General features: G+C 36.8%; 1 protein-coding gene, 2 long non-coding RNA genes and 3 other non-coding genes across 8 annotated transcripts; 2 read left to right on the forward strand and 4 right to left on the reverse strand.

Annotated features, from left to right (window-relative positions):
• Window positions 1-2370: 2370 nt before the first annotated feature.
• Window positions 2371-3223, reverse strand: LOC147950456 (uncharacterized). Its single transcript, XR_015596320.1, has 2 exons — window positions 3031-3223; window positions 2371-2682 (listed from the first exon to the last, which is right to left on the reverse strand). It is a non-coding gene; the product is annotated as an uncharacterized LOC147950456 (long non-coding RNA).
• A 3711-nt stretch (window positions 3224-6934) lies between these two features.
• LOC147950457 (peptide methionine sulfoxide reductase A5-like) lies at window positions 6935-9131 on the reverse strand. 2 transcript variants are annotated; one of them, XR_015564550.1, is made up of 4 exons: window positions 8587-9021; window positions 7817-7929; window positions 7576-7694; window positions 6935-7466 (listed from the first exon to the last, which is right to left on the reverse strand). XR_015564550.1 is itself a non-coding variant. In XM_087463197.1 (4 exons), the coding sequence occupies exons 1-4, from the start codon at window positions 8914-8916 to the stop codon at window positions 7269-7271; spliced, it is 786 nt and encodes a 261-aa protein (XP_087319323.1). In that variant the 5' UTR covers window positions 8917-9131; the 3' UTR covers window positions 6935-7268. The 2 variants fall into 2 exon arrangements, 1 of the variants encoding a protein (XP_087319323.1); XM_087463197.1 differs by having other exon boundaries at window positions 7576-7720; window positions 8587-9131.
• A 5097-nt stretch (window positions 9132-14228) lies between these two features.
• LOC147950458 (small nucleolar RNA R71) lies at window positions 14229-14335 on the reverse strand. Its single transcript, XR_015565353.1, has one exon. It is a non-coding gene; the product is annotated as a small nucleolar RNA R71 (small nucleolar RNA).
• An 11291-nt stretch (window positions 14336-25626) lies between these two features.
• On the forward strand, window positions 25627-26660 carry LOC147950459 (uncharacterized). Of its 2 annotated transcripts, XR_015596322.1 has the most exons (3): window positions 25627-25985; window positions 26057-26151; window positions 26238-26660. It is a non-coding gene; the product is annotated as an uncharacterized LOC147950459 (long non-coding RNA). The 2 variants fall into 2 exon arrangements; XR_015596323.1 differs by lacking the exon at window positions 26057-26151.
• A 13068-nt stretch (window positions 26661-39728) lies between these two features.
• On the forward strand, window positions 39729-39835 carry LOC147950460 (small nucleolar RNA R71). Its single transcript, XR_015565402.1, has one exon. It is a non-coding gene; the product is annotated as a small nucleolar RNA R71 (small nucleolar RNA).
• A 15140-nt stretch (window positions 39836-54975) lies between these two features.
• Window positions 54976-55083, reverse strand: LOC147950461 (small nucleolar RNA R71). The gene has a single exon (XR_015565550.1). It is a non-coding gene; the product is annotated as a small nucleolar RNA R71 (small nucleolar RNA).
• Window positions 55084-64154: the final 9071 nt, after the last annotated feature.

The following is a 64154-nucleotide window of genomic DNA, read 5'->3' on the forward strand; positions in this document are numbered from 1 at the left end:
ACGGATCGATTTGAGCTGCTCGACGGCGGCTTCTCTAGTAATAGTTATAATAATCTTACCTTCTGGATCTTTCCACGACGCCTTCCTACGAGATCCTTGATGCTTAATCAGAATATGCGACGCCTTGACTTGATCCCTCGACGACATCTTGCTCTTCTTCCGATGCTTGCTGTGGTGGTGGTGATGATCGTCTTTCTTCTCCTTCTTCGATCGATCTGTGGAGGAGACCGAATCGTTCTTCCGTTTCCGATCTGAATCTATTTTCGTTAAGTTCGTGCGGCTCTCTTTTTCTTTCTCTCTCTCTTTCACTTCACTATTTTTGCTTTACCCTAATAAGTGACGTTTGCTGCGATGGTGGTGGGACGCGTTTTTATATCGCACACAATAATAAATACATATCCTAATTTCATATCGAGTAGAAAAATAATTACAGTAATATATAAATAAGTTTTATTATATCAAAGCAAAAGGTTGTGTTAATTAAGAAAAAAAAAAGGATTTTTAAAAGAAGTAATTTAAATTACCTCGATTAAGTGAATCAATTCAAGATCTAGGTACCAATTATCATTCCTCGAACCCTGATGAGACTCGATTGAGTCACTCCCCGTGTTGAACAACTTTGTTGGGTTAGACATATTGTCTATATAATTAATATTTAACTAGATTTTAAGACATGTGCTCTAGCACGGATAAAAATTTATTTTACATATATTGAAATTTTTATATAAAATATATTTTATGTGATTATTTTTTTTTTTTAAAATTTTGGATAAAATATTATGCAATAAAATTATATGTTAAACATGACTGCTTGAAAAAAATATATATTTTGTAAATTTTATATGGTTAATGATTCTAGATAAGTATCCGTGATACATCACTGGTTAAATTTTATTTTATACAAAATTTTGTATATTTTATATTTTAAAATAAAAATTTAATATGTTGTATTAGTTTATTGTGTATGTGAAGTTTATTCAACAATGTGTAATCTACATCCTGACTTGAATGTCATTATAAGACATAATTTTGTTTTAAAAAAACAAGTTAGTATATTATGAATAATTTAATAGAATATTGTTATACTTTTTATTTTAATATACTTGGTTTCTTTAAATTCTTTATAATTTACATATTAATAACATTGCTATAACAAATCAATTTAGAGTTGTCTAGTTTCTAACTTTTATATCAAGTTTTAATATTTTCAAAATAAATTATTTAAAGTTTATTATATTATAAAAAATTATAAAATTCAACAAAAAAATATGAAATTAAATTTAAATATTCAAATTTTGATCCGTTACTCAGTAAAAAAAGTTAATTTAATAGATATTATTTTTAAAGAATAATATTACTAAAGCTTGAATATTTTATAGATTGAACAATTTATATTTGTTTTTGAAAATTCAACTTATGGTATATCCGGAAATAAAACTATTTTTTAATTATAATAACTAATATGATAATTTATTTGTTTCACAAAATAGACTCATATATTAAAATGAGAGGTGAATTATAATGCTAATTAGCAAATTAAGTTAGATATAAAAAAAATTATTTGATGAATAATTTAATAAAGGAAACTAATATGGTAAGTTATATGAAATGATTTTTTAGAACATTATTTTTAAGAATTTTAGAAACAATGTGTTCTAGTAATATAATCTTCCGAAAATAAGTGAAAGTTACACTCACTATTTAACTTGTAACCAATTAATCTATCAATTTAATTATAACCTATTTATAATCAACTTATTAAAATTATATAGTCTACAAAATAATGTTGTGTATTTCCGTTTTATTATAAAGAGGATCTTTCGAACATATAAACGAACTATCCGGTTTAACATGATTTATAATCAGATAAGATTTGCTTGATTGTTTGGTTTTATAATCTCAACTCAGTGAGTTTTTGTTTTGGTTACAAAAATTTACGTTTGCTTGATTGTTTGGTGGACGGTGGTAGCTCGGCCTGCGAGTTCGGGTTTTTGGGTCGGGTCGGGTCAGTTATTTCGGGTAGTTGGGTATTCGAGTTTTTGAAACTAACCGAAATAAATTTCGGGTCGGGTCGAGTCGGGTTTCAGTTAATTCGGTTTTTGATTTTTTTTGTCGAGATGAACCGGAACTCTTTGGTTCTAATAAATGGCAGCCGAACAAACAAAAACGATTTGGGCCAGGCCCAGTAAAAGAATTAAGAAAAAAAAAAAGGTTGTGCTTTTAATAAAAACGGTGTGTTTTAAACTTTTAAGTCATCTTCAACCTACAGCTTTTAAGGCATGCAGATCTGGTCTACAGCTTTTTTGATGTTGTTTACCCTTGATCTGCACTTAAACAACTAAATATTTGATCTACTTATATTCTGCTTAATCTGCTTGAACTACTTGATCTGCTCTGCTTTATATGCTTTCTCCATTCAAGGCTAAAGTAAATACAAAAAGTTTGGTACTAACACATGATAAAATAAAATAAATTGAAAGAATACAGAATTTGGTGAATCAGTCAAAAGGTTATGTTAATTAAGAAAACAGGGGTGAAGTGATCTTAGTACAGTGGTCAATAGTAAGTCCTTAATGCACAAGGCACCATCACATCCAGGATCGAGTCTCGGTTCTTACGAATGTAGGGATTTGATTAATGGACCAACTAATTGTGTCTAGTTGATAAAAAAAAATTCGCTTCCTACAAATGTAGGAATTTGGATTAGCCACACGTACACAGAATTGATGGATCATCGTACCAATACCGTTCCTCGAACCAAGGTGAGACTAACACTCTCGTGTTATACCACTTTGGTGGGTTAGAATTAGTGTTTTATTGTCTATTTAATTAATATTTAATCTTTTGAACATATAACAAAATATCCGGTTTTAATATGGTTTATAATCAGATAAGATTTGATAATTAACCAATACGTTAATGAGAAACTCCATAGTCCATAACGATACAATGAATGTTAAAATGAATCTGCTTACACAAAATATCCGGTTTTAATATGGTTTATAATCAGATAAAATTTGATATCAATACCTTATTGAGAAACTCCAATACTCCATAGTCCATAACGATACAATGAATGTTAAATGAATCTGCTTACAAGAAAACAAAAAAAGCATACTTGATCCTTCGGGTAAAACTTTCTACAATATTTACCATGAAAACTTTAGGGTAAAGAGTCATATACTCAATCTTTTGCATATTATTTTTCTAATGAAAGTAGTTGAATTTGATTTTATTGATTTTTTAGTATTTAAATAGTATGATTATCAAATTTTATTTATATATATATAGATATCTTGGATATAATTATTAATGATTTTTATTTAACCATTAATTTAGCTTTAAAAATAAAAATTAACTAATTATAAGAATGAATACATTAGAGATATATAAAAATATTTAGATATTGAATTGAATATGTTTTTTAATCATGAAAAATCAAAAAATTTTGTATATAATATTTTTTATTTTTTTATTTTTTTATTTTTAATAGAAAAAAATTAAAATATATTTTTTTGGTCGACGCCGGAGTCAACGTCCGGCTTCACCGGAATCAGTCGACCGGTACACCGGATTATTTGTTTATGGTGTTGACCACATAACGTCATATAGTTTATGCATGTGGCCATGTAATACATATACTTCGTGTAGCTAATAATACAATAGTATACTTGGTATGTGTGACCTTATATTCTCCTATACTTCGTGTAGCTAGAGATCTTTTTCCTTACAATTAAACAAGATTGTAGGTCGGTTTGGGGTTATAAACGATGATTTAGGTTTACAATTAAACTAGATTAGGTATCGGTTTAGGTTTATAATTAAACGAGATTATGTGTCGGTTTGGGATTACAAAACAGAATTAGGGTTTAGATTTTTTAATATTAAACAAGTTTATATATAGGTTTCACTTTACAAATGATAATTAGGGTTTAGTTTTTATAATATTACACAATTTTATATGTTGGTTTGAGTTTATAAAGGATAATTAGGGTTTATTTTTTATAATATTACACAATTTTATATCTTGGTTTGGGTTTACAAAGGATAATTAGGGTTAAAATTTTACAAAACTAAATTATGTGTCGGTTTGGGTTAAATAAAATTTATATTTTTAATGATTTTTGTTTCAGTATATTTATTTATTTGATTTTTACATATTATTTCAATATTATATGACATCTCCTATATAATAAAACAGAAGTACACAACATTGTTTTATAGACTATATAATTTTAATAAGTTAGTTACAAATAGGTTATAGATTAAGTTTTATATTATTTTTATAGTCTGGATTTATTGTTTTCAAAAATCTTAAAGAGAATATTCTAAAAAATCATTTGATATCATCTAACTTACCATATTAATTTCCTTTATTAAATTATTCATCAAATAAAATCATTTGATATCTAACTTAACATATTAATTTGTAAATTATCATTATACTTCACCTCTCATTTATATATATGAGTCTATTTTATGAAATAAATAAATTATCATATTATTTATTATAATTAAAAAATAGTTTTATTTTGGATATACCATAAGTTGAATTTTTAAAAACAAATATCAATGATTCAATCTATAAAATATTCAAGGTTTATTATAATTATTCTCTAAAAATAATATCTATTGAATTAAAAAATTTACTGAGTAAGAGGTCAAAATTTGAATATTTAAATTGAGTTTCATACTTTTTTATTGAATTTTATAATTTTATATAATATAATAAACTTTAAATAATTTATTTTGAAATATTTCTAAAATATTGAAACTTGATATTAAAGTTAGAAACTATAAACACTCTAATTTGGTTTGTTATAGGAGTGTCAATAATATGTCACTATAATATGAAAAAATTTCAAAAAATTAAGTATAATAAAACAAAAAGTATAACAATATATTAAATTATTCATAATATAAAAAATCGCTTTTTAAAAACCAAATTCACAAAATTATGTCTTATAATGACATTCAAGTCATGATGTAGAATTTACATTGTTGAAATAACTTCACATTAAACAAACTAATTCAACATATTAAAATAAAAAATATACAAATTTTGTATAAAATAAAATTTAACCAGTGTTATAGCACTGATACTTATCTAAAATATTTTTGATTGAAATTTTATGTTAAACTAATCTTAAGGCTCTATTTAAAAAATGTATGAATAGTAAAACAAATATAAATTACTCTTAAAATTTTATTGTATGTTAATATTAATTATTAAATTTTTAATATGATATATCGAAAATAAAAATGACAAATTTTATTTTAAAATAAGATGTAAAGATTATTATATATACATTAAAAATAATATTAGTATTATCATTGAAATTTAATTTATTTAATATTCAATATATTTTAAAAACAATTTTATTGTTTGAGTACCATTTACTATTTTGTTCTTCTATACAGATTTTCTTTTTATTTTTCAAAAACTGGTTATTCCATTGCACATTGTTCTTTTTATTCATTTTCTTTTTGTTTTTCTAATAGTTACTAGTACGAAACTATATGTTTTTGGCTTCTAGGGGGAGAGCTCGGCTGCATAACATTTTAGTTTTGTGGCTAGAGTTGATCTTTCAAGCTCTTCTTATGTGGTGTTTCCTATTAGCTGATTAAAAAATTGATGTTACTTAAGCTCAAACTTCTGTTTTTTTTTTGTTTTGTAACCGGATATTTGATGTATTTTTTTCTTGATCCAGCCTATTAAGTAATGAACAAAATTTTTAGTTTTTGTAAAAAAAAAAAAAAAAAATTTGAGAATCAAACTTAGTCTTAATATTTAAAATATCGTGTTTCATGAATGTATGATGTTACATGTAATATTTTTAATTTTATGATATAATATAACTGATTTGCCGTGTTTCATGGGGACAAAAACAGAAAACCTATAAGGGAAAGACCATGTGAGTATGTGACATAAACGTAATACACTACATCAAATGGTAGCAAACTTAGAGTGTATTTGCTTTATATTTTTATATTATCAAAACTAAAAAAATAAATTATTATAGTGACGTACTAATTGAAACCTTATTTATTTTTTCAAAAATAACTAATGTTTACACACCACATGAATTCATATATATTTAAACAAAAGTCTATGTTAGAAATGAATTCAATCAGTTTAAGTGCGGACTAGTCCAATTTTAGTTCGGTCTGGAGCATATACTATGCAACCATTCAAAGCCATAGTATTTTATAGTATAATTTATAATTTATAATATTAGTATAAAGTTGCGTGAGACTTTTCCTAGTTCCATAATAATTTAGGAGAAAATAATTTATGTTTACCAAATCAAATTTGTTGATCCGCATATGGAAATCTTAAAAACAATTTTTTAAAAAGAAGTAATTTATATTACCTCAATTCGGGTGAGTTAAGCCGCAACGAAGGATCAAGGTTGTACGAATTCCTCGAACCCTCGTTAAACTCACACAAGTGTCATCCTGTGTTGAGCCATTGTGATGGGTAGGAATCCGTGATATTTTGTCTACATAAATAATATTTAATCTTTTGAACATAAAATAAAAATATCCGGTCTAATACGGTTACGATGAGATACTGATTGATTAACATATAAGTTGATCATCAAGATTTTCAATATTGTTGATGTCCAAATAGGTAACAATTAAGATATTTAGTTCGGTAAAAGAGGGTCGAAATTCTCTTATTAAATTTGGTGCTGGGGCACAAAAGGGATCGGACTACAAAGGATTAGTCGAGCTAAAAAGCAACGAGCTTTACAGGTAATGAATGAGGTCGTCTACGATTGCCGGGCTTAACTCACCCGAATTGAGGTAATATAAGTTACTTCTTTTTAAAAATTGTTTTTAAGATTCCATATGCTGAATAACAAATTTGAGATAGCGTGAATGAGGTCTAATACGGTTATGATGAGATACTGATTAATTAACACATAAGTTGATCATCAAGATTTCAATACTATAATGATACAATGAAAAACGAAACAAATCCATAAATGAATGGATGCTTACAAGAAAACGAAAAGCATACTCTGAGAGATGAGAGATGAGAGATGAGAGATCAGAAAGAAACAAGAAAAAAAACACTGAACAATCAATCACCACTCAAAGGACAAGGTCAAGGGGTAAGAGTTGGACTAGGACATACACATTGTTGTGATAACTGACAACTATACGACCAATTTCCTGGCCAAAAGAATGAACCAAATCTTACATCTGTGATTATCAATCGTATCCAAGAACACGAAGATCTCTCTGAAGGCTTATATATATTAGATGTCTCTCAACACGGGCCAACCTTTTCTAATGATCTCATTAACTCTAGAGTCTATCTGTTTTTGGATTCTAGGCGGGCAGAGCTCGGCTGCATAACCGTTTAGTTTTGTGGCTAGAGCTGATCTCTCAAGCTCTTCTTCAGCCATGTTTCCTATTAGCTGAATAAGAAATGGATGTTGCTTAAGCTCGAACTTCTGCAAAAAATACAAAATTCAAGTGAACATATGGATTTTCACAATCGTTTATCTTATAACAACTGGATTAACAGCTAACAACAAGATGTAGAGAGACTCAAAGTTGAACCTGGTGATCAGGCTCTGCGCGATAAAACGTTCCTAGCTGTTGAATTTGAGTAGTGACGATACTGCTTCTTGATTTCAGTTGCTCCCTTTCTTTGCTAGTAGAAGCCAGTCTCAACTCTTCTGTAGAATTAGTGAAAATACACGATCTGTTCAAAAAGATTCCAATGTCTTAGATTTAGGGCTAAACAAATTCAAGTTCACCAAACAGCTAGTGTGTGGAGCTTTTTTACTTCCTCTTTTACCTGTATTGATTACCCACATCAGGACCTTGTCCAAACACTTGTCTAGAATCATGACTAGACCAGAATACATCTAAAAGCTGACGATAACCAATGATCCTTGGATCGTATTCAACCTGAAGACAGTTACAGAGCAAGAGCAACACAAATCAGTAACTTAAAAATCAGCTCCTGAGACACAAGGATTATTTTTAAACAGAGCAGATGAACATAGACAATTTAAGTTAACCCTCAATCACACATTACTAAGGCTCAGCAAGAAAAAAAAAAGCTAAATCAGCTATAGGATTATGATAAAGAATATGAAACATGAAAGATATCAAACATGACTTTGTCGATCTAAGATAAATATATTCATCAAATCGAACAAAAGAAGAGGCAACAGATCATTTTAGCTTAACCTCAATCACATTGACAATAAGATTACACTTCACACATAACGAAAACTCAACAAAACAAGCTCAATCAGCTACAGAATCTACCAATCAGGCTATTAAGATATAGAACATTGCGGATCTTGAGCATCTTCCAATCGTCGTCTACACAAATTTGTCTATCCAATTGAATACTATTTAAGTAGAGCAAATCAAATCGAACAACATAGGCACTACATCCAGCTCTCAAACCACAGATTCAGTATAGCTAAAACCAAATCCGAATAATATGATGACTTAAAAAGGCAACAAGATCAATGATAAAGATAAAGCTCAATTCAAAGCCTGCGGCAATGGGAACATTGGATCAATCCTCAAAATCGAGAAAACGAAACCAACCTGTACGGACTCGGCGTGATCACCCAAGTTCCTATACTCAGGATTCGCTTTCGTTCCGCCGGCGTAACCGGAGGTTGTTCGTACGACGCCATTGATACAACCAAAAGCCGCCTCCGATCTCCAGAAGCTCCCGAGAGCGAACACCGCAGATTTCAAAGGACGATCGGGAGAATCAACGACAGTATCCGAGATCTGATTCGGAATCCTGATGCAAACAGCTTTATCGAGCAGAGAGATGCAAAACAAGAAGAAGAAGAAGAAGAAGAAGAAGAAGAAGAGATTCGTATAAGGAATGAAGCAGCAACGGTTCATCTTCGGTGATAAAGCCATTACAGTTTACTTCTAGCTGCTGCTCCGAACCAGGGAACCACGAATCTCCTCCTCCATATGAACAACCTTTAGTCGCTCAAAAGTCACCTCCAATCAATAAATGGCAAGTTAAACTCATTGAAATCTTCGAGTCCCTCTATCTCGTCTAGAAGCTTTGCGGAGTTAAAAAAAAAAGAAAAGAAAAAAAAGAGGTAATTATTATTAAACATGTGATTAATCCATCACTGAGATCATCACACTTGTTCATGTAATATTACACTAACTTACTATTTGTCTTTTGTAATTCACCACTTGTCATTATCAAATATATAAGTGTGTGACTTATGTAGAGTTCACTATAAATAAGGTTTTATAAAAAGAGTAACATAATAGAAATTGTCTTTGATCAAATCTCTCTCGTGGCTTTTCTCTCTCTCTTTATTATTTATTTGTTCTCTTTACAAACATATATAAGTCTTTTATAGTTATAGTTCATAACACGTTGTCAGCATGAACGACTCTCGATCCGTTACAAGTTTGAGAATAAGCGATTTGTGATCCATCATCAATTTGAGGTAAGATTTAAGTTTTGTTCAAGTTGTTTGAATTTAATTAATTAACATGCATATTACTATATGTATTATATATAGAGTAAAACCTCTATAAATTTATAATGTTGGGACCATGAAATTCTATTAATATACCATGAAATTCTATTAATTTATAGAGACTTTAATTTCTCAATAAATTAATAATTATTAATTTATAAAGAGACTTTCCTAATTTGGTAAAAAATGTTTAAAATAAAATTTAATCGTTATAATTAATATTTTTATAAAACCAATTGAAATGAAAATAGCAATTATTATGTTTTGAAGAAAATAATCAAAGATTTTTATACAGTAAAAAAATTAAAAATGAACTCTAATAAAAATTAATGTTTATATATATACATATATTTAGATAATTTTATATAATTATTAATTTATATTATTGATGGGACCATATATTTACAAAGGATTTTCAAAAAAATTATTATCTTATTATATTATCTAATTATGTCCAAAATTACACTAATCCCAACTTTGGACCGAATAAATTTATTAATTTATAGAGATGATTAATTTAACGAGTATTAATTTATAGAAGTTCTACAGTAGAGTAAAAGACTATATATACTTCTTAATCATAATGGTATGCTTTGCCTCCTTGATCATTTAGATCTACATTCTTGATCATTATGGTAGGCTCTGCCTCATTGATCACATGGAAGGCTATGCCTCCTAAAATGATTATTTTAATTTATGAATACATTATATAGCTTATAATTTTTTAATAGTTTATATTTATTGCTAAAACAAGATTTTACAAAAGTGTTTCATAAAATTTTATTTTTAATAAATTGTTTTATTATTTATATAGTAATCATGTCAAACTTGACAAAGCATGAATTCGCCCCCCTTGATGTCTCTGGGAAAAATTATATGACATGGGCATTACAAGCAAAATTCTATCTGAAAGGGAATGGACTTCTCAAAAACCTCGATCCGTCAGAAACGAGGTTAGAAGAGGAAAAAGCAAGAGCCATGATGTTTTTGCGTCATCATCTCCATGATGGTTTAAAAAATGAATACATCACTAGAGAAAATCCCGCAGATCTCTGGATCGCTCTCAAGGATAGGTTTGATCACCAAAAGTATATGATCTTACCAAAAGCCAAACATGAATGGCTAAACCTGAGGTTTCAGGATTACAAAAGTGTAAGTGAGTAAAATTCCGCTTTGTTCGGAATCACTTCAAGGATGGCTCTCTGCGGAGAAGAAGTTTCCGATTATGATATGTTCGAGAAAACATTCCAAACTTTCCATCCTTCAAATGTACTCCTGCAACAACAATATCGAGAAAGAGGGTATACTCGATATTCTTAATTGATGCAAGTTCTGCATGTTGCTGAACAAAATAATGAACTCGTGATGATAAATCATCAAACCCGTCCAACTGGATCAACTCCACTTTCAGAAGTGAATGTTGCTACATCCAGCTATAATAATTGGCAAGGACGAGGACGCGGACGCGGACGAGGTTGAGGCTGTGGTCACGGTCGTTAATATTGAGAACAAAGCTTCCAATTTCTGTATGGAGTCATGCTATATTGCATGCTGCAGCATTGGTCCAAATACGACCAAACACATATAATAAATATTCTCTTTTACAATTAGCATCTGACCAAGAGCCAAACATATCCTATCTCCGTATTTTTGGATGTGCGGTTTATGTTCCTATAGCCCCACCGCAAAGAACAAAAATGGAGCCACAAAAGAGATTGGGTATATATGTCGGTTATGCATCACCGAGTATAATTTGATATCTTGAACCGTAAATTGGTGATATGTTTACGGCACGTTTTGCCGATTGCCATTTTAATGAAGATGAATTTCCAGTATCAGGGGGAGGAAGTAAACAAGTACCAAAAGATATTGCAAGTAAACAAGTACCAAAAGATATTACATGGTATACACCATCCTTGATATATCTTGATCCCCCTGCAAATCATCGTGAACTGGAAGTTCATAAAATTGTACATTTACAAAGTTTGGTAAATCAATTACTAGATGCGTTCATAGATACAAAAAGGGTGACAAAGTCATATATCCCGCTGCAAATGCACCATCAAAAATTGAAATTCCTAGAGAGAAACTTGATGGAAGAAAAGCTAATGAACCAAAAATTGAAACGGGGGAGGCCAATGGGCTCTAAAGATAAAAATCCCCGAAAGAAAAATAAAATTGGAGATGAAAAGGTTCAAGAAGAACCACATAAAGAGAAAAGTCCTCAGGATGATACAGAAAAATATGAGATTTCTATTAACTATGCTCAAGATGGAATGTTATGGGCTAGAGATGAAATCAATGATGATAATGGTATATTCTCTTTTTCTGTATCTACAGAGATCGATCATGAAAAAGATGATCCAAATCCAAGGTCTGATCAGAATGCCAACATAGGCCTGATAGGGAGAAATGGAAAAAGGCTATGCAACTTGAGTTGCTCTCCCTCACCAAAATAAATGTCTTTTGACCTCTTGCCATTGCATCTAAAGATGTAAAACCTGTTGGTTGCAAGTGGGTATTTGTGCGAAAAAGAAATGAGAAAGATGAAATCACACGATATAAAAGCCCAACTTGTTGCACAAGGTTTTTCTCAAAGGCCTGGAGTTGATTATGAAGAAACATATTCTCCGGTCATGGATGCAATTACATTCAGGTACTTAATGAGTCTAATGGTTTCTAAGAATTTAGAAATGTACCTTATAGATGTAGTGACAACATATTTATATGGATCATTGGATAATGATATATACATGAAAATCCCAGAAGGGTTTAAGATTCCTGAGGCATTAGACTCTAAGTCTAATGATATTTGTGCGATCAAATTACAGCGATCACTTTACGAATTAACACAATCTGGGCGCATGTGGTATAATCGCTTAAGCGAATACCTATTGAAGAAAGGATATGTTAATAATGAAATATGTCCATGCGTCTTTATAAAGAAATCTCCATCGGGATTTGTAATCATTTCTGTATATGTTGATGATTTAAATATAATTGGAACTCAAAAGGAGATTGATGATGCAAGAACTCATATGAAGGAATAGTTTGAGAATTCATATGAAGGAATAGTTTGGGAAGACTAAATTCTGTCTCGGGCTTCAATTAGAGAATTTCCAAGATGGAATATTTGTGCATCAATCAAATTATACGAAAAGATTTTAAAATGATTTAATATGGGCAAAGCGACTCCTTTTGAGTACTCCAATGGTTAATAGATCTCTGAATGTCGATAATGATCCATTCATACCTTGTGGAAATAACGAGAAAATACTTTGTCCCGAAGTACCTTATATGAGTGCTATCAGTAGACTCATGTACCTTGCAAATTGCACTAGACTCATGTACCTTGCAAATTGCACTAGACCAGATATTGCATTTGCTACTAATCTACTTGCAAGATATAACTCAATTGGGACTAGGTTCGAGACATTTCCACACCCAAAAGGTGTTTGATGAAATGTCTGACCAACTAGTGCCAGAGACTTACGTTCCTAGCCTAAGAGATTAGTTGTCTAGGATGTTTGTTGACATGAACGAACTTGGTTGTCATGCCTGCTCAACCATGTTTCTCTAGCGAGAGCTGGGTATGGAAATGGTTGAGTCTGAGTAGCTTTTACCAAGAGATTGGATTAGCTAAGTTGAGATGTTTGTTGTCTAGGGATAGATTGCTTGTGGCATGTTAAACACTTTGTAGACTAGGAGACTTCACCAACATCAATTACTCCCATCCTTAGGACCTCTTTCTTCCTGATATTTATTACATTCCTGAGACTGTTTCGTGTCTTGCCTTTTAGTTCATGCTTAGACTCATTTTCTGTTTTCATTCATTTTCGCTTCCTGTCATACATTCTTGTTTCTAGTTCAGTGACTCAATTTCGTTTTGTATTGTCATCATTCTAGGATTGTTAGACAAACACTATTTTATATTGGCTTAACTTGTTATTCCTTAATTGCATCTTGAGTGATAGTAAAGTTTCCCAACTAGATTGACACCTTAAGTACTACAACTGCATAAAGTTAATTGAACCTGCTAGGATAGACACACAAAAATCTTAGTATCAATTTGGCGCCGTTGCCCTTTGGGATTCGTTTTGCTACATTTAAGATTTCAAGTTTTGCAAGATTAAGTTCTGTTACTCTTATCATTCAGAATACTGACTTGTTTTGGTTGTCTGCTTGTTTGTTTTGCATCTCAGGAACCTGTTGATTGCAACCTTGCATGCACACTAGATCAAAAAGACATCAAAATCTCCTTCCTGCTGTTGACGACATCAATCGGTTGCAAAGACCACGACAAGCTCATACTTTCACTGATCATCCCGCACCAGTGACTATGCAACAACCTAACAGACCCAATCCGAGACCGCGACACATTGGTGCTGGGGATGCACCGAACACTCATACTCAGCGTGCTGGAATCGTCCCTCATGCTGTTCAGAACAACAACTTCGAAATCAAAAGTGGTCTGATCTCCATGATCCAAGGAAACAAGTTTCACGGGTTGCCTATGGAGGATCCACTCGACCACTTAGACGAGTTCGACCGTCTGTGCAGTCTCACTAAGATCAACGGAGTGAGTGAGGATGGATACAAGTTCCATTCTCCCTGGGAGATAAAGCTCATCAAGGGGAGAAAAATGTTCCCAAAGGATCCATCACTACTTGGGACGACTGCAAGAAAGCCTTCTTGGCCAAGTTCTTCTCCATTTCTAGAACAACACGTCTCAGGAATGACATCTCTAGCTTCACTCAGAAGAACTCAGAATCATTCTGTGAAGCCTGGGAGCGTTTCAAGAGCTACCATAGCCAATACCCGCACCATGGATTCATCAACGAGTCACTGCTGAGCACTCTCTACCGTGGTGCACTTCCAAAGCTACGCATGCTGCTTGACACTGCTTCAAATGGCAACTTCCTGAACAAGGATGTAGATGAAGGTTGGGAACTTGTTGAAAATCTTGCCCAGTCTGATGGCAACTATAGCGAGGATTATGACCGCACAGTCAGGGGGGAGTCTGGTTTGGAGGAGAAGTACAAGAAGGATATCAAGACTGTCAACGACAAGCTTGATCGCCTCTTGCTAAGTCAGCAGAAGACCATCCACTTCGTATCTGAGGATGACCGTTTCCAAGTTCAAGATGGGGAGGGTGATCAATCTGCAAAGATCAGCTACATCTAGAATCAAAGTGGATACAACAAAGCTTACAACTCCTATAAGACGAACCCTAATTTGTCTTACTGGAGCACCAACGTTGCAAAATGTTAAAGAGGATTTCATTTATTGTTGAACCTTACTCCTATAAGCTTACTGGAGCAGTTCATTTATTGTTGAACCTGGGCAGAATGTTAAAGAGTATCTGGCTAGACAAGACATTCTAGAGGGGTCTCTGAAGCCTCTCTATGAACCTCCCAAAGCATAAGGAGTATGCAAAGTCAAGCTCAGAGACTTTAAACAAGCTCACTTGGGAGGAAGTCCCAAAGGTATCATTGTAAATATTTTTTAGGATCTTTGTGTTTTTGATTTTCGTTTTTAGTTTTCTGGTGTTCAAGAATCTGCAGAAGGGAGTATAGGCAACAAACAAAAAAATAAAAAAAGAGTGAAAGTATAAGTCAAAAGAAGGTGATGCGACGCAACCTAGAGAGTTCAACCACCACCGTGCGTTCTCAACCATCGTCGTCTCGAGCAAGGTTCAACCGACGGCATGGAATCAGACTCGACCCATCCTGAGAGGTTCATCACTCCGCACTCGTTCGAGCCACTCACGCCAACACCCGATAGAGCCTCTCTCTTGAGCCACACATAAAGTCTCCATCGAGCCAACTCGTCAGAGAACACTCTCTCCGGTTCCCTCCCCAGCACATCAATCTTCATATGTGTCACGGGAGCGTCAGCCTTCACCCGCTACTTCACGCCACTCGTCACACGAGTCTAGGGAGAGACAAGGACAAGGTTCGCGTGGTTCCAGAGCCTCCTCAAGTCGTCGATCAGCGCGTCGTTCTGCAGCTCAAGCTGAGCAAGAGGTTGAGCAGCGAGATGAAGCGCAGGGTGATTATCAGGACATGCAGGAGGTTGAGCAGCAAGTTGAGCAACAAGGTGATTATCAGCCTACATATGTGGTAGTGTTAGTCTCGGACCATGGTGAGTCTAGAGTCAACGACATGCAGTGCGGCGAGCAGCCGAACACTTATCAGAACACACAAGAGGTTGAGCAGCAAGTCGACCAACTAGCTGAGGCCACTCCCGCGGATCCCGAAAAAGGTGAAGGACATAGCCAGTATCACGCACCAACTCGTTGGGCAAGCACGAACTCCTTCTTCTACTACTGAGGTACTCCGACCTTCTCTCTAGACATACCATTTCATTCACGCATTGTTTTTGTTATGAGTCTCAAATCCTTCTGCAAAGTTTTCTTACACAGGAGACTGTGTAATTTAAGTTTGGGGGAGGGTTTGAGATGATGTATCTCATGTTGTGTCTTGTGATTCTTGTTTCAAATTTTTGCATCATATCATGTTTGAATCTGCATCTATATATTTGCATAGAAAAACCATAAAAATTTGAAAAAAAAATTTCGAAAATTTCCACCAAAAAATAGAGTGTTCATGTAGTTTACACTTACATATTAGGATTGAGTCTAGTGTTATTTAGGGTTGTTGCATTTAGCATAGAGGTTGATGATGATTATAACCATGGTAGCATGCTGGATTCAATAAGATAGGATCAAGGCCCTTGTTATTAGTTCTTTGATGCATGTTGATTGAATTTGAAAATGTAAGATTGAAGCATGTTTTGAATTGACGTCATTCCCTATCTATCTGAACCTAATCCTGACTTGCAATTATTTTGTTATGCATTGAAGTTGAACTCATGGATACCATACACATACTTGGATTGTCTTTCACATTTTTACCACCCTTGTTAATCCAAGTAGCTGATTCCCATCTTTGGAACAGTTTCCCGCACCTTTAACCAACCGTTCTTTCAAGCCAATTGTATTCTTGAGTGTCAGGCCTTTTCTGAGTTGAGCTTGTTAGAAAGTGTTAGGTTCTAACCGACAAGAGTAGGATCTTGTGTAGTTCTAGTTCGCGTTTTCCGGACTAGTAGGACTAGGTGAGAACTCGATTTTGGGGATTGGGTATGGATTTGTGCAGAAAAGTACAGGGTAGAAAGTCTTAAGGAGGGGGATGTGTTATCAAAGTTTACAAGTCTAGTAAAGGATTTGGGTTGAGTAAAGTAAAAAGATTTACTGGTTCTGGGCATAGAATGAAAAGATTAGACAAAGAAAAGAAAGTAAAATGTGAAAGATGTCTAGAGTCCTTAGAAGAAAAGAAAAAGAACCTTGCTGATAATAAAGATTTCCCAATCCGCTAGAATGATAAGAAGTGAACTCCTCCTATGACTAAGTGTAAAAAGTTTGAGATAATGTTTCTGATGAAGGGTGGAGATAGGACCAACTTCTGGGTTAGAATGTTAGGACTGAGTTTCCTTGGGGACCTTGGGTAGACAGGGCACTGCTCTTGTATGTATCAGGTGGTTTCAACCTTTAGCCTTCTTTTGAGCTCAACTCCTTTTCGTGAGAGAACCTTATTCTGTATTGACAAAACCACTTTAGAAGGAGACCATCTTCGTCTTTGACCCTCCACCCTAGCCAAATGAGTTCAATGACAATGCATAGCTTGATTCATGGTTTTCTGGTAATAAATGTTAAAGGGGGTGATTGATAGGATTGCATGTGTAGATTAAACATATGAAATTCCTTCACCATGCATCATAGAACTAAAAACAAGGACCTTGATTCTAACTAGTCTATTCAGCATGTTTTAGGTTCTGAGACCCCATCTTCACACCTCTTCTTCATACTTTGTTCTTGATTGATTGCTTGAGGGCAAGCAAAGAATAAGTTTGGGGGAGTTGATATTTTTTTCTTTTCGAGAAGGTTTTTTTGACGCTAGCCACCAAAAAAACGTTCTCAGACTTTGTATTCCGACACCTTTGAGTTTATTCAGTATTTTCATTTGATTTCTTTTACAAGTTGTTCTTTACTTTTTAATCTATCTAAGAATGCTTGTTTCAATATTTTCTGAGTTTGTATTGTTGATGATGATTTTCGGATCTGAGTAGTGTAGTAGTTGGCGGATCTTAGGATGAGATAGATTAGGTGGCGGATCTTAGGATGTAGAGTGTTTAAGCTTTGATTTTTATGATTCTCTTCTAGAACAGTGTTAGAAATGCTAGTTTCTATCTGATCAATTGGGACTAGGTTCGAGACATTTCCACACCCAAAAGGTGTTTGATGGAATGTCTGACCAACTAGTGCCAGAGACTTACGTTCCTAGCCTAAGAGATTAGTTGTCTAGGATGTTTGTTGACATGAACGAACTTGTTTGTCATGCCTGCTCAACCATGTTTCTCTAGCGAGAGCTGGGTATGGAAATGGTTGAGTCTGAGTAGCTTTTACCAAGAGATTGGATTAGCTAAGTTGAGATGTTTGTTGTCTAGGGATAGATTGTTTGTGGCATGTTAAACACTTTGTAGACTAGGAGACTTCACCGACATCAATTACTCTCATCCTTAGGACCTCTTTCTTCCTGATATTTATTACATTTCTGAGACTATTTCGTGTCTTGCCTTTTAGTTCATGCTTAGACTCGTTTTCTGTTTTCATTCATTTTCGCTTCCTGTCATAAATTCTCGTTTCTAGTTCAGTGACTCAATTTTGTTTTGTATTGTCATCATTCTAGGACTGTTAGACAAACACTATTTTATATTGGCTTAACTTGTTATTCCTTAATTGCATCTTGAGTGATAGTATAGTTTCCCAACTGGATTGACACCTTAAGTACTACAACTGCATAAGGTTAATTGAACCTGCTAGGATAGACACACAAAAATCTTAGTATCAAGGATCTTTATTAGATCCACATAAATCCTGATCCCAAACTGGATTTGTTTTCACAATTGGAGGAACTGCAATCTCATGGCGCTCACAGAAACAGACTTTGGTCGCCACTTCCTCAAATCATGCATAAATAATTGCTCTTCATGAAGCATCGAGGGAATGTGTATGGCTCAGATCAATGACTAACCACATACAAAAATCGAGTGGAATAGTCACCAGTAAAGAGCCGACAACATTATTTGAAGACAATGCTGCTTGTGTCGCCCAAATCAAAGAAGGTTACATCAAGAGCGACATAATAAAGCATATACCTCCAAGATTTTTCTCATACACTCAAGAACTCGAGCAAAAAAGGAAATTGATATCCAACATATCCGATCAAGTGACAATGCAACAGATCTATTTACAAAGGCGCTTCCGCCTACAACATTCAGAAAGCATATTCACAGTATTGGAATGCGTCACCTACAAAATTTATGAAGAAAGATTATACATATCTATTCGAGGGGGAGATTATGTTACTATACTCTTTTTCCCTTGTCATGGTTTTTATCCCAATGGGTTTTCCGTGACAAGGTTTTTAATGAGGTAGTACGTAACTCGTCAATGGTGATGGATAATCAAGGGGGAGTATTATAAAATATGTGATTAATCCATCAAAAAACACATGTCATGACACTTGTTCATGTAATATTACACTAACTTACTACTTGTCTTTTGTAGTTCACCACTTGTCATTACCAAGCGTATAAGTGTGTGACTCATGTCTTTTAGAGTTCACTATAAATAAGGTTTTGTAAGAAGAGGGACATAATAGAAGTTGTCTTTGATCAAAGAAATTGGTCCCTAATCTCTCTCTCATGGCTTCTCTCTCTCTCTCTCTCTATCTCTCTCTCTCTTTATTATTTCTTGTTCTCTTTACAAAGTATTACAAACACATATAAGTCTTTTGTAGTTATAGTTCGTAACAGTGATTTATATATTGTCAAAAAAGAGGTAATTTATATTAGGTTCTTATTCAGTTTTGGTTAATGGAGCTACTTATGGTTTTATTAAACCGGGAAAGAAGCCTCCGTCAAGACGATTCAGTGTCGCCATTTTTATTCATCTTGTGTGCAGAAACGCTAGTCCACGTTATAAACAAAGCAGAATCGAAGGGAAGACTGACTGGAATGAAACTCACTCCATCTAGTCTTCCAACATTTGCTTTTTGCCGATGATAGCATGTTCCTTTGTCAAGCTACTCATAAAGAATGTTCTGAATTTCTGAAGTGCCTTCAAACTATATGGGAAAGCTTCAGGGCAAGAAATAAATTTTCAGAAGTCTTTGATCACTTTTGATAAGAGGTTGGTAATGGTAAGTATATAAAAATGTTGGTATTAGGTATATTTACTGGTATCGAGAAAGTGGGTGGTACTAGTAAATTTGAAGCTGCGAGAATGCTTCAGTGGATCGAAAAGATACCTACTCAATTTTATTACAGCTAGATTAAAATCAAGATTGGGTGGGTGGTATGAGAAAACTCTCTCTTTGGGAGGGAAGGAAGATTTATAGAATCCAGTAGCTATAGCTCTACATTTCTATGCTATGTCTTGTTTAGGTTGACGAAACATCAATGTCGCCGAAACATCAATGGCTATAGACCTTCCAAGGTGCAATATTCTTTTTGGCCGGGAGCTGTTGGAAAAAGGTGTTATGAAGTTTGTAGGAGATGGCTTGAGCACCAATGTTTGGTTAGACAAATGGATTTTTGATGAGGTTCCAAGGTGTCCTTTCAACAGAGAAATGCAGATAGATTTAAACCTGAAGGTATCGACACTGATAACATCAGAAGGGGAGTGGAACACCACACTCCTGCAGAGGCTTTTCCCACCGGATGATGTGATCAAGCTACAATCATTTTCCCCTGAGCTATCTCTTCGTGATTGTTATGTGTGGGCGTTTACAAAGGATGGTAAGTACTCTGTGAAGAGTGTGACTAGGCTCCTTACTAACGAAGCATCAACTGGGGTTAATCTTTCAGAAGGTGCCAAAGCTGTGAATGAGATCAAGACAAGGATATGGGATACACCTACTGAACCAAAGATTCGAATGTTCCTATGGCGAGCTCTTTATGGTGCCTTAGCAGTTGCAGAGTGTATGCGTAGCCATGGTGTTAAAGTGAATCCTATATGCCAAGAATGTCGAACTGACAAGGAGGCAATTGTACACATGCTTTTTGAATGTACTCTAGCGACTGGAGTATGGGATGCTACATTACTTCCCTTGCCGGCTCATGGATTTTCTACTTGTGTTGCAGAAAACGTGAATTATCTATTACAGATAATGACTAGAGGAGATATACGGGAAGACCTCAAGAATGCAATCCCTTGGATACTGTGGGAAATTTGGAAAGCATGGAACAGACTTGTTTTTTCAGGTAGAGCTCAGTATCCCCATGTGTTGCTAGCTGCGACACTGATGACTTCTAAGGAATGGCTACGCCAGCGAGCCATGGTTCTGCAGGAAACTAACTTAGTGGAGCAATGGGGTTTAGCGAGGTGGACACGATGGAGTAAGCCTGCCCCGGGAGTTCTGAAATGCAATATACGCTGTGCTTGGGTTAATGAAATGTATTAATGTGGTGGAGCTTGGATTATGCAGAATGATGCAGGGAATGTTCAGTTTCATGCTAGGGATGCTTTTCTTCCAAGGATGAATAGGATTTCAGAGTTGGGTTGTATCCTACGGTGCCTGTAGAGTCTTTGTACCATTCAGGTTTATTCATGTGAGGTGTGGTCAGATTTTCAAGCGGCTTTAGCTGCTTTGGAGTCTCCGTTGGATTGTCCAAAATACTGATCTCAGGTGTGTTGGATTTTATGAGACAAAGCTCACAAGTGAGAGTAAACAATCACTTGGGGATTGAATCCCCCTTTACCCACACAAAAAAGAACTCATTTCTAAGGTGAACAAGCCATCAACTTGTGATGGAATCCACTAGATAAACTAGAGATTAACTTCTAACTAAAGAAGAGTTTGGAGTGTATTTAACATCACTCTCTAACTAATCTACATTATGATTATTAGTTAAGCATATGTAGTGAGAAGAGAGTAACAAATTAGATGGAGGAAATACTTGTATTCAATATGTGTGTATTACAAAGTAGTGACAAAGCCTTTATATATAGGCAAGGAAGGAGATTTGAACTGTAAACATAAGACAAAGAGTGAAAGTGACATGAGGAAAGAGAGAGGAAGCTTCATGAGGGCCCAAGGAGTGTAGGGGACCACTCCCAACGTCCCTTTACTCACATGTGAACACTATCAATGTCTCTTTGCTCCTAGTTGCATTCCTTTGACTTATTTAACATCTTTTCCTCTAATTCTTTCATGGGCTTTGATGGGCTTTCAAGATTCTTCTATCTTCTTCTCCCTTAACTTTACTAAGAGTAGAATCATCTTGGGCCTTCATTGGACACCAATTCGTCCCTTTATGATACTTGAAGCCTAGATGGAGCCTTGATATCATTCTCCTCCTTTGTTACTTCTTCCATCAAATCTAATACTCCCCCTCAAGCTTAAGTGTAGAGATATTGGAGGTTAAGCTTGGAGATTCACGAGCCTATTTGAGTGTTAAACTTCCTTAAACATTCTCCTTAAAGTATCTTAAAGCTCAGCCTTTTCTTCTTGACATACGCCTTAGGTTCTTGTTCTCTTCTTCCTCTCTAATAAGGTGGAAAATATTGTTGGAGTAATACAGGTGATGGGGGAGGTATACTTCAAACTATCTTCGCCGAAAGCCAACTCATTGGCCAGGGATATTGCTCATAGCATCACTAGAGATGGAAGGCTCACTTCGTATCTAGCTTTAGGTGGTCCTTCGTGGCTACATGATCGGATAGAAGAGGAACGAGCTGAATGAGGATGAAGCTGGAATATGATTTAGTTTACTATGATGGTTATATTGGTCTCATTTAACTTTCAATTTACAATTTCTGTTTACTTAATCATCATTACAGCGTTAAAAAAAAATTATAATACCTCGGTTTGGTAAATCGGTAATATTGTATGATTAGACCATACAATAAAAGAGGTACCATTGGAATTCCTCGAACCCGGGAAATTGTTGGAACAGAATTTTTCAGAAATAAGTTTCAGAAAAATTGCAGGTTTTGGACAGTGACTTTCCGGCCAAATTCTCGCCAAATGGCGGATAGAAATTGTCGGGTCAATAGTGTAATGGAAATCTGGTAATGAGTACTACAAGATGGTATACTCATACATCTAAAACGGAGTTGATTTGAATGAGAAATAAGAGTGTGAAGTGATCTACTTGGGATGGTTTGGGAAATATGACTAGTTTTTCATTCATATATATATATAGTTTCACTCTCTTCTAGTTTCAAAAGTGTGTAGAAGGAAGAGGGAAGGTTCCCACATGCAAGCCGAACCGAACCAAACCGGGCACACAACATGTTTTTGTTAACATGTATCCAACCATATCTGACCATGTGGATTAATGACACATCTTTACATGTGGCCGAGGGTAATGTATGGCTGAGGGTAATGTATGGCTGAGGGTAATGTATGACATATCTTTTCGTATTTACCATGCGGCCGAGGGTAATGTATGGCTGCGCAGCCATGTCTCCCAAAACCCTACATCAGCTTCACGTTTCTCATCCACAACCTGTCTCACGTTATTGTAACTCATAAAACATCCAACCTGTCGCCCAAAAAGGGAACTGAAACTACTATTATTTTCAGCCATCAGGTCTAAACTAACAGTTACGATCGGACAGTCCCAATAACAAACCGAAATAAAACTTAGTTTCGATTGTTTACCGCATAAGTTGGATGAAGAACTTAAGTCTCGGGGCAGTTTGGGGAAGAGAAATTGACACCTAGGCCAATAACTTGACAAAAGTATAGCAATAGTTAGAAGTAGGTCTAAATGCAATAAGATTGTGAGAAAGTAGGTCTAAGTGCCAATATTATCATAAATAATCTATGAGACTACAACTCTCGATGGGAAGAGTTTGGTACGTTTGCAATAAAGGGAGGTGAGACTTGATGGAAGGTTGAATAAATCACGGTTGTGCTTACTCCATACTTTAAAGTCGCCTTCCATTGAGCTTTGTTGAACTGTTACGCCACGTTTTGCCAGTATGCTTCTGTGATTAGGATGCTTTAGTCTATGTACTTTTGATGAAGAATTCAGGTCTTTAGACTTGCAGCTGAAGGATCTATAGTTGTTCTTAGTTCTGCACGTACGTCTCCATGATGCATTTCTTACCCTAATTCGAATTAAAAAGAGGTAATTTAGACTACCTTAATTCGGCTACCATCAAAGAGGCATGCTTCTCAGTGATAGACGACTACCCGGACGGATCAAAACTCCCGGGGTACCAATATCGTTACTCGATCCCTGGTGAGAGACCCTTACAACATGCCGAGTCACTACCACTTTGATGGGTAAAATTGGTGACCTAATCTCAATTTAATAATTACTTAAAGGGTACACATAACTCAATACCCGGTTTACAGCGGTTTGCTAAAGATTTCTAGAACAAAAACATACAACCATTAAAAGAAAACAAGGCGATTTCCGACGGAAATCTCTACTGACCAAATTTTGTCGGCTATTTCTGACGAACTCTCGACTGATATACGACGAAAATTGAACCGTTGTAATCCGTTGGTAATCCGTTGAGAATTACCAACGGGATTTGGTCCGTCGGGAATTCTAGACCATATCCCGACAGAATCCTGACAGGATTAAGTCCGTTAGACAATTTTGTCAGAACTTCGTCGGAAAACCATAGGGGGAAATACCATATTGTATTGAATATAAATAAAAGATCAAACACTATATATGGTAATGCAAGTTTTTATAATAAATTTAATTAGATCTACCAAAAAAAATTATATATAAAAAAATACGTATATAATTTAATTTTGACAATAATATATATAATAAATAAATACATATATAAATGATGAGATCTAACAAAAAAATTAAAAAGAATTTGACAATAATTTAGAAAAAAATTATAAAGATTCTAGACAACAAAATTCAATTTTTTAAAAATATATATTTTTTAATAATTTGAAATCTAACAAAACGTATCATAAATGTTTGTTTTCATTGATATTAGGTCTAACAAAACACTCCATAACAATTGAATTTGTCAAATAGAATTGAAATCTAAATATATAAAACCTGAAAAACTCATAATTCCGTTGGTAATCTGTCGGGAACTCCCGACGGATACCCGACAGCCAAAAGAGTTTTCTCGGGTTTAAGGATTTAAACGCATTTAACATGTGTTTTAAACTCCATCGGAAAACCATCAGGGAAAATACCAACAGATTACCGACAGATTTTCGATGGGTTTAGGATATAGGGTATAGAAATATGAAACTTTATAACTTAATACATTCACAGACACTATTTCTTATGTCTTAAAACACTTACAATCAGTTTTGGTCTATTATATGACTATAAGTTAAATTTTTAAAATTTAACATGATTTCATCATAATTGTTTCTAAATACACTTAGAATGTTACTTAAGAGTTTGAATGTTGTGAATGACTAAATTTTCAAATTATTTTTTTATTGGTTTTTTTTTTTAATGAAACAGATTTAGAAGCTATGAAGTATGGAGTGATATTTTTCAAATTATATATGTAGTTTTTTGAACTTTTTTCATAGATCCATCGGGGAAACTGTTGGTATGAAAGAAAAATTAAAAATTATTCCGTCACGATTCCGTGGGATAAACACACAAATTTAACCGGAGAAATTTTTTTTCCCAAATTTTTTGGAATTTACGAGAAGTATTGTTTTAATATATTTTGTTTACTTACTCTAAACCACAAAAAACGTTTCGGTGAATCTTCTCATTCTCAACCTAGATTCACTTCTTCTTCCTCACGAATATTTTTTCTTCACCCGATTCACTTCTTCTTTTTCCTGTTTCTCCCTCTTTCTCTCTCCTAATTCAAAGATTTTGTTTCTCAAATCCACCACAACCACTCAACTATGTAACGATTTGTAGTTTTTTCTATCTCAAATATGTATGATTTGGGATTTGCAATGTTTGGATTGAAATATGTTAAGAGTAATGTTGTTAGTTATGTCAGATTAAGAAGTTGTTAGGTTGAAATAACTTTAATTTTGCGTTTTCCATGTTTAAGAATTGCGTAAAAGGAAACTTTTCCTAAATAAAAAAATCGGATATGTTCAATTAATATATTTGTTACGATTGAGTTGATCTTTTATTGAGTGTTTAGATTTTTGTATAAGTTTACTATTAAGAGATTTGAGGCGATTTATATGGGTATGGTTGATCTTACACTTACTTTTTACACAGGGACTACGAAACATATCGACATCGCGGTAACCGATTTCCCCAAAACAGAGATGAACACAGTGGTTATGGGGCTAATGTTCATACCCCCTCCACACAAAACTCGGGATCGCCTACAACTGCCTGACCTTCTATCGTAATGACCATTGAGGATTTTGTTTCTCAACCTAGACGAGAACTTATCCCAAAACTCCATCCCAACTACATCGGAGATGCTACATGGTAAATCTCAAACTCTAAAACACTTATGATTTCTTTTTTTTTTTTTCTTTTTTCAGATCAAAATTTTGTAGATTTGAGGCATCTGGAAACGACATTAGCAATTCTATAAACCGGATGATGTATGGACTCCTCAAAGAACCATATGAAACATACTCGTCAATGCCAAGTGATGACCGTAACCTTTGGTTGAAACAGTTTGCGGTAATACTACATGATTTCAGGATTTTTTGTTCTAATTTTTCTAAATTTCAGGAAAATCCACAAACCAAGGGTCGAATCTTTGGATTAGGAAATGTGGCAAAAAGACTTCGTACTTCTTCATCACAATATATGATCGTGATCCTGAACTTGTTCGCGCCCTCCAAGAAAAAGATGACCGTATCGAAGCTCTTGAGAAGATGATGGAAAAAGAGAATGAGATGAACAAGCTGAGAGATGAGGAGCTTGCATCGTTCATGGTAGAGATGCGATTAAAGTTCCCCGTGAATTCAAGTTCTTAGACCTATTTTAACAAAATTTAAGTTTTATTCAACATTTTCTTTTTGTTTTTGATTTGAGTATATTGCCTTTTCTTTTTGTTTATGATTTGTGTATATTGCATTTTGTAACTCCAATACAGAGAAATGATCCATTCATAAATTGGTGTCGAACAAGTAAAACGATTTTTTCTCCGACGGATTTCCGACAGTCAAAACGATCCATTTATTTTTTCTCTGTTTTTCTTGTAGTGAACTGATCAATTCACGGTTTTTTTACGGTTCGTTCTAGTGAACTGATCAATTCACGGTTTTTTTACGGTTCGTTAAAGAATACGAGAACAAGCCTACCAAAAACAGTTACGCTCATATATGCCTAGAATTACCTTTTCCATATGAACAAAAGATATTCATAAAGAGCACAAAATGAAAAGCTCAACGATAATTAAAAATATTGATGAAAATTTGCAAATTGATATGTATACTATAAGCTTTTGGAGAGAAAATACTAAGATTTTCGTAAAAATGCTTAGAATAAGAGAACAAGATCCATTAACAAATATATGGTTAAACCAGGGAACGAACCCTCCTAACAAGACCAACCTTCTGTTGAGGAGGTGCATCACCCAAACCCGTTCTGACACTACCATTGTGTTGATGATTACCCTCCTTCTTCCATGAGAATATCTTTGAGTCCCTCTGTTTAGAAGGTTTCCTGCATGATTCAGTTTAAGAATTGTTTTTTTTTAAGCAAAGGTAATTTAGATTTACCTTAATTTGGCGAATTTCATGTATACTTGCTAGACAAGCAATCGCAACGTCAAGGTACCACTATCATTCTTCGAACCCTGGAACGTGGAGAGACTCAACTCCCTGACTCCTTGTGGTATCCCAGGGACAACTTTGATAGGTCGGGGTTTGGTGACATTTTGTCGGTTTAATATGGTTCGTTAAATAACAAGAACAAACCAACCAATAGCAAAATTCGGATCTAGAGAACAATAATCAAAACTTGTCATAACATAGATTATCATAAAATCGTTAGCATTTGAGAACAAAGTTTGACAGGAAACCACACACACAACAAAACCTGAAATAAAGAAAACGAGAAACAAAGTTTATTTTTTTTACTCTAGTCGGCCTTGGCAGCTGAAGCAGCAGCTTGACCTCTCCTCTTAGCAGCAATAACACCGACCTTCTGTCCGACGAAAATTTACTTCATGGTTAAGAACTGTTCTTAATTATGCGAAGGAGTATTAAGATGAACACGCCAATACTTAGTTTATATGCCGTTTTGTATAGTATAAGAAGTTTCCTTATTTTTGATCTTCTAGTATACATATAAATAAAATGTAACTAGGTCAATATTTGTTAAGGAATGAGAATCTCTCCTTCTCCTCTATTCTAACCTAGCCGCTCTCTCTTTCTCTATTTATCTCTTGATCATTCTATCTCATTCTCTGTTCTTATCATACTCATATGTTTGTAATTCTTACATGGTATCAGAGCAGTAACGCTCCTATTCTACAAAATCTCAGTTTGTTTTATTCCGCAACCAAATTCAGTTCGAAGATCTCTCATGGATCTCAGCAAAACGTTAATCATTCCGGTCACACATTGTTCACATATCCAAGCCAAAGAGGTATTATAGTCATTCTCATATATGTTGATGATATTATTATCTCTGGGAATGACAAGGTACGCATTCAAGATACCAAACAGTACCTTAAATCTGTATTTGATATTAAAGATCTTGGAGAACTTAAGTACTTCCTTGGGATAGAAGTGTGTCGTTCTAAAGAAGAACTCTTCTTATAATAAAAAAAGTACACACATGATATTTTAAAAGATGTAGGCAAGCTTGGATCAAGACCAGTTGAAACACCACTCGAAGAAAACTACAAGTCAAACCGTAAGGGGGAGCATGATGAAGCTCTATTCGAAGATGTAAAACAGTATCGAAGGTCGGTAGGTAAGCTGATGCGGACATCGATCCTACAAAACAAACCGTTGAACCAGATCCTGTACCACATCCTGTACCAGAAGTACGAAAAGGCTCTATGACACGATCTAAGGCTAAACAGCTAAGGACAAGGTTTAACCTAGCCGTTCAAGACATTGTAAGCTCCCTAGAGCTGAAGGACGTCAACTAGTCTGTACCACCATCATGCCACCATAATGGACATGATCAAATTACCGAGGAAGAGCTTGCTGAAGCCTTCACCCAAATGAGCCTTGATCAGACCAGTTCCCCAGGTCTGAAACCTCTTTTGGCAGGTCAAGGAACCTCAAAAATCCAAGAGAAGACATTGGATCTGCAAGAGACGTGTGATACAAGCTACACCTCCGATCAATATAGTGAAGATCAAGACCAAGACATAGAGGACATGAACGAGCATCAAGAGGCTGATCAAGATACTCTAGAGGAACTCCAGGAAGACCCCTACTACAGTAAACAAACCAACAAGCCAATACAAGACAAGAACCCTGAAGTAGTTCATCGAGTAGTACAAGAAGTGGTTCAAGGAACGTCTATTGGACCTAGATCGCATCCAGGTAAGTCTTATTAAATATTTTCGATCCTTTCAGGTCCCACCAATCCCAACAACGGCTAGAAGACTTGCTCATCAAGAGAGATCAAGTCTACTTAGCATTTTCTTTTATTAGTTTATTTACTTTCCAAAAACAATGGTTTTGTGTTTGATTTTATTTGCTTTCCTTTGTTGCATTATTTTTCATTTATTTTCGGCCTTAGGGCTAGCTGAAGGACTCTTATAAAGTCCCCCTGCAGCAGTTGTACGATTTTTCACCTTTGATTATCAATAAAATACTGAATTTTCTTACTTTTTCTCTTTAAGTGTTCTTGAGAGAATAAGCTTGTTCTTTGTCTTGTGTGTGAGATTCCACAAGGCTAAGTTCGTGTACTGTGTCAGAGACCAATCACATCTCTGTGGTGTACTTCAATCCGCCAGCACTTCCCCTTTTACCGATCCCACACGAGAGAAGCGACCGCCATCGTGTCAGATCCACATCATCGACCATCTTTCTTTCACAAGAGAGAAGCGACTGCCAGCTTGTGAAGCCATCATCTCTATCCCGGTATAAGACTCACCACCGAGTCTTGTATCATCTGGTATCAGAGCACAGTTCACGCTGTTCCCTTGCCAGGTTTATCTTTTCCATTAACTTTCATTTCATTTGTAGCTTTTGTTTTATTTTATTAAAAAAAAAAAAAAATAGTTTCTTTTATTTCACAGCCTTATCTCTAGTTTGTTTAAGCTTTTATTTAAAAACTTTAAAAAAAAAAAATATATTTTCAATTTGTTTCCTTAAGTTGTGTGTTTCACTCTCTGTATTAGTTGCCGTACTAGTTCATCTCGCATTTAAAAAAAAAAATCTTTTCAGCTTTTGTTTCATTGCTTTTATTGTCTAATATTGCTTGTCATTCTTAAAATTTCAAAAAAAAGAAAAGTTTCCTTTATTTTCTTTGACATTTCCCTTTTCAACTTCTGTGGTACGTTGATCCTTTGTTGTTTTTGTCTAAGCGCAGATCCGTTCTAGACACTCACTATGGGAGAAATCGCAGATATACCCCAAGACGCCATGATGCAAATGATGAGAACCCTCACAGAGCAGTTGAGAGGACTCATCTATAGGATAGGCCGTTTGGAGCAACCTCAAGCGAGGGTTGACGTTGGACCAGATCCAGAACAAAGGAATGTCCGCGACGAGGAAGACGAATCCATTGACATGGATGATGATGATCCACCACCAGATCCATTAAGGCGTCAACATCATCGGAGAGAAGATCCTTTCATGCAGAACCGTGCTAGAGAGGTAGAACCACGAGAACAAAATCGAGATGTTAAACTAATATCTCCTACTTTTGCAGGAAAGTCTAATCCGGAGGTTTACATGGACTGGGAGAGACGTATGGAATACATATTCCAATGTTATTTCTATGGAGAAGCCCAAAAGGTAGCCCTTGCATCGGCGCAGCTCACTGACAATGCCTTGTCATGGTGGGATAGGACGGTAGCCGATAGAAGGAGGCAGCGGTTTGCTACCATCAGCAGTTGGGGCGACATGAAGTACCTCTTGAGGTTGAGGTATGTACCTGATCATTATCAACGAGACTTACAAAAACGTTTTAAATGTCAAGGCAGGGGACACATGGCGAGAGAATGTACGAACCAAAGGGTGATGATTGTCACACCTAGTGGAGACTATGAGTCTCAAGACGAGCAAGATGAGTACCGTTCTGATCCAGAGAATGATGTGGAGTATCCCGACACAGGAGAACTTCTTGTGATCCGACGTATGCTGAGTGTACTTGTCAACCCCGAGGAGAAAGTTCAAAGGGAAAATATTTTCCACACTCGATGCACAATCAAGAACAAGGTATGTAACTTGATTATTGATGGAGGTTCTTGTACTAATGTTGCTAGCAAGTATATGGTGGACAGGTTACGTCTTCAGAAAACAAAGCACCCGAGGCCATACAAACTTAGGTGGCTGAACGATGACACCGAGCTGAAAATTTCTGAACAAGTTACTGTATCATTCAGCGTTGGGAAATACCAAGATCAAGTCATTTGCGATGTAGTTCCAATGAGAGCCGGACATCTTCTTCTTGGAAGACCATGGCAGTTTGACCGAGCTACAACTCACGACGATCGAACAAACCATTACACTTTCACGCACAATGAATGTAATTTCAACCTTGCCCCTTTAAGTCCTTCTGAAGTTCATGAGTTGCAAAAACACATGAACAAAGAGGTCGAGGTAAGGACTTCTAAACTTTATTTGAGATCCAATGAGGTTTGTAAAACCATGAGTGCCAAGGGCACTGAAACACATATAATTGTGGTATGGAACAAGGGGATAAAGGAACTTAATCTTAGACTAATATAGACCCTAATTGTCACAAATAAACACTCAAATGGGCAACAGCTCCAAATTGAAACACATATAATTGTGGTATGGATGATGAATGTATGGAATGGTGAGATATGAAATGAATGGATGGAAGGGTGTTTCAATTCCCCTTATGCAGTTGTAGTATAAGAGGTGTTAATCCAATCTGAGAGTTTGCAAGCAATCAGGATGTGCATAAATGTCTAAGTCAAGCCAAATGTAAAGGATGTTTGTCACTAACAATCCTATTGATGAAATGTAAAACGCAGAAAGTAAAAACTACTAAGATAGATGCTAAATGTAAAGAGAACAGACTAATCAAAGCTATGATGAACCAAGAACAGAAATAGAACTATGATAATGCAAGTAATGAACTAATGCAAGACAAGTAATGAACATGACACTAAGTGAATGCAGCAGAAATGCAACTAAAATGAAACAGGAAACAAGACAGGATAACTACAAAGCATAAACAAGAATTCTGGGGATGAACTCGAGCAAGCACTCGATCGAGTGTAGATCGAGTGCAAGGTCGAGCTGGACAAATACGTAAAACAGAGCAATGCAAGAAAAACAGAGCAATACAAAAGCAAATCAAACAACGATCAAACAACAAGATTTAAGCTAGGAAATCAATAAACAAGGAAGGTCTTGAGGAGGGATTCATGGGCTGGACTAATGATTGAGGTCATCTAACTTGGTCAACAAATCTCAAACAACTTGAGCTAATCTCTAGACATATATTTCTAAGACATGTTTAATCCACTCTCATGGCAAGAAACAATCAAACTCATGCATCTCTAGACTTGTTCTCACAAAGTAAAGAATCTACACAAGCAGGCATTAAGCAATATGTCAAATACCAAACAAGACTTCTAATCTCTTAGCAAGCCTAATGATAGTCTCTAGATCTAGCCTTATCTATGCTCCTTAGACATTGGTGTGATGCTAAGATGCTTGAGATCAGATCCTACCCTCTCGGTTATAGGACCAGCATTAAGAACATCTAGCCTAGAAGAGATCTACAACAATCAAGCTTGACCAAATCAAACAAACCTCAAACACAACCCAGCCTAACCCATCCTCAAGATCCTAAGCAACTACTCACAAGAACACATGATGAACAACAAAGTAATAAACCCAGAAAATGATGAAACTTGCATGATTAGATAGATAAAGCAGAGATCTACAATATTGAAGAAGGAATCAAACACGAATTCTTAATATCTTGAAATTTATGGAACCAAAAAAATCCAAGAATTCTATGTTTTTCTCCTTCAAGGAGGTACAAGATAATAAAAGTGCAAAAGCAATAATTCCCAAAAGGGTAAAAACTAGGTTTTTGACTATCTAAAAAGCTGGACTCTTGGTGGCTGCAGGGTACAAGGCCTTTAAATAGAAAAAGTAGAGGAAGCCCTAAAAATGCTAAAAGACAAAATAGCCAGGCGGCTCGGCCAACTCGACCCGGTGCTCGGTCGAGTGACCGGTCGAGTTGGGTTTTCTTGTGCTCCTTCCACTCGGTCGAGTCACTCTCAGAACACGGTCGAGTGTCTGGTCGAGTGGACAGTCGAGTGGGACTCCGGACCTTGGTTTTCCAGCCTTAACTCCTTTGCTTTCTCCTCATGATTGCTTCACTTCTCCTCAGCATTCCTTCCATGCTCCTTAGGCTCCAAAATCACCTGTTTATGCAAGAAAAGATGCAAATGCAATGGAACTACACTCTAATGCAAAAACAATCCTAAAACTATGCAATAATGGTCAAAAAGGATAGTAAAGGATGCAAAAGATGTGAATATATTAAGGGAAAACAGGGTAAAATATGTGAACATCAACACCCCAAACTTAGTCTTTGCTTGCCCTCAAGAAAATAAACAGACATAAGAAGGTAGGTGAGGGTTGATAGTGGGATCTCAGCTCCTAAAGCTTGCAAATAAACCAGCTAGAATCAATGTCCAAGTTACTAGTACTATGTTGCAAGTTGAATGAGTTATACTTAAAGACTTTAGACAAACCTATCACAACCTTTACTGATTTGAGCCTTAGATGTCCACATGCATTCAAATCAACCATTTCCTTTAACATTCATTTAATCAAGAACATGGAGCAATCTTATGCAATGTTTTAAACTCATTTGGCTTGGAAATAAAGGTTTAGAGACAATGATGGTCTCTATTTAGAGTGGGGCTTATCAATATTAAGGTTCTCTCATAAAAATGGATTGAGCTATAGAAGAATGCTAAAGGTAAGATCACTTAGACACATACAAGAACAAAACCTTGTCTACCCAAAGGTAACCCAAGTGTTTGATCCTATCATTCTAAGCCCACATGATCCTAGTTCTACCATTTATCTTCTTCTCTTCTCAAATACCCTTTTCTCTTTTGTTTTCAAGCCTTAGGAGAGGTTTCTTACTTGATCTTTCTAGTGGAATGAGAGATTCTTACTTATTTGCTATGGTTCTCTTTTCTTCTTATTCTTAAGACATAAAAGCATTTTGCTATACTCTTCTTTTTCTTTCTTTCTTTTCTTTGACTGAAACCATCTTTAAACAATATCATACTTCCCATTCTTTGATTTTACTTAAACACATTCCTCTCCTAAAGACTCTAACCTTTTCTTTCTCTTTTCCTCTTTTCTTTTCTTTCTTTTTCAAACAACCAAATACCAAACCCAACAATGAAATCACCTAGTCCTATCTAGTTTGGAAAATGCAAACTAGAACTACACAAGGCATTATTCTTGTCAGTTCAAACCTAACACTTTCTACCAAACTCAATCCCAAAATAGGCCTTACACACTCAAGAATAAATATGGCTTGAAAGAAGGGTTGGTTAAGGGTATTGGAAACTGATTTTAATGATTCAATCAGCTACTTGGATCAACAAGAGTGGTAAAAAGGAGAAAGATGATCCAAATATGTATATGGTATCCATGAGTTTAAAGCAATGCACAAACTGATAATTACAAGTTAATATTAGGTTCATATAAATAGGAAATGGCATCAAATCACAACATGCTTCAATTTAGACCAAATGCAATGCAGGAATTCAAGGCTTGGTTCAATCTTATGCTTCTAACTACTCAACTAGCATCAAAGTACTATTAACTTGGGCATTGATCCTAGTTTAGTGAACTAAACAAGCTAACAAGGCAAAACTCGTCATAGATCCCTAATGAAAATAATTAACAGTCCTACATGAAACATGCTAAACAAGATGCTATTATGCAAAGCAAACTACATGAACACTTTTTTTTATAAAGATTTTTGCAAAAAATTTCAAATTTTTAGGGGTTTTCTATGCCTTAGATGCTATGCAAATACTAACATGATGATGCTAAAAATTTGAAATAAGAAAACAAAACACAACATCAAATGCTATATCAAACCCTCCCCCAAACTTAAATCACACAGTCCTCTGTGTGAAAGAAATTTGTAAGAGGATTCAAGACCAAAAAACAAAACACAACATCAAATGCTATGATATTTACAAGTGAAGATGATAGTGGTACCTCAAGGATTGGAGAAGAAGCTGTCCACATCCTCATTCATTCTGTCAAATGTGTAGTTGAGGTCTGGTTGGTGACTTTGAGGGGGAGATGAAGGCAACTTGACGATGGGAATCGACTGGCACTCGGTCGAGTACATGCTCGAGTGGGGGGGGCGTCGAGCTGGACTGCGAGTGCCAAAACTCTGACCTTGCTGCTGGTAGAACTGGTGCAAGAGTGTTGGATCCATGAAGTACTGGGATGGGAAGGGAGGGTAACCTGGATAGTTTGGATAAGCAGCTGGAGCTGGGAAGCCATAAGGTGTTCTGGGCTGGAACTCGGCCGAGTGCATTTGGGGTGCTCGGTCGAGTGGGTGCTCGAGTGACCCGGTCGAGTGCCTTGAAAATTGTTGTTCTCGGCTACTTGAACTCCTCTTCCTCTGAATTGGCTCGTACATGGAGGCTCTAGCTGGTTCCACAGAGTTTTCAACTCTTGAAAGTGCTCTAGTTGAGCTACTCCTCCTCAAAGTGCTAGATGGTGTTGGTGAAGAATTTCCACTTTTCAACTCAGCAATCTCCTTCTTTAGGCTCTTGATGGACTTAGCCATATTGCCCACCTTCTTCTTTAGCTTATCAAACTTCTTCCCATGCCACTTGTTCCACCTTTGTAGGAGTGTCAACCTCTTGCTAGTCTCCCTCACTCCTCTACTATCTCTTGGGTTGGGCTCATAATCCTCAAAGTAAAACTGCTCCTCCCCATCTGCCATTTGCACATCTCCGGCTTCATCAACTCTAACTGGAACTATCCCATCAAACAAGAACTCATCAGCTGGCCAAAAGTCAATGTTTGCTCCTTCTTGAATGGTGGTGAGCTCTTGGTTAGGTAAGATCAACTGTTTTCCAACTGTTGGAAGCTCAAAGTTGAAAATGTGATTTCCTTGATGCATTTCCTTGGCCAATATGAGAGTAGAGGTGAGGTAGCTTGAGTCAATCCATCTTGGCAAAACCTTCTCTCCTCTAAGTGGGACCTTGGCAGCTTGTAGTATTGGAGTGATGATGCCTCCAATGGCTAAGGCTCCTCTTGACCCTTTGTTTTGTAGCTTGCCTACCCAACTTCTCAAATATATCATGTGGTCAATGAGCACCATTGCAAGGTCAATCTCCACAGTGGTCCCAAGAATGATGGTTCCATCTCTTGCCTTAAGGATGATTCCATTGAGAGCCATATCAATCATCTTGAGCTCACCCTCATTGAGATTTCCAGTTTCCTTCCTAGCAAAGAAGGTGTTTGCTAAGGTCTTGTGGAAGTACCTTAGGACTGGGCTTCTTATCTTTGAACTCTTGGTCTTGGAGGATGAGTAAGTGATGTTGTCTCCAATGGTTTCCCAAACAGCAAAGAACTCTTCTCTTGGTATCATTAAGCTCCTATTACTCTCAACTTCAAAGCCAAAGATATTGGCTATCTTCTTCATTGGAAGCTCATACTTCTTCCCCTTGATAGTAAAGGCAATATGACCAGCTCCCAACTCATCATCCTTCCTTGCATATGTGTGCAGCTTGACTGTGGCTAGAAACTCACAACTTTCTTCCTTGTAACCCTCCATGCAAAGCCCCATGAACTTGGTTAAGTTGCTCTTTTCAAAAAGATACTCCACATCTCCATCAATGGCTAGCTTCTCCATGGTTTCCTTGTGTGGATATCTAGTCCCCAGGAACTCCATTCTCATGAAGGTTTCATAAAGTTGCCTCTTTGTCAAACCACAAGATTCTGCTTCTCCATCATCCTCTCCCTCTTCTTCTTCATCTTCTTCTTCACTCTCACTCTCAACCTCCTCTTTTTCAATCTCAACTGCTGGCCTCTTCCCTTTGGTCTTGTTTCTCCTCATGAATTCTATAAGAGTTGGCTCTCTTTCTTCTTCACTTTCAGTCCTCTCAGGATCTTCCTCAGCCGACTGGTTCCTTGAACTCGGCATCTGACTCGACCTACCACTCAGACAACCACTCGGTCGAGTGCTTGCTCGAGTGGGTCGTCGAGTGGTTCTTCCAGTTTCGCCTCTTGATTCAAGACTAGCATCACGACGATCCATGTAGCTTTCAGCCGCTTGTTGAGACTTCCTAGTAATCCTTGAAGACATTTTCGAATAGAACTGAGAGGAATAACTCAAAGCTTAAAGTTAATAGGTTAGTGACCCAAAAACTAAAAGAGCTGAGCTTGAGAAAAAAGATGAACTTTGAGAGAGATTTTAAACTTGAATTTAATTGTTTTTGAGCAAATGAGAGAGTGTGAGAGATACATGATCGAATCAAGCTCTATTTAAAGAAGTTAAGGGGACAAGGAGACAAGAGTGGAGCATCCATACCATTCAAAATTTGAAATGGGAATCTTTGACCTGCTTTTTGCTACCACTCGACCCCACGCTCGACCAGCACTCCTTGACCAAAGTTTGAAAATTCAAATTTTTCTTCTTTTTCTTCCCTCCACTCGATCATTCTAGAGAAATGGGAATCGAGTGGGCCTTAGTTCTTTGCCAACTTGGTCGAGTACCTCTCGTGGGCTGGTCGAGTGGGCTTGCGAGTCTACTTCCCCAAGTCCAAATCTCTCCATACCCATCTACACTTTCATTGAAAGGCCTGTCCAACACAAACATAAAATAAAACACATCAAAACTACAAGGAAAATAAAGCTTATTTACAAAGGATATCTTAGGGACTTCCTCCCTAGTGAGCTTGTTCAGAGTCACTAAGCTTGGCTTTGGTTGCCTTCTTAGGATTTGTTTAGATACCAAGGAGGTGATGAAATCCTCCCTGGCACTTCTTGATCACTGTGAGTCTGGTCCTTGATCACCTCACCCTTAACACACAAACCATATTTCTTCTTGATTTTGAGCTTTGGTCTTGCTTTCCTCAAAGACCTCTTGTTTAGCTTAACTTGGAGATCCTTAATCATACCAGTCAACTCTTGAACTGACCTCTTAAGCTTTTCCGCAGAATTTCTTGAAGAGAGAGATTGTCCTTTGGAGTTGCCACTTCACTTAAACCTTCATGACTACCTTTTTCCTTGATAGTAAAAGGTTGATCATCAATGGTAGGAAGGTTGGTTGGGTTATAGATGTTAAACTTCATAGCTATACCCTCAGCAATGTTCAAGGTCACAAGACCTTCCTTAACATCAATAACAGTTCCAACTGTGGCTAAGAATGGCCTCCCAAGAATGATAGGATCTTTAGGTTCCTTGTCCATCTCCAATACCACAAAATCTGTATGAACCCTTGCTCTTCCTATCTTGACTGGAATATTCTCCAACTTGCCAACCACATATCTGTTTGAACCATCAGCTAGGCATATATGAAGGTTGGTGGACTTGAAGTCAGTGTGCCCAAGCTTTTGTGCTATAGAATAGGGCATCACACTGATAGATGCTCCCAAGTCACATAAGCACTGGTTGTAGTGAAGATAGCTAAGTGTGCAAGGCAGATAAAATGGACCTGGATCCTTAAGCTTAATTGGGATGATAACTCCTCCAAGGTCTTCAAGATCCTTCTCATCTTGAGCTTGAGCCTTCTTCTTTGACAAATCAAGCAAAAAATCCTTATAGAGAGGATATGGATCATACTGTTCCAAGGCAGGTCCTCTCTCTTCTTCTTGGTAAGCAATGATGATCTCTTGTATGGCCATCACTTCCTCTTGTTTCTCAATCACAACCTCTTCCTTCAAAGCTTTCTCTTCCTCTTGTTGCCAAGCCAACATTTCTTTTTTTCTCAATGATTTCCCTTAATTCCTTAAGCTTCTGTGCCTTGAAACGCCCTGGGAATGGTAGTGGAGGCTTGTAAGCAGGAGGGATGTACTTAGCAGGCTTGATAGCTTCTGACTCTTCAGCTCGATCGACCACTCGAACACTCACTCGGTCGAGTGCTTGCTCGAGCACCTGGTCGAGTGCAATACCAGATTCAGTCTGCTTTGCACAAACTTCACTCTGAGGTTCAAGAAATGACCAATCCTCCCCAACTTGAACTTCACTGTTCTCAGTGACTACTTCTTCAAATATATGAATGGCTTTGGCAGTAAACTCCCTTGGGTTTTGAACTGCTTTTCCAGGGAGTTGGTTGGGCTTAGGAGCTGAAGTAGAGGCAAGGTTGCTCTCCATAAACTTCACTCTAGAGTTGAGACCTTCAAACTTCATGTTCAGATCATTGTACTGGGATGTGAGCCTTTGGTTCAACTCAACAAACTGTTTGGCTTCCTCAATCTTTCCATTGGTTTGTCCAATCAACAGCTGTTGTATCATTGCTCTTAGGTCTTGTTCCTGGCCTTGGTTAGTCTGAAACCCTGGTGGGGGACACAATTGGGGCTGGAACACTTGTTGCTGCTGCTTGGGTGCATAGTTGTTCTGTTGTTGAGGCTGAGGAGGTGGATTGACTTGGTCTTGAGGGTTGGCTACATTGGTGCTCCTATAAGAGAGGTTGTTCTGCTTGAATCCTCCACCTTGGTTGTAGCCTTTGTATCCTCCTCCTTGGTTCTGCATATAACACAACTCAGCAAACTCCCTATCTCCTTCTTGGACTGGAGCTTCTTCTTCACCAATGAAGTGAATGGTTTTTGATTGGCTTAGGAGAATCTTGTCAAGCTTCTCATTGACCATTTTTAAATCCTGCTTGTATTTGTCCTCTTGATCAATGGAGGTGATCCTTATGGTTCTATCATAATCTTCATTATAATTACCATCTGATTGAGCAAGATTCTCTACCAACTCCCAGCCTTCTTCCACATTCTTGTTGAGAAAGTTTCCACTGGAGGCTGTATCAAGTAGCATTCTAATCTTGGGTAGAACTCCTCTGTACAAAGTGCTGAGCAAAGACTCATTGCTGAATCCATGGTGGGGACACTGAGTTTGGAATCCTTTAAATCTCACCCATGCCTCACAAAAACTTTCATTATTTCTCTGTGCAAAACCTGAGATTTCATTCCTCAACCTAGCAGTCCTTGCATTGGAGAAGAACTTGGCCAGAAATGCTTTCTTGCATGCATCCCATGTGGTTATTGCTCCTTTTGGAAGTGTCTTCTCCCATAGATGAGCTTTGTCTCCAAGGGAAAATGGGAATAGCCTTAACTTGAAGCCATCTTCACTCAGTCCATTGATTTTTGTGAGTCCACATATCCTGTCAAACTCATCAAGGTGATCTAGAGGATCCTCCATCGGCAACCCATGAAATTTGTTGGCTTGTATCATGGAGATCAATCCACTCTTGATTTCATAATTATTATTGGCAACTGCAGGAGGCACAATACCAGCTCTTTGGTTGTGTGTGTTAGGGTCATCCGCAGCACCAATGTTCCTTGCCCTTGGAGCTTGTTGATCTTGTTGCTCCATTAGCACTTGTTGTTCTTGTTTCTGATTGATTCTTGTTCTCTGCTGTCTCAGGTCCCTTGGATCTTGTTTGCATCAACAGACTCGAGTACAGACTTGAACAGGCACTCGGTCGAGCGCAGGCTCGAGTGGATGGTCGAGTCGACTGGGAGGTGAGGTCTATTTGTATCCGGCTTCTGACTCGATCACGAACTCGAGCACTCACTCGGTCGAGCGGTGGTCGAGTTGGTACCTGAAACTCAATCACAAACAAGCAGTAGAAGAATCGAGATCAGTAGCGAACAAGGGGATAAAGGAACTTAATCTTAGACTAATATAGACCCTAATTGTCACAAATAAACACTCAAATGGGCAACAGCTCCAAATTGAAACACATATAATTGTGGTATGGATGATGAATGTATGGAATGGTGAGATATGAAATGAATGGATGGAAGGGTGTTTCAATTCCCCTTATGCAGTTGTAGTATAAGAGGTGTTAATCCAATCTGAGAGTTTGCAAGCAATCAGGATGTGCATAAATGTCTAAGTCAAGCCAAATGTAAAGGATGTTTGTCACTAACAATCCTATTGATGAAATGTAAAACGCAGAAAGTAAAAACTACTAAGATAGATGCTAAATGTAAAGAGAACAGACTAATCAAAGCTATGATGAACCAAGAACAGAAATAGAACTATGATAATGCAAGTAATGAACTAATGCAAGACAAGTAATGAACATGACACTAAGTGAATGCAGCAGAAATGCAACTAAAATGAAACAGGAAACAAGACAGGACAACTACAAAGCATAAACAAGAATTCTGGGGATGAACTCGAGCAAGCACTCGATCGAGTGTAGATCGAGTGCAAGGTCGAGCTGGACAAATACGTAAAACAGAGCAATGCAAGAAAAACAGAGCAATACAAAAGCAAATCAAACAACGATCAAACAACAGGATTTAAGCTAGGAAATCAATAAACAAGGAAGGTCTTGAGGAGGGATTCATGGGCTGGACTAATGATTGAGGTCATCTAACTTGGTCAACAAATCTCAAACAACTTGAGCTAATCTCTAGACATATATTTCTAAGACATGTTTAATCCACTCTCATGGCAAGAAACAATCAAACTCATGCATCTCTAGACTTGTTCTCACAAAGTAAAGAATCTACACAAGCAGGCATTAAGCAATATGTCAAATACCAAACAAGACTTCTAATCTCTTAGCAAGCCTAATGATAGTCTCTAGATCTAGTCTTATCTATGCTCCTTAGACATTGGTGTGATGCTAAGATGCTTGAGATCAGATCCTACCCTCTCGGTTATAGGACCAGCATTAAGAAAATCTAGCCTAGAAGAGATCTACAACAATCAAGCTTGACCAAATCAAACAAACCTCAAACACAACCCAACCTAACCCATCCTCAAGATCCTAAGCAACTACTCACAAGAACACATGATGAACAACAAAGTAATAAACCCAGAAAATGATGAAACTTGCATGATTAGATAGATAAAGCAAAGATCTACAATATTGAAGAATGAATCAAACACGAATTCTTAATATCTTGAAAGTTATGGAACCAAAAAAATCCAAGAATTCTATGTTTTTCTCCTTCAAGGAGATACAAGATAATAAAAGTGCAAAAGGAATAATTCCCAAAAGGGTAAAAACTAGGTTTTTGACTATCTAAAAAGCTGGACTCTTGGTGGCTGCAGGGTACAAGGCCTTTAAATAGAAAAAGTAGAGGAAGCCCTAAAAATGCTAAAAAACAAAATAGCCAGGCGGCTCGGCCAACTCGACCCGGTGCTCGGTCGAGTGACCGGTCGAGTTGGGTTTTCTTGTGCTCCTTCCACTCGGTCAAGTCACTCTCAGCACACGGTCGAGTGTCTGGTCGAGTGGGCAGTCGAGTGGGACTCCGGACCTTGGTTCTCCAGCCTTAACTCCTTTGCTTTCTCCTCATGATTGCTTCACTTCTCCTCATCATTGCTTCCATGCTCCTTAGGCTCCAAAATCACCTGTTTATGCAAGAAAAGATGCAAATGCAATGGAACTACACTCTAATGCAAGAACAATCCTAAAACTATGCAATAATGGTCAAAAAAGATAGCAAAGGATGCAAAAGATGTGAATATATTAAGGGAAAACAGGGTAAAATATGTGAACATCAACACCCCCAAACTTAGTCTTTGCTTGCCCTCAAGCAAATAAACAGACATAAGAAGGTAGGTGAGGGTTGAAAGTGGGATCTCAGCTCCTAAAGCTTGCAAATAAACCAGCTAGAATCAATGTCCAAGTTACTAGTACTATGTTGCAAGTTGAATGAGCTATACTTAAAGAATTTAGACAAACCTATCACAACCTTTACTGATTTGAGCCTTAGATGTCCACATGCATTCAAATCAACCATTTCCTTTAACATTCATTTAATCAAGAACATGGATCAATCTTATGCAATGTTTTAAACTCATTTGGCTTGGAAATAAAGGTTTAGAGACAATGATGGTCTCTGTTTAGAGTAGGGCTTATCAATATCAAGGTTCTCTCATAAAAATGGATTGAGCTATAGAAGAATGCTAAAGGTAAGATCACTTAGACACATACAAGAACAAAACCTTGTCTACCCAAAGGTAACCTTATTTATTTGCTATGGTTCTCTTTTCTTCTTATTCTTAAGACATAAAAGCATTTTGCTATACTCTTCTTTTTCTTTCTTTCTTTTCTTTGACTGAAACCATCTTTAAATAATATCATACTTCCCATTCTTTCACTAGACTTTGATTTTACTTAAACACATTCCCCTCCTAAAGACTCTAACCTTTTCTTTCTCTTTTTCTCTTTTCTTTTCTTTCTTTTTCAAACAACCAAATCCCAAACCCAACAATGAAATCACCTAGTCCTATCTAGTTTGGAAAATGCAAACTAGAACTACACAAGGCATTATTCTTGTCAGTTCAAACCTAACACTTTCTACCAAGCTCAATCCCAAAATAGGCCTTACACACTCAAGAATAAACATGGCTTGAAAGAAGGGTTGGTTAAGGGTATTGGAAACTGATTTTAATGATTCAATCAGCTACTTGGATCAACAAGAGTGGTAAAAAGGAGAAAGATGATCCAAATATGTATATGGTATCCATGAGTTTAAAGCAATGCACAAACTGATAATTACAAGTTAATATTAGGTTCATATAAATAGGAAATGGCATCAAATCACAACATGCTTCAATTTAGACCAAATGCAATGCAGGAATTCAAGGCTTGGTTCAATCTTATGCTTCCAACTACTCAACTAGCATCAAAGTACTATTAACTTGGGCATTGATCCTAGTTTAGTGAATTAAACAAGCTAACAAGGCAAAACTCGTCATAGATCCCTAATGAAAATAATTAACAGTCCTACATGAAACATGCTAAACAAGATGCTATTATGCAATGCAAACTACATGAACACTTTTTTCTTCTAAAGATTTTTGCAAAAAATTTCAAATTTTTAGGGGTTTTCTATGCCTTAGATGCTATGCAAATACTAACATGATGATGCTAAAAATTTGAAATAAGAAAACAAAACAAAACATCAAATGCTATCTCAAACCCTCCCCCAAACTTAAATCACACAGTCCTCTGTGTGAAAGAAATTTGTAAGAGGATTCAAGACCAAAAAACAAAAGATGTGAACATATTAAGGGAAAACAGGGTCCTAAAACTATGCAATAATGGTCAAAAAGGATAGCAAAGGATGCAAAAGATGTGAATATATTAAGGGAAAACAGGGTAAAATATGTGAACATCAGGCACCGTGATACTAATGATGTTCAAAGAATGTTTAAGTACAGGTACAAGTGAGCTTGAACTACCCGCTGAAGTACAAGCTGTACTAGATCAATACAAAGACGTGTTTCCAGAGGAGATACCACTAGGATTACCCCCTATTCGTGGCATTGAACATCAAATCGATCTTGTACCCGGTTCTGCTCTACCAAACAAACCAGCTTACCGAATGAATCCGGAGGAGTCTAAGGAGTTAGAGAAGCAAATGTGTGACCTAATGGATAAAGGGTACATCAGAGAGAGCCTCAGCCCGTGTGCGGTACCAGTTCTCTTAGTTCCAAAGAAGGATGGTACATGGAGGATGTGTGTAGCCTGTCGAGCAATCAACAATATCACCATCAAGTATCGACACCCCATTCCAAGACTAGACGACATGTTGGACGAGTTAAGTGGTGCAACCGTCTTCTCCAAAATTGACTTGAGGAGCGGCTATCACCAGGTCCGAATGAGGGAAGGAGAGGAGTGGAAAACCGCGTTTAAAACCAAGCAAGGTCTCTATGAGTGGCTTGTCATGCCATTTGGGTTAACCAGCACCCCAAGCACCTTCATGCGACTAATGAACCAGGTTCTAAGGTCATTTATTGGTAAATGAACCAGGTTATAAGGTCATTTATTGGTAAATTTGTTGTTGTTTATTTTGATGACATACTTATTTACAGTAAGTGCCATTCTGATCACATTAAACATCTAGGGTTAATTTTGAAAACACTTCGGAAGGAAGGCCTTTATGCTAACCTAAAGAAGTGCTCCTTTTGTACTGATAAGTGTGTGTTCTTAGGTTTTGTAGTGAGTAAACACGGCCTACATGTGGATGAGGAGAAGATTAAGGCAATAAGAGAATGGCCTACTCCAACTTCGATTGGACACGTTCGCAGCTTTCATGGTCTCGCAAGCTTCTACAGGAGGTTTGTCAGGGATTTTAGTACAGTGGCTGCACCAATGACTGCCATGATCAAGAAAAAATGTGCCTTTCTCATGGGGAGAAGCTCAAGAAAAGTCCTTCAACACATTAAAAGAGAGGCTCACACAAGCACAGGTCTTAGCCTTCCCAGATTTTGAAGTTATGTTTGAAGTAGAGTGTGATGCATCATGCTTGGGAATTGGAGCTATACTACATCAAAGAAAAAGACCCGTGGCTTTCTTCAGTGAGAAGTTGAGTGGAGCTACGTTGAACTATCCGACCTACGACAAGGAGCTTTTTGCCTTAGTTCGAGCACTAGAAACGTGGCAACATTACTTGTTATCCAAGGAATTCATCATTCACACCGATCATGAAACCCTCAAGCATCTCAAGGGTCAGACTTCACTTAAGAGGAGACATGCAAAGTGGTTGGAGTTCATTGAGACGTTCCCATATGTGATAAAGTATAAGAAGGGCAAAGAGAATGTGGTTGCTGATACTTTGTCAAGAAGATATGCTCTCATAGCTACTATGGAGGCTAAAGTAATGGGATTTGAGCATATCAAAGAGTTGTACAAAGATGACCCAGAATTTGGAGAGTGCTACAAGGAGTATGGCAAAGGAGCATACCAAGCATTCTACTTGCAGGATGGGTTGCTATTTAGAGACAAGCGGTTGTGTATTCCTCAAGGTTCCATGCGAGACTTGATACTCACTGAAGCACATGGTGGAGGTTTGATGGGTCACTTTGGTGTCGACAAAACCTTGGCCGTGGTAATGGAACACTTCTTTTGGCCCATCTCAAGAAAGACGTTGAGAGATTTTGTGCTCGATGCATTGTTTGTCACAAAGAAAAATCCAGGTTACATCCTCATGGTCTTTACTTACCATTACCTATTCCTAACGCCCCTTGGGTAGATATTTCTATGGACTTTGTCTTAGGATTGCCAAAGATTAAACACAAGGATTCAATCTTTGTTGTTGTGGACCGGTTCTCCAAGATGGCACACTTCATCCCGTGTGACAAGAAAAATGATGCGACTCAAACCGCAAATTTGTTCTTCAAGGAAGTCGTGCGCCTCCATGGAATTCCAAAGACAATAGTCTCTGATCGTGACACCAAGTTCTTGAGTCACTTTTGGAAGACACTTTGGAGAAATTTAGGTACCAAGCTTCTATTCTCTACAACTTGTCATCCCCAAACAGATGGACAAACTGAAGTGGTAAACCGAACTCTCTCTACTTTACTTAGAGCCACTCTTGGTAAAAATATGGCAACATGGGTTGATTGCATTCCTTTTATTGAGTTTGCTTATAATCGTGCTGTCCATTCAGCTACAAAACTATCTCCTTTTGAGATAGTCTATGGAATTAACCCTTTGTCTCCATTAGATTTAGCACCCTTGCCTTAGATAGAACAGGTTTGCTAAGATGTGCTAAGAAGAGGAGAAATCATCAAGAAGTTGCATGACAAAGCCAAAGCAAATTTGGAAAAGAAGAATGTCGACAACAAACACAAGGCTGATCGGGGAAGAAAGGAGATGTTGTTCAAATCGGGAGATTGGGTCTGGTTGCATATGAGGCCTGAGAGATTTCCAATACAACGAGCTTCTAAGTTATCACCAAGAGGCGACAGTCCATTTAAAGTTCTTGAGAAGATCAATGACAATGCCTACCGTTTGGAGCTACCAAATGAGGTAAAAATTTCTCACACTTTTAATGTAGCTGACTTGTCTGCTTATGATTCAGGAGATTCAGTTTTGAGGACAAAACCTTCTGAATAGGGAGGGAATGATGCGGACATCGATCCTACAAACCAAACCGTTGAACCAGATCTTGTACCACATCCTGTACCAGAAGTACGAAAAGGCCCTATGACACGATCAAAGGCTAAACAACTAAGGACAAGGTTTAACCTAGCCGTTCAAGACATTGTAAGCTCCCTAGAGCTGAAGAACGTCAGCTGGTCTGTACCACCATCATGCCACCATGATGGACATGATCACATTACCGAGGAAGAGCTTGCTGAAATCTTCACCCAAATGAGCCTTGATCAGACCAGTTCCCCAGGTATGAAACCTCTTTTGGCAGGTCAAGGAACCTCAAGAATCCAAGAGAAGACATTGGATCTGCAAGAGACGTGTGATACAAGCTACGCCTCCGATCAATATAGTGAAGATCAAGACCAAGACATAGAGGACATGAACGAGCATCAAGAGGCTGATCAAGATACTCTAGAGGAACTCCAGGAAGACCCCTACTTCAGTAAACAAACCAACAAGCCAATACAAGACAAGAACCCTGAAGTAGTTCATGGAGTAGTACAAGAAGTGGTTCAAGGAACGTCTATTGGACCTAAATCGCATCCAGGTAAGTCTGATTCAATATTTTCGATCCTTACAGGTCCCACCAACCCCAACAACGGCTAGAAGACTTGCTCATCAAGAGAGATCAAGTCTACTTTAGCATTTTCTTTTATTAGTTTATTTACTTTCCAAAAATAATGGTTTTGTGTTTGATTTTATTTGCTTTCCTTTGTTGCATTATTTTGCATTTATTTTTGGCCTTAGGGCTAGCTAAAGGACTCTTATAAAGTCCCCCTGCAGCAGTTGTACGATTTTTCACCTTTGATTATCAATAAAATACTGAATTTTTGTACTTTTTCTCTTTAAGTGTTCTTGAGAGAATAAGCTTGTTCTTTGTCTTGTGTGTGAGATTCCACAAGGCTAAGTTCGTGTACTGTTTCAGAGACCAATCACATCTCTGTGGTGTACTTCAATCCGCCAGCACTTCCCCCTTTACTGATCCCACACGAGAGAAGCGACCGCCATCGTGTCAAATCTACATCATCGACCATCTTTCCTTCACAAGAGAGAAGCGACCGCCAGCTTGTGAAGCCATCATCTCTATCCCGGTATAAGACTCACCACCGTGTCTTGTATCATAAGCTCATTTATCTCACCATAATTCGACCTGATGTATGCTTTGCTGTGAACCAGGTATGCCAGCATATGCAAAAGCCAACAGTACATCATTGGGAGATAGTGAGCCGCATACTCAAGTATCTGAAAGGAGCTCCTGGACAAGGCATTTGGATGGGATGTAATAAAAATACGGAGCTTGTAGGATACTGTGATGCAGATTATGTTGAAGACCGTGAAGATAGACGTTCAACAACGGGTTATTGTACATTTGTGGGAGGAAACCTTGTTACTTGGAAGAGTAAAAAGCAAAAGGTGGTCTCTCTCTCAAGTGCTGAATCAGAATACAGGGCAATGAGGAAGCTCACAACCGAACTAATGTGGCTCAAAGCCCTCTTGAAGGACCTAGGCATCAACACTTCAAAACCGATCAGAATGCACTGTGATAATGAAGCTGTCATTCACATTGCAACCAACTCAGTCTTTCATGAAAGGACCAAACACATAGAGGTGGACTATCATAAAGTCAGTAAGCAAGTTCAACTTGGAGTTATTTTACCATGCCACATCGAGAGTTCTGAACAATTGGCAGACATCTTCACCAAATCAGCAAGTTCAAAAGTTTGTGAGTATATACACTCTAAACCCGGGCTCATGGACCTTACTAGGCCGCAAGCACCTACCCTAGACTACTGACCCCATACTATTTTTCCCTTAGTGTGTTTTTGTCCCAAATGGGTTTTATACACTAAGGTTTTTAATGAGGTGGGTGTTCATAGTTCCAAGCTCAACTGTTACTCACACAGTTAAGCTTGAGGGGGAGTATTAAGATGAACACGCCAATAGTTAGTCTATATGTCGTTTTGTATAGTATAAGAAGTTTCCTTATTTTTGATCTTCTTGTATACATATAAATAGAATGTAACTAGGTCAATATTTATTAAGGAATGACAATCTCTCCTTCTCCTCTATTCTAACCTAGCCGCTCTCTCCATCTCTCTCTCTCTCTTAATCATTCTATCTCATTCTCTATTCTTCTTATACTCATATGTTTGTAATTCTTACAAGGAGTCCAAAGAAATTAAACTGATTTCATGGGGAGGAGTATAGATAAGTTGAGTGCTCTGTGGCAAGAGCCCTATTGTGCGATTGATGATATGTTGTTTTCTGTTAATCTTCATGAGTCAAGAGTGTATGATCCAAAGGAGACGCATTGGAAACCTTGACCTTGAGAGTTTTAAAAGGTTTTTCGTGCTTCACAAGGAGTCTTAATTGGTTAGTTTTGACAATCATCCGAGTCCGTTTAGTAAGTATATATATGATGGGAAGATTTTGGTTCGTAGAGATTGCGTTGGAAATAAAGGAAGGAGGTGAGACTTGGGGAAGGATGAATAAGTCACGGTTGTGCTTACACCACCCTTAAAAGTCGTTTGTTTTGTCCAACTGTTACGGTCTGCATGTTTGCCTCAATACTTAGTTATATTTTATGAACTTGCAGCTAAAGGATCTACACAGAGTGTTGGTCTGATAAGAAATATGAAGCAGGAGTGGTTACGTAGCTGTTAAGATTAACTCGTCCTTTGTGACAATGTGAAGTTGCGTTTTGTATATGGAAAAAAAAAAAAAAAACTCTTACGGAATTACTCATTTGGTTCCTCTATACATCAGGACATTGTCCAAACACTTGTCTGGAATCTTGGCTAGACCAGAACGATAACCAAACATCCTTGGATCATATTCAACCTGAAGATAGTTATAGAGCAAGAGCAACACAAATCTAAAGGGTCAGAAACTGGATTTGGTTTTTGAGTATTTTAGAAGGTTTTCCTTTTCAAGGAGCCTTCAACGGTGGATGTTGGTGCTGATGAGAGTCGTTTTATAGTAAGTCTTATGGGAACATGGCCGGTCCGGAGCATAATCAGCATAAGGGCTGGATGGGAAGTTTTTGTACGTTTGAAACAAAAGGAGGTGAGATTTGATGAAAGGTTGAATAAAGTCACGGTTTTTAGTCGTCTTCCATTAAGCTTTTTCAAAAAGAGGTAATTTAGATTACCTCAATTCGGCTACCACACCAAAGGAATGATTCTCTCTGTGATAGACTCCCTAAACTGCTTAGGAAATACCGTGAGTCTGCGGTATACCAATATGTTACTCTTTCCCTGGTGAGAAACACTCAACAATATGCCGAGTCACTTATACCACTCTGATGGGTGAGAATTGGTAACCTAATCTCTATTTAATAACTAGGTATTAGTCCACGCAATGCGTGGTTGCATATATAATAGTTTTTATAACATTTTTGAAATTTTGCTAAATTAAAATATTGTTCTTTAATTTTTTATTAACAATGGCATCAAAGGATGACTTTTGATTTTCTCTACTAAAATATGAATATCAAATTTCTTATAGAAATGATGTGCAAGTTAAACCCTACACTTGTGTTAACATTTTTGGGTATGGTTATTTATTATACCGAAATTAACAAATACTAAAATGTAATTATTACAAATTGATATATATATATATATATATCATGTTTTATAGTGGTTAATAACTGATTTAAAGAGTTTTTCTTAATATCATTTTAAAATTTAGTAACTACATATAAAATTAATGTGTGTAAAATATTTCTCATTTCAAAGTTCAAAGCTAACCAAAATAATTAAAATATATATATAAAATTTAACCAAAAACATATTCTCTTGAAAGATAAATAAGTTAATAGGTGGAATGAATTACTTTAGAATTATTGGATAGGAGTTACATTTGAGTTAAATGTAGAGTTATATGGAGTTACATGGCTTTAAAAGTGAGTTAATTATAAATAAATATTTTAATTTGCTATAACTTGAAATAAAAGGAATACCAAGTTGTCCAATCAAAATTCACATGATTTGGTTGTTTGTTGATATAAACTCAACACTCACACATAATATTTCAAAATGAAAAATATTACTTTTGAAGTGACAAACTAAATTAGTTTTCTTATAAAATTATATGAACTTCAATCTCAAGAATTTTTAAAACCCCAAGGATAACTTATATCTTTTTGGTTTTTGTTTTTTGTTTTTCACTCATCAATTTAATTTATATTGCTAGATTTCATACTTATGGTTTCATCTTTTGAGAATTTTTTTAAATGGAATTTTTAAAATTATATTATTTATTTATATTTCACTTCCAGTTAAATATGATTTCTTTTTAGGAACATTTTTCATTTTGATTAAAACACAAAGACCAATTTTTTAATTATGTTCGTTTTGTTTTCAAAAACCTCAAATCATAAATAAAATAAATATTATATTGATCTATGCAGATTTATCTATTGGATCACACAACAAATTAGACTTTATAAATAGAGTTGATAGACTTTACAAAACAAAATAGACTTTATAAATGGATAATTATATTGATCTTTAAATATTATATTGATCTTTATAAATTATTAAAGATGATACATGAATATGTGAGATAACCGGGGACATAATAGATAATTAGATATGGATCATTTCAACTTCGTGATCTTATTGTGTGGTGAATATTGTAAGAAAGTATGAAAATAATGACTTATAAGAGGTTAATATAAAATAGACAATGGAGATAAACCTTTTAAACCATTAAAAAAAAAACAATATGAGATATACATATCATATAAACTCTAAGCTGTTACAATGATATTTGATTTGATTTTTTTTAACCCATACAACAACAAAAAAAAAACACAAAACAAAACAAAAAAAAAAGAGATTTGAGATATAGTGGAAGAAGATGAGAGAATGAAAGAGTGAGAGACTAAGGGAATAAGATAATGTGTATTTATAGGAAGAGAAGTGATGAAAAATTAAATCTGGAAAAATGAGAGTTAACATTGCCATGCTACCAATATATGCTATGTCTTGTTTTAGGTTGACGAAACATCAATGTCGCCGAATCACAAGTACCATGGCAAGTTTCTGGTGGAACGAAAGTGAGGACAAGCATAAAATGCATTTGGTATCGTGGGAGAAGATCACTGAGACGAAGGAGTGTGGTGGCCTTGGTTTTAAAGATATTGGCAGGTTCAATCAAACCCTTTTGGCCAAGCAGGCTTGGTGACTGTTAGATGCTCATGAGTCTCTATTAGCTAGAGTGTACAAGGCTAAGTATTTTGTAAATACTAGTCTTTTCGAAGCCAAGATTGGCTATAGACCTTCCTAGGCACAGTGTTCTTTTTGGTCGGGAGCTGTTGGAAAAAGGTGTAATGAAGTCTCTAGGAGATGGCTTGAGCATTAGTGTTTGGTTAGACAAATGGATTTTTGACGAGGTTCCAAGGCGTCCTCTCAACAGAGAAATGCTGGTAGAGTTAAATCTGAAGGTATCGACATTGATAACATCATAAGGGGAATGGAACACCACACTCCTGCAGAGGCTTTTCCCACAGGATGATGTGTTCAAGATACAATCATTTTCCCCTGAACTATGTCTTCATGATTGTTACGTGTGGGCGTTTACAAAGGATGGTAAGTAAGCTGTGAAGAGTGTGACCAGGCTCCTTACTAATGAGCATCAGCTGGGTTAATCTTCCAGAAGGGGTCAGAGTTGTGAATGAGATCAAGACAAGGATATGGGGTACTGATAACATCATTATTTTACTCATTTTAGGTATAGTTTTCATATGGATTTAGGACTAGTTTGATGAGATTTCAGGTATAAAAGTTCTATTATCAATTATTTCAGGTTTCAAGAAGGTTTTACAGGTTTTATAGCAAAAAGGACCCAAAGACAAGGAAAATACGTTTCAGGACAGATTCAGAGCTTTACAATACGGGCCACTTTTGAAGATATTCCAGAACTCACATTTTAGCGTTCTTGGTGTGTATGGAGAGCTGAAAGAGTCATCTTTCTCATCGAAGTGGAATCAAGTTAATCCATTCATTCATCTACGTGTTATAAACCAACGTGAAGAGAAGCAGCCAGCCGATGGGCTTTTATTGAAGGCCTGACCAGCGACCATCACTGCAGCCCAGTCTAAGCCTCTTCCACGGTCCAGAAGCCTCTCTCGCTGCCCCTTGTCCTGCACTTAAAAAGAAAAGACGTTTCTACCCTTACAAACCCTAAACCTAGACAAAACCCTATAAATACTCTTAAGACCTAAGGTTTTGAGATGTGCTTCCTTTGTGCCTCTAAGTTCTTCATACACGCCACCAGCAGCCGACCTAGAGACGACCAGAGACTCCTCTACCCCCGTCGAAGCTCGTCTTCTCTCTCCTCCTCTTAGAAGCCATCGCCGAAGTCACCAATCTCCTTCTACTCTTTCTAGTTCTTTCATACGTTCATTGCTTTTGGGATCAAGTTACTTTTGTGACAAATAGAGAAGTTTCCTTTGAACCCTTTTATGTTATTTGAATCATTTTTGATGCTATACTTTATAATATCAATGTCGTTTCTTTGCATCATGAGCGAGTAGTTTTATTTGTTAGGTTTTATGGGGTGATTCAAGGGGAATTCATAGGTTCGCTTTAATTAGGTTGTTAGATCTTATTTCCGTTTATATTAGATTTCTTTTGGGACATCTTTATCTTAATGCATGTGCTTGGATTGATCACCAAGTGCTGATCTATAGAACGGGAGCGCTAACCGCGTTATCCTACTTCTCCGAACTAGTGTTATACCGAAACCTCGCGCTGTAACCTGCGTAAGTTGAGTTGCGGAGTTTGGTGAATGTATCGAACTTGTTTTACTAGCTGGTTGACATGCGTCGTTGCCTGCGAAAGTTAAGTAACGGTGTATGAACACTTTAGACTTTCATTCTATGATAGTAGCTTGTTAGTTCATTAGTGTTTCGTAGTTGAGAACCTAGACCGAAATTAATATTTACTTGTTAGATCTTGACACTTAATATTGCTTAGAACCATGAAAACCCTGAGATGACTCCCAAAACGCCCAACGCCTTAGTCTTATAGTTTTAAACCGTTTTTATTTATTTGCAATAGTTATTAGGAAAACCAAAACTCCAATCTCTTTTTTAGTCTTAGCCATAGTTCTTTCTCTTTTAATTCAATTTGTGTTAGCTACTACTCTCCGTGGGATTGATCCTAAAATACTACACTAATTAACTGTGCACTTTCAGTCGTTGTGTAGTCTTTTGAGGTAAAAGATTTGGAGTGAAATTCTAGACACATCAAAGCTTTTTGGTGTCGTTGCCAGGGAGTAACTAGCTGCCCATTGAATTTGATAAGAACTTTCTTCTAAGATACTTTGAATTTTCCTTTGGAATTTTTCAATTTTAATTTTAATTTTCTTGTTTTTCGATAACCTCTATTTTCTCTTTTAGTTTCTGTTTTTGAAATTTGTAGTGCATGACTAGGAGTCATCCCTCCGGAACCGTATCTTTAATTCAAGACATTGATCGACTAGAACGTGAGCTTAGGAAACTTCAAAAACAACAACTCATGGCCGAAGAAAGGAACCAGGACCAAGGTCCCCTTAACCTCGACCAACCGCTGATACCTCCTGCCCTCAACGACCAAGGAGAACCAATTCTCGCACAAAGTGGCAACCCCAACCTTGTAGCCGCTGATCCGCAACTCGAACCTATAGTTGGCCGAGACAACCTACAAGCTCCTCGTAATGCTAATCCTCTAGGCGTGGGACACAATCTCGATGTTCCTCCTCACCAGCCTGCTCTCGTCGCTAATCCACCACTACCTAAAGCTGGCAGAAGACAACCTTCTTATGTGCACCCTCTAAGATGTGCCGCACCTAACCGGTACCATAGCCGGTTATGATGCTCCTAACCAATTTGTTCAAGACCATGCTGCTATCCGTATCACTTATCCTGCACGACGTGATTACGAGATTAAACCTCAAATTATTGGTTTGGTGAAGCAAAATCAGTTCCACGGCCTTTCTATTGAACATTCGATGGACCACATTGATCTTTTTGAATAAATCTGCTCTACAACAAGAACCAATGGAATTCCTGAAGATTACTTGAAGTGTAAGCTTCTTCCTTTCTCTCTAGCCGACAACGCTCATAGATGATTAAAGTCTCTACCTACTGGATCGATCACTAGTTGGGAAAGATGCAAGTCAGCCTTTCTCAATCACTTCTACACAAAGTCGAGATCCAACTCTCTTCGCAACAAGCTGCAAAGTTTTCAACAAGGACTGGTCGAATCTTTTTATGAAGCATGGGAACGTTTCAAGGACTATGAACGTTACTCCCCCATCATGGTTTTGCTCAAGGTAACCTCTTAAGTACCTTATATAGAGGATTACCCCCTAAGTATCAACTTTCACTCGATACGGCCAGCAATGGAGGTTTTACTACGAAGACCTTTCAAAAAGGATGAGCTCTCATTGACAACTTTGCCGCAAGTAGTAGCAACACTTGCACTGATTTTGATAGAACCATCCGTTCTAGAAATTCTGACGCAAAGGAGATTGCCGATCTTAAGAACATGATGAACCCACTTCTAAGGAACCAACAACGTGGAGTAAACTCTTGTGAGACAATTAACAATGGAAACATGGAGCCTTTCCAAGAAGATTCTTATGACAAAGAAGAAGAAGTCAACTATGTTGGTGCTCAAGGATACTACCAAAACCGAGGGTACAACAACAACTTCAACAACAATTTTAGAAATACTTCTAACCTTTCTTATAGGAACACAAATGTGGAGAATCCCCAAGATCAGAATTCTCCTCAGCAATCTAACCGCTTTCAAGGCAACAATTTCGGTGGAAACAACAACAAGCCGCCTTTCCAAATCGGACCAGCCCAAGCACCTACTTCTCAAGCTGATGCCTATGTCGATACAAAGATGCAAGAGCTCCTTGTTGCTTTTCAAAAGCAGTCAAGGGACATCAACTCAAGGATGGATAACATCTATACTGAACTGAATGGGAAGTTTGAAAGCATTTTTATCCATGTTAAGAAGCTTGAAACTCAAGTTGCTCAAACCGCTAATGCCGTTCCACGCCAAGTTGGTGTACTTCCAGGAAAAGTCGAAGAGAATCCTAAAGGATATTGCAATGCTATCTCAGCCGTACTAGCCCTAACCTACCGTGAACCCAAGCCTATGGTACCATTTTTTGACTATCATGAAGATATAATTCGTATGACATGTCCATTTGATGAAGAAACAGTAAGCCACTGCCCCTTAAGGAGACTGCCTAAAGCTGAAGATTCTAGACGCTACACTAGGATTGCGAGACATATCGCCGTCCAACCTCAGTTTAGTCTTTGGAGACTCATCGCAAAAGGTTCCCAACGGATTTGTTCAAGACCTAACTCTTGTTGTAGGAGATTGCATAGTCCCTACCGATTTTTGCATCTTAGAGATGGAAGACAAGACCGAGAGACCTTTGATTTTAGGAAGACCATTCCTAGCTACTGTTGGAGCTATCATCAACCACAAGTCAAAGAGGACAACGTTTGCCAACATCAACAAGAATAAGTCATATCCGACTATCTCTAAACCGAAGCTATGGCCAACCAACCCATTACATGAAGAGCCGATGGACCCTAACATCAACAAGCTGAAGCAATTCAACAAAGGAGCAACCACAAGTACCAAAAACCTACTACCCAAGCCGCCTAAACCACCTAAGCCACCTCAAATTTCCAAGATCAAGATCATACTTCCTCCTGAGCTAAGTAGCGAGAGCAAGAAACAGATCCAAGAGATGATAAGGCATACTAAAGAAGTTCTTCTTCATGCAAAAGTTTTTGAAACTTCCGCAAAAGGACAACTTGTGATTTAAGCTGGAGCAGACTATCAATATATCAAAGGAGCCGAAGGAGCACTGATTCCCGAAGCTAACTCTTCTCAAGCCTAACTTGGCCGCTAACGTCGAGCCAACGACGTTAAACAAACGCGTTTCTTGGGAGGCAACCCATGTCTAGTAATTTTTTATTTTTTTTTAGATTTAATTTCTTTTACTTTTAATATTTTTGCATTTTAGTTTCAGGTTTTCATATAAAAAAAACAAAATAGAAAAATAGAAAATAGAAAAGCCAAAAAGAAGGAAGAAGAAGGAACATGGATTGACAATGCACACTATGACTAGTGGCAAGTACCACCTACTGACCGGCCATGTTCAATGTGACCGACGTACGCCAAAGGCAACGGATCATCGCCGTCCTCACGTGATCGATGCCAAGAGTCCCCACTAGTTGTACCAACCGTAGACGATGCCATGTCGGACGTACTATGTACCATGTGTCATGTACTACGTACCACATACCATGTACTGCGTACCGTGTACCATGTCCCGCGTACCATACCAACCATTTGTTGCTGTCCGCGACCATTCATCCGTGTACCGCGAGACTAATCCGAACCACCACAATCCTACCACCAACCATCACCATTCTTCTATTTAGGTATGTTTTTATTATTTTTATTTCATCATTATTATTGATGGTTTTAGGTTTTTATTTCAAGGAGGATGCATTTAGAGATATATAAAACACTATTTGAATGAACTTAGCCTAGTTCATACTCGATGTCAAGCAACCAAAGGAAGTTACAAACGGTTAGTCACCACATTTTCAATACCACAGCCGAATTCTAGACAATTTTTGGGCAACCATTAAACATCTAAGAGTCGACAACCATCATTCCATCAAGGTGACATTGTTCTTAAACCCTACACTTTTCCCTATGATTTTTAATCCTCAACTCTTTCTTTTTTCCCACCGAGGATGGTGTGATTTAAGTCTATGGGGAAGGATGTTCCATCCTATACTAATGCTACGTTCTATTTTGTTGACCTGAGACCTTTTTTCACCTTTTACATCAATAATCTTGACGTTTTTATCGAGTCACTTTTTTTTATTGAGTCAAAACTAGTAGGGGATTATGATCTGATTCTAACGGTTTATTTGATTTGGATTAACACTCTTATGAATCTTGATTATGCTTGACAACAGAACCGAAGTTTGTAAAGACTGTGAGCCGACTCAACAATCCCCAAAGTCCCTATTCGATGGATATTCAGATGATCAAACGCTGTCTCTAACTTTTATAGGACCTAAACCGGACTTAATTATCAAGCCGAGGGAATTGGTATACATTGGACTAGATCTCTACATTCAAGCCACAAAAGACATTGCACTTCTTCAATAGTATGAGATGATCTAAAAAAAGAAAGAAAAAAAGAGAATAAAAGAGGAGATGATCTTGATCAGTTTAGAGGGGTAGGTAAATTACCTGTGACATCATTGTTCTACTCTTGAGTCAAATGATCACACAAAGCTTGGCAGCGAGGGATAGGTAAATTACCGATGACCCCAGTATTCGCCTACACCTTTGATTAAAAAAAAAGAGGGAGAAGTGAGAAAAGGGAGAGGAAAGGAACCATATGAAGAAGGTTGAAAAACGCCACCAACTCAGATACAAATAGTTTTCGCATATACTCTCGAAGGCCTGTCTAGTCTAGCTAATAGTGTTAGTCTATAGGGTTAGTTATGTCTTCATATGTTTAGACTTCTTTCTATTCATGTGGGGGATTGTTGGAACTGAATTTTCATAAACAAGTTTCACAAAATTGCAGGTTTTGGGATAGTGACTTTTCGGCGACTTTCTGGCAAAATTCCGGCCAAATGGCTGATCGGAATTGTCAGGTTGAGAGTGAAATGGAAAGCTGGTAACGAGTACTACAAGATGGTATACTCATACGTCCAAAACGGAGTTGAGTTGAATAAGAAATAAGAGTGTGAAGTAAGCTACTTGGGATGGTTTGGGAAATATCCCACATCGGAAATATGATTGATTTTTCACTCATATATATATATATAGTTTCACACTATTCTAGTTTCAAAAGTGTGTAGAAGGAAGAGAGAAGGTTCCCACGCGCGAGCCAAATTGGGCGGGTCGGGCACGAACGCGGGGCGGGCCGAGCACGGATGCGAGCTGGGCTGGACGTGGACGCGAGCCGTGGGCTTTTGAGTTTTTTGAAAAGCTTTAGACCCATCTAATTTTTTGGAAAGACTTGGTGTGAACTCCAAGCAACTTGGACAGCACTCCGAGAATATTCAGTGAATATTTTCTTGAGACCTCCCTCCTTCCACTATATATAGAGGCACAACCTCTCATTATTTTTCATGCACAAAAACACAATGACTCCTTCCTCTGAAGATCTCTCTCCCTCTCCATTGCTTAGTCCAAGTAAGTTCTTAGTTTAGTAGTCTCGAGAGTATAACGTAGATCTGTTCGCTTGAGTTCTATTACTTGTGTGCTACTGTAATAGTTCGTGATCGGTTGTATTCTGAGATTCATAAATCGTGATTGCTCGAAAGCACTTACGGCCGGTTTATTGAATTAAGGAAAGAGATATCATATCTCGCCTCCGTGATTTATTTACTGCTTCATATTATGCTGTTGTAATTCGTTTATGATTTCGTTATTTTAAATATAATTCGTATATTTTCTCAATTCGATTTTTGCGTTCCTAACATATTCAAAAGAGGACAGTGTCTTTTAAGTTTCTTCTCTTAACATCAGGTTTTGCGGAGGAAGCATGATTCTCAGTGATAGACACCAATCCTTGTTACGATACCAATTGCTTCTTCGAACCCCGGTGAGACTCTCTAGTCATGCTGAGTCACTACCACTTTACTGGGCCGAAATTGGTAACAATTTATTTAATGAATTACTACTTAAAACCTTTCTAACATATAACTGGTTTAAAACACACAACTTAATTCCGGGTTTAGTCCCGGTTCTTTGTTCAACATCTCTATATCGACCGTCACATATGTGGATGACAAAGATGACATCAAGATGGTGAACACACGAGTCGAAGAATAGGGGAAAGGAAGAGGATAGATGGAATCTGCAACACTTCCTTAGCCTCCCCTAATTTTTTGAGTTTGCAACGTTCCTTAATGCGTGACGCACAAGCATGATATAAGAATTGAGTTGTCGTCATGGCTATGATCTCTATTTTGATTTTGTCTCTGTACTTGGTCTCATGCTCATAATAATCATGCCTATTCTCCTCTTCTCGTTTCTGCGTTGGTTACTAGTTGCAAGATATCATGTTTGCTTCTAAAATCGATTTGTAATTTTCTTGTGTTTTCTCTAGTCTCTACAGTTCCGTAAAATTATTCTAATCAACATGACTGTTTTTTCAAAACATTATCTGAAAAAGAGGGATACATAAATAGTTGGTTACGACAAAGCATTGGTGAGCAAGGGAGTGGATTTAGGTCAGAGAGAACTAATTATCAACCTTGAACCTGGAGAGACTCACTTAATGCATCCAACAATGGCAATGTCTTTAATCTTCTTCTTTTAATATCAGGTTTCGCAATTAAAAACTAAACAGTAATTGAAATTTAAAAAGAGGTAATTTGTCTTTACGATGATAAGGACTTTTATTCTATTTGTCTATACAATTTTGGATATGAATCTACATACTATCAACATTTGTTTATTTCTTTTTAATATTTTAATTTAATTATGCTGTAGCATTTTTAGATTTTAGTTATACTATTTAGTTAAATTTGATTTTCTTATTAGAAATTCTTGATATTTTAAAATAAAATTTTCTTTATTATTCTGAGTTTTTATTTTATTGTTTCAGTTAAAGATATGTAAGATCTTTATTTATTATTCCTTTTAAAATAAATATTTTAAATTTCTTATGTTGTAATATTTTTAGATTTTTTTATTTTAGTTTATATTTTATATCTATAAATTATCTAAGACTCATATATCATCGTGTTATAAATTTTTATTCTTTTAACTATCTTTTTATTTCTCAAATTTTATTGGGTTGGTCAAAAACCCATTGCAATCGTGTTGATAATTTATTTTTTGCTCAGTTTTGCATCCAAAATATTTTTTGAAAAAACAATTTTAGTGGTTAAACAAACTGTACTTCTTTTATAAACTCCTTTCCTCCAGTTTGGGCAACGACTCCTAGAGTTACTTTCTAATTTATAGTTTGGTTGACAAGAAATAAAATAAAAAAAAATAATTACCTCAAATTGAAAGTAAAGAGACAAAAATTGGTTTAATTTGTTCACAGAAACATTTTATAGGTGGTGTCGTGGTGTTAAAGAGCATATTTTAACAATAAAATATTTTAGAGTGTAAGAACACATTATTAGTGGTAAAACATAGAGTAAAATTATACGTGATGCTAATAAGATGACGCTTTGATGGGTTGATTGTATGTAAAACATTAAAATTTGAAAATAATAATATTCGTAATGATTAGTGGTCCATAATTTAGCTTTACGTTATTGTAAGAATTGTGATAATAATTTTAAAATATAATAATAGAAATTATTGTATTAATTAAAGTAAAACTTCTCTCTAACTAATAATATTTATCTATTTATTTTCGGAAAAATTATTTCACTTACAAAAAAATATTTCTATATTTTTCAAATCTTTAACTTTATTAAATAATTTTAAAACAGAACGAATTATATGTCACAATTTGTTCTAATCTAGTAATTTTAAAACACGATGTGCGGGTCCTAATCTAGTAATATATATATGAATATTTAAAATATTTTAATTTTGTTTGATTGTAAGGAAAGTAGAGAGAATTAACTAACATTGTTTGGATATGAATATAAGGATTAAATGTAAAAACTTTTCTAAAAGTATTTTTGACCAAAACCTGCTGCAAAAATACTAGTATAGATATAAAAAGATTCAGCCAGATAATGAAAAACTCAACGATGATAAAAAAAACTCCAAAAAAAAGTAAACAAAAACAAACCAACTCAATCTAGTCTGCACAATGCACTTGCTAGTTGCTACTCCTCAAGCTGTGGCAAAAATGATTAACTGGATTTAAAGAACACTTCAACCTTTTCTAATTATCTCAATAACTCTAGGGAGTAAAGTTGAACCTAGTGATCAGGATGCGGCGCCATAAACATTCCTAGATTCTTGATTTAAGTTGCTAGTAGAAGTCACTCTCAAGTAGAGTTAGTGAAAATACAAAGGATCTGTTTCAAAAAGATTCCAATGTTTTAAATTTAGGGCCAAACAAACTCAAGATCACCAAAAAGCTAGTGTGTGGAGCTTTTTACTTCCTCTTTTACCTGTATTGATTACCCACATCAGGACCTTGTCCACACACTTGTCTGGAATCATGACTAGCCCAAAACACATCTAAGGGCTGACGATAGGCAATTATCCTCGGATCATATTCAATCTAAACCTAGACAGTTACAGAGCAAGAGCAACAAAAATCTAGAGGATCAGAAACTTAAAATCTAGACAGTTACAGTGCAATGACCCAAAGGAGACGCATTAGAAACCCTTGAGTGTTATAGAAGGTTCGTCATGTAATGAGTATGCTTTAGTATAATGTATGTACTAAAGCATACTCCCCATACGCAACCTGAAAAGAAGATCCGGAGAGCAGACTCCATAATGGTACGTTTGGAAGCGGAAATAATGTTCTGTTACTCGATCCCTGGTGAGAGACCCTTACAAGGTAGAAGCTAGAGAGAGGATGTAATTCTCTTTCTCTTTTCACGGGGTACCAATATCGTTCCACGAACCGTGGAGGGACTCCAGAATCATGCTGAGTCATCACCACTTTGCTGGCAGAGGATTGGTGACCATTTTCCTCTTTATTAATGCATTAGCCTTTTAAGACCACAACTTATTTCCCGGTTTAATACGGTCCAGCTATAAAGATTTCGATAACCAGAAAATTGTTAGGTTCATTTCCTAGGAAATTTTTTTGTTATTTTTAAACTTCATCTTTGTATAAAACAAGATTATGAATGAAAAGCTCAACGACAACCAGTGATGTGAATATGTGATAAGCATACAGAAGACAGTTAGGTAAACCTCAATCACACATATACACAAAGATCACACATTACCCAAACTCAGCTATTCAACTTGGTCTCATGCTCATTATTATAATCATGTCAAATCTCCTCCTCTCATTTTCGTCATAGAAGCCGAAATATGTGTAGCATATATGAAAAGTTACTCACCACAATCATGAGTGAGTGGAGGCTATCATTTCGAGAACCTTGCACTGTTTCTCTGTCTTTCTTGATTTGAATCTGAAAAGTGGATATGGTTACTATTTGAAGCAATATATGAACTCTTCTCTCTTATCACTTGTCAATCCAAGAAAACAAACTCAAAACCCTAAACAATGAATATTTATTTAAGAGATCTCCTAAGTCTCCTCTAACAAACCATAAGCTTTCTTACACACACACATCAATCAATACATAACTTTCAATTCAGTACTCTTCTATCTATTTATACACAACTCACTAGAGTGTCAAGCTGTTACAACAACTGTTGGGAAATCTTAACTCGAGGGTGTCGACTTTTCCTTAGGACCCTATCAGAAACACTTATCATATCAGCTGCGGTCTGCTCCTTCTTGATCTTCCTTAGGACCCTATCAGAAACACTTAGAACGATGGTACTACGAGCCTTTCTCCTTTTTTCTTCTAATACTTCTAACCTTTGTTTATCCTCTTTTGTTTCCTCTTCAGATGGCTTCTCATCTGAAGCTTTTCCCACCATAGCTTCATCTTCTTTAAGAGCAACGCTCAAACCCAGAATATCTAGGTGAGCCAAAAGTTTCTCTTTCCACATGGTGTAGTCTCCACGACCGTCAAACTTTTCAACCTCTATCTTTGCTGATGACATGGTTCTCCGTGTTGATGGACTCTACAGAACCGTGAACAACGAACCAAAGCTCTGATACCACTAGTTGGGAAATCTTAACTCGAAGGTGTCGACTTTTCCTTGAGAAAAGAGAACCGAACAACCAAGAACAGAATGTTGTGAAAAGAAGAAAAAGAGAGAGATCTTGAGAAACAGAGAGAGAAGAAAAATAGAGAGTGTAGTAGAAAGAAAGTAAAAGCAGGAGCACACACGCAAACTTTATCCAGTTCACTCTCGTTAACGAGGGAGCTACGTCTGGCCGAGTCTATGACTCGAAATCCACTAGATTCAGATAGAGAACACAATAGGAACCACAAGTGATCCACTCTAATGCCCTTCACTAGCACTTAGAGCACACTCTGTAATATCCTATACTTAGAGAAAACTAGAATGAGTTTATGCTATTACAAGTTTTCTCTCTTCTCTCTCTCTATCGCACACCAACCGTGACTGCGATCTCTCCTTAAATGTTCCTTTTATAGGAGACATCTTCAGACCTCGTGCCCTGACCTAAAGAAGCTGCAACAACCTTTGGTCGCTAGTCCAGCTCACCCAAAGATGTGGTTGCACAAGAGAACAAACACCACTGCAACATTTGAAATCACTAGAGGACAACCGTACAATGCTT

The sequence above is a fragment of the Camelina sativa genome, chromosome 1 (genome assembly GCF_030686135.1).
Source record: "Camelina sativa cultivar CO46 ecotype springtype chromosome 1, ASM3068613v1".
NCBI classification, from domain to species: domain Eukaryota; kingdom Viridiplantae; phylum Streptophyta; class Magnoliopsida; order Brassicales; family Brassicaceae; genus Camelina; species Camelina sativa.

Excerpts from the sequence above, each read along its gene's own strand:
- LOC147950457 (XM_087463197.1), bottom strand. The coding sequence starts at position 8,916 with ATGGCTTTATCACCGAAGATGAACCGTTGCTGCTTCATTCCTTATACG. Across the intron at positions 7,721-7,816 it reads GATGTGGGTAATCAATACAG|ATCGTGTATTTTCACTAATT; the intron begins GTAAAAGAGGAA and ends CTTTTTGAACAG. Across the intron at positions 7,467-7,575 it reads GCGCAGAGCCTGATCACCAG|AAGTTCGAGCTTAAGCAACA; the intron begins GTTCAACTTTGA and ends TATTTTTTGCAG.